At 39.2% G+C, this 55,000-nt stretch overlaps 3 protein-coding genes across 3 annotated transcripts in view; 2 read left to right on the top strand and 1 right to left on the bottom strand.

The window, feature by feature from the left end:
- Positions 1–11,920, top strand: part of LOC115212301 (uncharacterized protein C7orf26 homolog) — a 24,228-nt gene extending 12,308 nt beyond the window's left edge. Inside the window, exons 2-7 of the mRNA XM_029781149.2 lie at positions 1,269–1,459; positions 3,106–3,315; positions 4,914–5,082; positions 7,187–7,753; positions 9,311–9,350; positions 11,028–11,920. Coding sequence (XP_029637009.1) covers positions 1,277–1,459; positions 3,106–3,315; positions 4,914–5,082; positions 7,187–7,753; positions 9,311–9,350; positions 11,028–11,079 — 1,221 coding nt within the window. The 5' untranslated portion in view covers positions 1,269–1,276 and the 3' untranslated portion in view covers positions 11,080–11,920. The remainder of the gene's footprint in view (positions 1–1,268; positions 1,460–3,105; positions 3,316–4,913; positions 5,083–7,186; positions 7,754–9,310; positions 9,351–11,027) is intronic.
- A 6,355-nt stretch (positions 11,921–18,275) lies between these two features.
- Positions 18,276–40,457, bottom strand: LOC115212052 (histone acetyltransferase KAT5-like). The gene is made up of 4 exons (XM_029780861.2): positions 40,368–40,457; positions 38,893–38,939; positions 35,399–35,605; positions 18,276–22,053 (listed from the first exon to the last, which is right to left on the bottom strand). The coding sequence occupies exon 4, from the start codon at positions 21,830–21,832 to the stop codon at positions 20,351–20,353; it is 1,482 nt and encodes a 493-aa protein (XP_029636721.1). The 5' UTR covers positions 21,833–22,053; positions 35,399–35,605; positions 38,893–38,939; positions 40,368–40,457; the 3' UTR covers positions 18,276–20,350.
- A 1,729-nt stretch (positions 40,458–42,186) lies between these two features.
- Positions 42,187–44,021, top strand: LOC115212343 (protein farnesyltransferase subunit beta). The gene has a single exon (XM_029781209.2). It carries the CDS (start codon positions 42,239–42,241, stop codon positions 43,559–43,561), a length of 1,323 nt encoding a protein of 440 aa, XP_029637069.1. The 5' UTR covers positions 42,187–42,238; the 3' UTR covers positions 43,562–44,021.
- Positions 44,022–55,000: the final 10,979 nt, after the last annotated feature.

The raw sequence follows: 55,000 nt of genomic DNA, 5'->3' as shown, positions 1-55,000 counted from the left end.
TTGTTTCACTTTTGACACGTAATACTGAAATAGTGGAGGAGATATGATATTGCTATGGGCTCGCTCTAGGCAAGAAGTTGAACATTTTTTTTGCCGATGACACTCCCCGGACCCTAAGTAAGGCATGTGTAAAATTTGAATGAAATTGGTTGTGTAGTTCTCAAGTTTTAGGGAAACACAGGCAGACAGACAGACACACATTCTCAGTTTTATATATATATAAAGATATATATATATATATTTGTGTGTGTCTGTGTTTGTCCCTCCACCATCACTTCACAACTGATGCTGGTGTTTTTGTTCCTGTAACTTAATTGTTCTGTGTCTGTTTTGGCATGGTTTTACAGCTGGATGCCGTTCCAAATGCCAACCACTTCATAGTGTGGACTGGATGCTTTTTACATGGCCCCCAACACTGGCAGGGTTTGTTAACGATTCTGCTGGCTCACTGCCTTGATCATCATCATCATCATCATCATCATTTAGTGTCCGTTTTCCATGCTAGCATGGGTTGGACGGTTCAACTGGAGTCTGTGAAGCCAGAAGGCTGCATCAGGCCCAGTCTGATCTGGCAGTGTTTCTACGGCTGGATGCCCTTCCTAACGCCAACCACTCCGCAAGTGTAGTGGGTGCTTTTTACGTGCCACCAAAAGTATTTATCCACGTTTTCACAGCAAGGTTAATAATGTGCATTTATTAATACCTTACATCTCCATTTATCATCATCATCACTATCATCATTTAATGTCCGTTTTCCATGCTAGCATGGGTTAGATGGAAAGAATGAAAGGCAAAGTTGACCATGTCGAAATTTGAACTCAGAATGTAGCAGCAGACAAAATACCTATTTCTTTATTACCCACAAGAGGCTAAGCTAAACACAGAGGGGACAAACAAGGACAGACATAGGTATTAAGTCGATTACATCGACCCCAGTGCGTAACTGGTACTTAATTTATCGACCCCGAAAGGATGAAAGGCAAAGTCGACCTCGGCGGAATTTGAACTCACAACGTAACGCAGACGAAATACCGCTAAGCATTTCGCCCGGCGTGCTAACGATTCTGCCAGCTTGTCAACTTACACGAATACTAATGTAGTGCTCTTGTGCTAATTAAAATTGTTTACATCTTTAAAAATGAGGTGAATAATTAGTTTTAAAATATTACTCTTAACTATTCCATCTCAGATATTTTTAGATGAAGAAATCGGTGTTGGAATCTGTAAAGAGAAAAGAAAAATAATAATATTCTTCTCGTTTCTTTCAGGAGTTAAAATGTCCAACATTCTCAAGCGACTCAGCTACCTCGACTTCCCTGAGTGTACAAGGGAGGCCCTTCACTACCTGAGCCGCTGTCTGAGGAAAGAAACTGGTGGAATTCCAGGACTAGGAGGAGGTGGAGAAGACTATACTGTGGAAGTTTCTAGAGATTTCATTCATTTTGCCTGCAATCCAAAGGTATGTCTGTCTTTCAGTTTGCTCCATCATTTTCATCACCATCATCATCATCATCATCATCATCATATTTTCATTACTTGTTTTGTTATTGTTTTTTTATTTTTTTAACCACAGGTCTAACCTTGTTGAGCAGACTTATGAGCTGTGACCATCTCATTTTGCTCATTTTTTTTTTTAGAAGATAAGAGTGATTTGTGGGGGAGGTGCTGCCTGACTGGCTCTCTGTGCTGGTGGCACGTAAAGAGCACCATCCAAATGTGGTCAATGTCAGTCCCCCACCCTGACTGGTTCCTGTGCGGGTAGCACGTAAAAAGCACCATCTGAATGTGGCCAATGCCAGTGCTGCCTGATGGGCTCCCATGCCGGTGGCACGTAAAAAACACCCACTACATTCTCGGAGCGGCTGGTGTTAGGAAGGGCATCCAGCTGTAGAAACACTGCCAGATCAGATTGGAGCCTGGTGCGGCCTCCAGGCAGACCTGACATTGACCATGTTCAGATGGTGCATTTTACATTCCACTGGCATGGGAGCCAGTCTGGGGGAACTGGCATTGGCCATGTTTGGTTGGTGGTTTTTATGTGCCACCAGCACTGGAGCCAGTCAGGTGGACCTGGCATCGACTACATTCGGATGGTGCTTTTTACGTGCCACCGGCATAGGAGCCAGTCAGGGGGCACTAGCCCCAGCTATGATATTGCTTTTACTTGACTCAACAGGTCTTCTCAAGCATATCATATCAACCGACGCATCAGATCTATTCTTAACAGGGCCGGACATGCGTGACTGTGATGCCACTTTAGTTTCCGGGTCTTCTCATCATCGTTTAACATCCGTTTTCCATGCTGGCATGGGTTGGACGGTTTGACTGGAGTCTGGGAAGCCAGGAGGCTGCACCAGACTCTGGGCTATTCTGGCATTGTTTCTACAGCTGGATGCCCTTCTAACGCCAACCACTCCGAGAGTGTAGTGGAAGCTTTTTGTTATATCCCTCTCTCTCTCTTTGGGAGAGGCACAAGCACTTACACGTACATGTACACACACGGCAGTAACTTCCGCCTGCCGAATTCAATCACAAAGCTTCGGTCGGCTCGGGGCTATAGCAGAAGACACCTACCCAAAGTGCCACGCAGTGGGACTGAACCCGAAACCATGTAGCTAGGAAGCAAGCTCCCTAACCACACAGCCATGCCCATAAAATTTTAATAACAATTTTATATGGGCCCTGGGTGAGAATCATTAATGTAAAAGTTTCACTCATTATCTCATTTTGTTTCTTCTCATGTTGGACATAAAAATGATGATGATGATGATGGTGGACATAGCTGGAATCCTTTTAAGCATACATTAGCCTGTCTGGTTAGGGCTGACCTGGAATTAAACAACACCAATTAAATGAAAAATATATTGGACAATGTAGTTTTGGGTGTATCACACCCGGGGAAAAAACCCAAGACATTGGATGATCTCTGTTTGTCTATCTGCATGTCTGTCTGTCTGTCTATCTCTGTGTGTATGTCTGTCTCTGTCTGTATGTTTGTCTCTGCATGTCTGTCTGTCCCTGTCTCTGTCTGCATATCTGTCTGTCTCTGTCTCTGTCTGCATATCTGTCTGTCTGTCTCAGTTTGGTTCTTCATTACTTTTTCAGCGACTCACTGCCATCCAAGAACTGCAGTTACTCGAAATTCTCTGCTCGTACATCACTGACCAGAAGGAAAATGAAAGAAACAGCATATTTGCCATCATGTTTGCTGGGGAAGCGGCCTTGTTGAAAGTCAACTTGCTGACCAAGCTTGTTTCCATGGCAATGTCAATAAAGTGTACGGCTGTTCTCGACTGTACTGCTCTATGGATGCAGGTAACTAAACGTACTCCTTGTTTTCTCACTTCTCTAAATTTTTTACCTTTATTTTCCCACCCCCGTTGTTTTAGTCAAGAGGCATAGGAGTGGCTGTGTTGTAAGTAGCTTGCTTACGAACCACATGGTTCCGGGTTCAGTCCCACTGTGTGGTACCTTGGGCAAGTGTCTTCTACTATAGCCTCAGGCCAACCAAAGCCTTGTGATTGGATTTGGTAGATGGAAACTGAAAGAAGCCTGTCGTATATATGTGTATGTTTGTGTCTGTGCTTGTCCCCCCAACATTGCTTGACAACCGATGCTGGTGTGTTTACGTCCCCGTAACTTAGTGGTTCGGCAAAAGAGACTGATAGAATAAGTACTAGGCTTACAGAGGATAAGTCCTGGGGTCGATTTGCTTGACTGAAGGCGGTGCTCCAGCATGGCCACAGTCAAATGACTGAAACAAGTAAAAGGGTAAAAGAGTACTCCTGACCTTTGCTGGTTCTCTGAGATTGGTAAAATTAATGAAGGAATGGCTGGCCCTCTTTAACCCTTTAGTATTATGATCACTCTGTCAAATGTATCATCATTATCATCATTTAATGTTTGCTTTTCATGATGACACAGGTTAGATGGTTTGACAGGACATGGCCAGCTGGAGAGCTGCACCAGCCTCCAGTTGTCTTGTGTTAGTATGGTTACTATGGTAGGATGCCCTTCCTAATGCCAACCACTTTACTGAGAGCAGTGGGTGCTTTTTACATGGCACTGGTATGTTTTGAATTAATCAGGCATTATCTTGTAGTTTCGAGATTTCAATGATTTAATAGTTTATTTCTAGAATGACATTGTAAATTAAGTGTAGAAGGCCATATTTGGAGGATTTGAACATGAGGCAGATATGATATTTTGGCCCGATTTAGCCAGTTTAAATGTTAAAGGGTTAACTGATGTTGATGAAGAAAGATGAGTGGGACAGAGCTTGCGGCCTTCGTAACTATATATATGTGTGTGTATGTATATATATATATATATATGTATGTATATATATATGTATATAATGTCTATATATGTGTGTGTATATATATATATATATATATATACATATAGTAAAGTTTATTTGCCAACACAATGTGGCAGTCCTACACAGGGTGACGTTACTACTTTTTGCCCCATATATGTATGTATGTATGTCTGTACGTCTGTCTGTCTGTTTTTACACTTTACAAGACAAGTGACTGTGTGTTGCTTTAAAAGTATATAGTGAGCTAGGTCGGGCAGCTGCCATCTCTAGCTGGCGATTGTCTGGTACTGAGGAAGGGAAATAGCCCAGAAACCATTGGTCTACAGGTATCGCTAAGGCTAGAAAGCGTGCTATAAACTTCCTTGCTCATGGTATACGGACACACAACTGGAAAAGACGTTTTCCTGGGGCTAAAAAGTAGTCCTGTGTAGGACTGCCACATTTTATTGCAAATACGTACACTCACACATATATGAACACACTGATATATACATTCATACATGCATATAAGCATATATACCCATATATCCACACACATGCACACTTATATAATACATTAATACTTGTTATGACTTGTATATTTGAAATGCAGGAGCGAGGCTGTGACAGTGAACCAGTGTGCTGCATGGCCAAGTCCATGGTCAACGACTACTGCCAACTGTTTCCAGGTGTGATTCCAACATTTCAAGCACTGCCCAGTATCTCACCACTATTTGCCTGTAACTTCATTGCAGCGGTAACCGCTCTATTCCCATGTAACAGTAAGTTGAATGAGTTTTGTCTCTTTTGTTTTATATGAAGATTGGGGTCAAGGAAAGTGTCGGTATTTCGTAACATTTATCTTTCTTAACTGTTTAACATTTGGATCAATCTGTCTCCATGCCAGTGGCACATAAAAGACACCATTCGAGCATGATTGTTACCAGCGTCACCTTACTGGCACTCAAGCCCCGTGCTAGTAGGGTATTAAGAGCACCATACAAGCGTGATCATTGCCAGAGCGGCTATTTGGCCTTCGTGCTGGTGGCATGGAAAAGATACTATTTGAGCGTGATCATTACCAGCATCGCCTTACTGGCACCTGTGCCAGTGGCATGTGTAAAAGATTCGAGTGAGGTCATTGCCAGTACCACCTGACTGGCCCCGTGCCGGTTGGCATGTAAAAGCACCCACTACACTCTCAGAGTGGATGTCGTTAGGAAGGGCATCCAGCTGTAGAAACTCTGCCTGATCAAGATTGAAGCCTGGTGCAGCCATCTGGTTCGGCAGCCCTCAGTCAATTTTCCAACCCATGCTAGCATGGAAAGTGGATATTAAATGATGATGATGATGTTTTGAATTAATCATGTGTTATTTCATAGCTGCAAGATTTTGATATCATCATTTAACATTCATCTTCCATGCTAGCTTGGTTTGAACAGTTTGACAGGAGCTTGCAAGCCAGAGAGCTGTACCTGGCTCCAATTATCCATTTTGGCATGGTTTCTACAGCTGATGCCCTTCCTAATGCCAACCACTTTACGGAGTATACAGGGTGCTCTTTATGCGACATTAGCACTGGTGCTTTTTACATGGCATTGATACCAGCAGGGTCACCAAGTGACTTGTGAGGTAAATATCTCTCAGCTGGGAGAGGGAGCATCACCACGGGAAGTAGCCTGGTGCCAGGTGAGAGGTTAGAATATAATAGAGGGATAGAGATAGGTGTCTTAGTGTGGAGGACATACTTGGCTACCCCAGTAGGAAAAGAGGGGAGAGATAATTAGAGAGGAAGATAGAGAGACAGTGAGAGAGAAAGAGAAATAGATGTTGGAGATGCATCAGGACTGACCTTCTGTTAGAGGTTGGGTGGGCTGAGTGTTAATTTTAGAATGGCGTTGTGGGGTAGGTGTAAGAGGCCAGTTGTGGCCAATTAGAACATAAAACAGAATATTTTTGTTGGATTTGGCTGGTATAAATGCTAAAGGTTTTAGAGCTATTATAGATTTTTTTTACATTAAAAATGTTTTACATTAATTATGAGATCCTCAGAATTGAGGAATTCTGTAGAATAATTTACCACCACTTCTGGATCTGGGGTTGTATCAACTGACTTATAGATGTGAGGACTTCCAGGAAGGTACTGCAGCAGCAGTTCATTAATTTTACTTACAGTCCTATTTTTTCGAGCCAGTTTTGCTCTTTCTCGCAGTCTTTAATATACTTGGTAATATATATTATGGTTGCAGAATGAAATATGGTGACCCTACAAGCAATTAATCTATATCTATAAAAGGCAGGATGTGTGTGTGTATGTACTTTATGCACGTCCACAAATTAGCACACATGCTGCTCAAATTTTAGGAGAACATTGGTCATGACCGTGGCTGTGCTTGTGTCAACTTATTTTTCCCAAAGCACCTCCGGATAGCGGTAAAAATCGATTTTCATCCATAACTTTTACCAATTTTCACATTGGTGAAATCCGTAAGTTTGCTGACATGAGTTAAGTCCCGTGTCTTTCATATAGATTAATTCACCCTACTACAATGCCTCCGAAAAAAAAAAAAATGATTTGAACTACCTAAGCAATCTCAGCATAGGAAAAGAGAAAGAGCTGAAGAGACTGACTATCAGCGGACCCATTTGTAAAACATAACTTTTGGGGCTGAAGCCTGGCAATAACAGCTTGCAGATATTCCGCTACAAAACATTCAATAATATTGAAGCAGTAACTTTCATAAATCAGGGTATAATTTTTGAAGACTCTTTCTGAACCCAGTCAACGACAGGTATTTCTGCTAGTAAGTAGTATATTGATTCTAGTTGATGATGACTTACTTGTTACATTGTTGTATAAAATGGTGTTTGTTTCTTTTGTTCCAGCTTTAGATGGTATGCCGCCAGAGAAACTTGTGGAACATGTCACCAACTGGATCTCCTCGGATAGCAGACTGTGTTCGGTGTCTATGCGTCCAGCATCCTCTGGCAGTAGCTATCGGATGTTCGCCTCGCACGGCTGCTCACCGTTTCCTGGACTCACCAACTGGTGCGTCAAGGGACCCGTGCTATGTCTCAAGGCCACTGACAACAACAAAAACTGCTGGGGGGACATCGGGGCCAATACCTGCAACAATAACAATCGGCTCCAGCAGCAGCAGCAGCTCTTCTCGCGGCTCCACTTGGGGGTCCTTCAAAGCCTGCTCGCCAACAATGCAGCAGCGACCGGTACCGGCCGGACTGCGGTCAGTGGACTGCTTGGCCCCAATGTACCGAATGCCACTGGGCACCCTTTCACACCGGCTGACATCAAAAAGACATCTCAGGAACTTATGGACATTTGCAAACGTTACGGTTTATCACCAGAGGAAGAGACTTGCCTCTGCTCTATTGAAAGACTTGGACAGATTATTCAAGTAGCTTTAGCCAGTGCGACTCTTCGAGTCAGACCAGGTATGTATGTTCTCTCTTGCAAATTTGATTAACGTCTTTTTTACATTTTTTCTTTGCTGTTTTATGTGTTTATATATCTATATTATAATGGAGAAAGCTGCTTATTAAATAGGTACGTAACAATTACTAAAAGAAAGCAGTTATTAAAGGCTTGACCGTCTGGAAATTTTTTTTATAAATTCAAGTTCCAAGAAATTTCCTGTAATTTCGATTTCTGATGGTTATTGAATATTTGAGCTGCAAGTTTTTCACAAATTTAAATATTCGTTGCATTCACTGCAGAGTAGATTTAATAACCGTTATTAATTCTTTGCAGGGGAAATTTTCTGTTTTCATTTGCAACAGTCTCTCACCTCTATTTTCATTTCAATGTTTTCCTTTCTAGTTTTAATTTGCTATTTGCAAAACTCACAGTTTATTCTATATACGTAATGTAAAAAATTATTTATTGAATGAATGAATGCTATTAGACAAAATAGGTGTATAACTCATATCACAATCACTTGGTAGTGAGTGCTATGTAATTGCAAATATAATGCAGGTCCCATGTTTTGCAGCTAAAAATCAATATATTTTACCCCCCTTTTTCAAATTTCGAGTACAATTCTATCCACCAATTTCAACTTGATGTTTAGTAATAAATAAATATCTTGTATTATAGCTGTGTAAAATTCAGTTTCAGGTAGTGTCCCTGTGACTCGTAGAGTTTATAAAATGCATATAACATATAATGTGCCTCGTTTTCTCACCTGGCATTAACTGCAATGTAAATATATTGTATTTATTGTAAATAGAAATATACCATATGTACTTGTGATTAGGTCACACCCCTAGTTTAGAGTTAAATTTTGGTGCAAATTTTTTTCCTATCACATTAAAAACTGCCATGTCAGCTCCTTTTTTTTTTTTTGAGTTATAATATCATCGTCGTCATCGTTTAACGTCATTTTCCATGCTGGCATGGGTTGGACGGTTTGATTGAGGACTGGCAAGCCAGCGGCTACACCAGGCTCCAATCTGATCTGGCAATGTTTCTACAGCTGGATGCCCTTTCTAACACCAACCACTCCGAGAGTGAAAAATGGACATTAAATAATGATGATGATGATAATATATGTGTGTGTACATGTGTATATATATATATATGGTCATGCGGTTTTTTAAATATTTCTTTTATTTTTCAAAATTAAGATAAGTAAAATTCTTTTTTAATCTAAAATATACTCTCCTTCATTATCTACAATGCTCTTCCATCTATCTGGTAGACTTGCAAAGCCTCTCTTCCAAAATTCACTTGTCCATTACGATAAATACTCCTCCAGTACTGTTCTGACCTTGTCTACAGAATTCATATTTTTCCCGTCCGAGTGATTTTGAAGACTGTGGCATAAATGATAATCAGATGGAGTAATGTCCAGCTCATAAACACACACACACATCGCCCGGTTTGAGATTCGAAACCGCGATCCCTCGACCGCGAGTCTGCTGCTCTAACCACTAGGCCATGTGTCTCCACATAAGTGTATATATATTCATAGATGTATATTTATTTTTCAGCACAACTTTGTGAGATCTTGCAGCTATTGCCAGCAAACAGGTAAGACCTTTACTTAGAACTTGCTTAACTTTTGTTCAATGAAATTCCTTCTCGCATCAGTTTCATACATAAAAATCATTCTCAGGTTTCTTTATGCTTAATTACATTATTATTATTATTATTCATTTCTTTATTGCCCACAAGGGGCTAAACATAGAAGGGACAAACAAGGACAGACAAAGGGATTAAGTCGAGTACATCGGCCCCAGTGCGAAACTGGTACTTTATTTATCGACCCCGAAAGGATGAAAGGCCAAGTCGACCTCGGCGGAATTTGAACTCAGAACGTAACGACAGACGAAATACCGCTAAGCATTTCGCCCGGCGCGCTAACGTTTCTGCCAGCTCACTGCCCTATTATTATTATTATTATTTGCTAATAAGACGGCAAGCTGTCAGAATGGATTGTATGCCAGGCAAAATGCTTCAGCATTTTGCCCACCCCTTTGTTCTGGGTTCAAATTCTGCTACAGTCGACTTTGCATTCTTTTGGGGGTCTATAAAATAAGTGCTAGTCAAGCACTGGGGTCGGTGTAATTGACTTAGCCCCTCCCCCACACTTGCTGGCCTTGTGCCAAAATTTGAAATCATTATTATTTGCTAATGGAAAAGCGTCTCCTGAATGGTGACAGCACTTTCATTTGGTGATGATGATGCTGGGATGGAGAGGGAAGGTGTTATCTAATGTTGTTGAACATGTTTTAGAAAGGCCAACAAATGTAATTCCTAGAGAATGGAAGGTTCTTGTGAGATATAGAACCTCACCTAAAAAACCACACACTCCTAGAAATAGGAAACATAGAGAAACCCTCTAAAGAGATTAGATTAGGATAGAAACCAGGGCTGTAAAAAATATATAATAAACCCAAGAGTTTTTCATAGATTTTTTTTTGAGAATCAACTAAGTATATTAAAAAAATAGGGGTCAAAAAGCACCATCAGAACATCGCCAGTCGGGCAGCACTGGCATCGACCACATTTGGATGGTGCTTTTTACGTGCTACCGGCACAGGAACCAGTCGGTGCTTTTTATGTGTCACAGGCACGGGGAGCCAATCAGGTGGCCTTGGCATCGGCCACAACTATAATTTCCATTTGATTGTGATTTGATTTTGAGTAATAATACATCATTTCATTTCCACATTACTGAGGTGGCAGGATTGTGCACGAGGCTGTTGGGATGGATTCTGAGAGCATTCAGAATGTGGAATCAAGGATCTATGCTGATTCTTTGGAGAACATTTATCTTCAGCCATCTAAACTGTTGCTTCTCAATTATGTTTGATATCATAATCATCATCATCATCGTTTGACGTCCGCTTTCCATGCTTGGACGATTTGACTGAGGGCTGGCAAACCAAATGGCTGCACCAGGCTCCAATCTTGATCTGGCAGAGTTTCTACAGCTTGATGCCCTTCCTAACACCAACCACTCCAAGAGTGTAGTAGGTGCTTTTACGTGCCAGTCAGGTGGTACTGGCAATGACCTTGATCGAATCTTTTACCCATGCCACCGGCACAGGTGCCAGTAAGGTGATGCTGATCTGTCAATATATATGATCCAGTTGCTAGTTTATTAAGATTTCTAATACTTGTGCCGTTATGATTAGTTCAAGTACTTAATTACGTTTTTAGTTTGTTTGATTCATAATTTAGTGTTTCTTTTTTTCCTTGTAGGTTACTCAGATTGATAAAAACACTCCACCAAGGAAATGGCTCTGCTGTATGAAGAAAACTTTCCTTCGGCTGCACTCATCAACAAAATATATACACCACAGGGCTGGGGAGAGGGGAATATTTGCTTCTTTCAGGCAACTGGGAGGGAGGAAAAAAGATTTTCAAATCTTCATAGGGTCATGTACATAAGAGAGGTAACTCTGCCACTAACTTCTAACTCTTTAAAATGGAGGTAAATAAGTAGATTCATTGTTGAATTTACATTTTTTTTTCTTCTGGATACTTTTATATAAATAATTCCTCTGCAATTGCTCCATCTATTAGGGTTAGGTCGGTGCCAATTATTCTAGTTCTTCTTACAATTAGAGTCTTTTTAAAATGAATTAAATTATTTGTATTTTTTGCAATTTGATTTCAGAAATCATAAAACATAAAATAAGTCTGTATGTCATAAGGAGATACCGTTTCTTATTATATCAACTTTTATTTTGTTGTTGATGGAAATTAGCCCAAATTTCCTTGAATTCTTTTTTTTTTTTTTTAATGTTTCATCTTTGAATTGGTTTTAATTCAATTTAAAAAAACAAACTGTTCTAGATAGCCCCTGTGCTAAATTACATCCTATTAATGCAACAGAAATAGTATTGAGTTAAAATATATATATATTATATTGCTCTTTATGTAATTAGTTTTCTAAATAACTTTTTAATTTGACGATCAAAAGAAAAAAAAAAAACTGACGAGTTACCTCTCTTGTTATGCGAGCTCTTCACAACCTCCTCTTGGCAGCAAATGTCATCGGTGAACAAGAGACCCCACACTGTTTGGCTCATACAAAATCTGTTTCCATCTGTTTATCATTGTACTATAAATTCATTCCATATCAAAAATGATTGGTTTTTTTTTTTTTTTTTAATATTTGTTTGTTCTGTTTTGTCATCATTGGTTTAATTACTTGCAATTCCTTTTGTGTGTGAGACGGGGGGGGGGGACGTAATCTGTTTCTGGTCTTCGTTTAATCTTGTTCATAAACATGTCGTTTATATTACCTTTAATTTCATATTTAACATTTTTTTCTGAAATAGATAATTCGTGTGTGTATTCTGTTACCTGTTTCAGTCACTTGACTGGGGCCATGCTGGAGCACCACCTTAAAGGGTTTTTAATCACAGAAATCGACCCCAGGACTTTTTCTTTGTAAGTCTAGTACTTATTCTATCGGGCTCTTTTTCCGATCTGCTAAGTTACAGCGACATAAACACACCAACATTGGTTGTCAAGGGATGATGGTGGGGCGAACAAAGACACACATGAATATATATATGTATATATATAGACAAATACACACTTGACAGGCTTCTTTCAGTTTCCCTCTACCAAATCCACTCACAAAGATTTGGTTGGCCTGAGGCTTGCTCAAAGTGCTTTGCAGTGGGACTGAACCCAGGATCATATTGTTGAGAAGCAAGCTTCTTACCACACAGCCACACATATATATATATATATATATATATATATACACATACATATATATATATACACATACATAATATATATGTATATATACACATCAAGATTAATCAGCCGAAATTGCAAGGATGATCCAGTTCTTAACTGAAGATTGAAGGCTTCGAATATCCCGTCCATATTTTTTGCATCGTCTTCTAGATGTTTTGCATTCTTGTCCCAGTTTGTATTTTTATATATATATATATATATAATATTTTTTTTTTCAGAATGAAATAAAAAAACCAAGGCTGTGAAGATTTTAGAACATTTATAAATAGGTCTTACAGCTGTTTCTAGGATATTTATTACATCCCTTCGTCGGAGACAGTGTGAGATGGTTGAAAATAGATGTGAGATATGGACCGTGAAGTCTGGCGTAGCATGGTAAATTCCATGGTCTCGACCACAGTCGAACAATGATGATGATGAGATATTGCATTTGTAGATCCATTATTTAAGCAGAATGGTATACATATAACATAGTACCTTGTGAGCAAAATCCAATAGTATTTAAAATTGGTCATTCCAAGTATAGAGTTTGTATACACCGTCTCCAATGAAGGGATATAATAAACATCCCAGAAACAGCTGTAAGACCTATTTATAAATGTTCTAAAATCTTCACAGCCTTGGGGTTTTTTATCTCATTCTGGTGGAGGTAATAATAAGATACAACTCAATTTTGCTAACACCAATCAATTTTTTTTTGTGAAAATATTTTATTCAATGTTTTTTTTTTTCATTTATTTTTTATTCAACCAGAAGACCAAATCTTCGTTTATATTATTTAATAAACCCAAGATAGACTGAATTAAAACAGTACTCAATACACTTTTACCTGAAAAAAATGGAAAATCAATAAGGGGAAAGTCAAAGCTGGAATGTCTTTGATTACAAAATATGGGCAACCAGAGTTAAAGATCAATAACCCCAAGAATCCACTCTTTATTGCATTTCTTTCAACAAACTGCTCTGGTGTAATATTTTGACATTTTCAATCAATCGTTTAAAAGCCTCTAATTTAACCCTTTAGCATTCAGTTTACTTTGTCAAATGTAACCCTTAATGTATGATTAATTTAAAACAATACTGTGTCAATGGCATGTAAAAAGCACCATCTGAATGTGGACAATGCCAGTGCCGCTTTGACTGGCTTCTGTGCCGGTGGCACGTAAAAAGCACCAACCGATTGTGGCCATTGCCAGCCTCCTCTGGCCCCTATGCTGGTGGCACATAAAAAGCACCCACTACATTCATGGAGTGGTTGGCATTAGGAAGGGCATCCAGCTGTAGAAACACTGCCAGATCAGACTGGAGCCTGGTGCAGCCTTCTGGCTTCCCAGACCCTGGTTGAACCGTCCAACCCATGCTAGCATGGAAAACGGACATTAAACGATGATGATGATTGTTTTAAATTAATCATTCATTATTTTGTAGTTTTGAGATTTCAATGATGTGACTACTAATTTTTTAAAAATGATATTGTAGGGGAGGCGTGAGAGGCCAGACATGGCCAGTTTAAATGCTAAAGGCTTACATAAAAGTTTTCATTTGTCAAAGAAGAATTTCTACAGTAATTCCACTTTAGAAAAGTGTGAAAACTGAGACTGAAGAGCTCTCTGTATTGATAAGGTATTTATCTAACACTCAGTAAACAAATCAAAATCGCTGATGTGGCTGATGACAGTACTGTCTGATTGGCACTTGTGCCAGTGGAACATTAAAGCACATTTGAGCATGATCGTGCCAGGGCCACAGATTGGCTCCTGTTCTAGTGGTACGTTAAAACAGCATTCGAGTGTGGTTGTTGGTAGTGCCACCAGACTGGCTCCCGTGAAGTTAGCACATAAAAAAACCTTTTAAGTGGGGTTCTTGCTAGAACCACCTGACTGGCCCTTGTGCCAGTGGCACGTAAAAGCACCCACTACACTCTTGGAGTGGTTGGCGTTAGGAAGGGCATCCAGCTGTAGAAACTTTGCCGGATCAGACTGGAGCCTGGTGCAGCCTCTGGCTCACCAGTCCTCAGTCATACCATCCAACCCATGCCAGCATAGAAAGTGGACATTAAACAATGATGATAATGATGACAACAGGAAGGGGGAAAAAACAATCATCCAGAAGAATTTAAAATTTCTATTTTGTGAGATTTGGAGCCCATCTGGTTTTATATTAATGGAAACCAACTCTAGTTTAGTTGGACACACGGTTCCACTTTATCCCCAAACAAAAGAAACATTTGAACAAGAATTGATCCAGTATATATTAGCAATAAGCTGCATTAATTAATGTTCAATTAACAATGTTTCTTATTTCTTTATTGTCCACAAGGGGGTCGATTACATCGACTCCAGTGCATAACTGGTACTTAATTTATCCACCCTGAAAGCATGAAAGGCAAAGTCAACCTCGGTGGAACGTGATGGCAGACGAAATACCGCTAAGCATTTCGCCCAGCATGCTAACGTTTAATTAATTAACAATTGTTTATCTTTAATGGACACAAGAACAGATGAAAAATTAAATTCAAGCCTTTCCTAAGGATATTAATGTCATATTTAAAGTAAAACAAATGCAACTAAAAATCAAAACCAGGTAACTTAATTTTCTCACCTGTGTGGCATATGGCATTCTGTAAGATTATTCAGCAAAGCATTTCCACAAATTGATGACTTCTCAATGGAAAACTTCACTTAACCAGCTCAAATATTCTGCCTGTTTTTATGTCCAAACATGGCTTAGTGGTTAGGATATGGGACTCATGATTATAAGATTGTGGTTTCAATTCCTGGACTGGGTGACGTGTTGTGTTCTTGAGCAAAACACTTTATTTCCTGTTTCTCCTATCCACTCAGCTGGCAAAAATGAATAATCCTGTGATAGGACTGGTATCCCGTCCAGGGGGAAAATATATGGACCACGGAAACTAGCCTGATGTATCTGTATGACTTAAGAAGGATCTATCTGTTCACACCTGCTCTACAATGTCATTCTAAAAATAAGCAATCACATCACTGACATCTCAAAGCTACAAAGATAATTAATGCATGATTAATTCAAAACAACATGCATTATATTATTTATATTTGATGGATATTTGTCCTTGTCTTGTTTGTAGTTAACACAACATATGCCCACGGTTATATGGCATAGTGGTTAAGAGCATGTGCTACTAACCCCAAAATGCCAAGTTCAATTCCAGGCAGTGACGTTAATAATAATAATAACATTGAAAAATACCTTAGGAATGAGAACCCAGGTTCGAAATTTCCTCAAGACACCTGATGAAGGCTGGAGGGTATATCAGCCGAAACGCTGTGTTAACAACAAACAAGATGAGGACAAATATCCGTCAAATGTACATAATTCCTCATCTCTTAAATATAGAACCGAATGTGTATCACATTTGATAGAGCAATCCAAATGAGGGGTAAAGCTATATAGAGAGATAGGAAAAGAAAGCTTTCATAGAAGCCACACTCATATTGCTGGTTCAAATCCAGCCCAATCCCACTAAATTAACTTATCGTACACCATTCTATTTCTATAACATATCCTGTATTATTTTCCTCTAAATTTATAGAATAGTAAAAACAGTGCTCTTTCAACCATTGCACTGTGGCTAAGCTGGAGCACTACCTACCAGGGGTATCTTTTATATCAGTCATTGGATTGCAGCCATACTGGAATCAGCTTTCAAGGGTTAGGCAACTTGACTCAAGTGTTTCATTTTTTTTAAAGCCCAGTACTTATTCTATCAGCTTCTTTTGCCAAACCACTAGGTTATGGGACATAAACAAACCAATATTGGTTGTCAGGAAGTGATGTGGGATAAAGCACAAATATGAGGACTTTCTTCCAGTTTCCGTCAACCAAATCCATTCACAAGGCTTTAGTTGACTTGGGGCTGTAAGTAAAAGACATTTGCTCAAGACACCACACAGCAGGATTGAACCCAGAACCACGAATTTTTAGTATTTTGTCTTCTTTTTCTGTGTGCTGTTCATTACTGTTTCACCTGGAATCCAGAGAGATTTTGCTCATGCTATTCCCAGAATGCCAAGAACATGGCCTGATACGGTTACAATGTAGCACTAACCATTATAAGCACCAATTTGAGAGAAAACAGAAACAGGTTCACTGACAGGACCAGCTTACCATTTACTCTAGAGCATGCCTTCCTATTCCTTGAAAGTGGAGGCGTAATGGCCCAGTGGTTAGAGCAGCAGACTCGTGGTCGTGCGATAGTGGTTTCGATTCCCAGACCAGGCGTTGTGAGTGTTTACTGAACGGAAACACCAAGCTCCGGCTGGGGATGGTGGTGAACCCTGCTATACTCTTTCACCACATCTTTCTTCCCGTTTCTGTTGTACCTGTATTTCAAAGGGCCAGCCTTCTCACACTCTGTGTCATGCTGAATCTCCCCAAGAATCAAGGCAGAAATGTTAGCACGCCGGGCGAAATGCTTAGCAGTATTTTGTCTGCCGCTACGTTCTGAGTTCAAATTCTGCCAAGGTCGACTTTGCCTTTCATCCTTCCAGGGTCGATTAAATAAGTACCAGTTACACACTGGGGTTGATATAATCAACTTAATCCGTTTGTCTGTCCTCTGTGTTTAGCCCCTTATGGGTAGTACCGAAATAGGTATCTCGTCTGCTGCCATGTTCTGAGTTCAAGTTCCGCCGCAGTCGCCTTTGCCTTTCATCCTTTTGGGGTCGATAAATTAAGTACCAGTTATGCACTGGAGTCGATGTAATCGACTTAATCTGTTTGTCCTCTGTGTTTAGCCCCTTGTGGGCAGTAAAGAAATAAGAATTACGTTAAGGGTACATATGTCTGGAGTGCTCAGCTAACTTACACTTTAATTTCACGAGCAGGTTGTTCCATTGATCGGATCAACTGGAACACTCGTGCCACAATTCCTTGAAAAAAGAAAATATTCTCTTCTTGTACTGACTGTAATATTTATCTCCACAAGATAGTTTGGCAGTCATTAAGTAATCAACAATTAATATATTCTTTTATTTGTTTCAGTCATTTGACTGTGGCCATGCTGGAGCACCACCTTTAGTCGATCAAATCGACCCCAGGACTTATTCTTTGTAAGCCTAGTGCTTATTCTATCAGTCTCTTTAGCTGAACCACTAAGTTAAGGGGATGTAAACACCACAACATCAGTTGTCAAGCGATGGTGGGGGAACAAACACAGACACACAAACATACACACACACACACACATATATATATATGTATATATATATATATATATATATATATATATACGATAGGCTTCCTTCAGTTTCCGTCTACCGAATTCACTCACAAGGCTTTGGTCGGCCCAAGGCTATAGTAGAAGACACTTCCCCTAGGTGCCATGCAGTGGGACTGAACCTGGAACCATGTGGTTGGTAAGCAAGCTACTTATCACACAGCCATTCCAGCGTCTATATACAATTTTATTTCAAATTAAAATTTCAACTTTACCTCAGTTATCTAAACTTCAAAAATCCGAAATTATCACACAAAACATTTTGGTAATTATTAAAAAATTACATGAAGAAAAGTAACATAAAAGACTTAAAAAAGAACTAAAACAAATTTAGCAGTGTTGAACCGCCACCCAGCCTCAGGTAAGAGGATGCTAAAATTCAATCCTTAGGAAATGGTAAATAAAAATGATATATCACATGAAAAACTGGAATAATTTCAAAATAATTTCACAAGAAAAATAAGACACACCAATATGATGTATATACTGAGAGGTATATTAACAAATTTATTTTTTCTAGATGAACAAAGTGATGGAATCTGGTGTCGTTTACCATAGTTTAGAATATGAACACATCCTACTTTTGTGATTGGAGGAGTTCTTTGAAAAAAAAAGAAACTGTCTGAAAATAAATGCACTGCTCTGTCGGACCATGTCTGATGAAAATTACCATTACCATTTGTTTGACATCGCTTGTCTACAGTTGTACACATACACACACAGTGTGTATATGTGTATGTAAATGTATACAAGCACACACACACATATATAGTTGTATAATTTGAAGATATAACGTTTTAGTGAAGAAACTCTGCTAATATTACAGCTCAGATGAAGTAGTTTCAGACGAGCTGCTGAATTAGCGAAAGCAGAGTTTCTTGCTAATAAATGAAATCAGTAAACTATAACTATTTGCTCTATAGTTATTTTTAACTCATACAGACTCCCCTTTGGATTTTGAGTCACTTTCATGTTTGATTCCTAAATTCACACAGACACACATATATAGTCTTTTTCTTTCTTTTCTCAGTCATTAGACTGCAGCCATGCTGGAGTAGTGACTTGAAGAACTTTTTTTTAAAGCCTGGTACTTATTCTATCAGTCTCTTTTACCAAACTGCTATGTCACAGGGTCAAAATCACACCAAGACTGGGGAGCAAACACAGACATAATGACATACACACACACACATATATATATATATATGATGGGCTTCTTACAGTTTCCACCTACTGAATCCAGTCACAAAATTTTAGTCAGCCTGAGGCTATAGCAGAAGACACTCAAAGTACCACATAATGGGATTGAACCCACGACCATATAGTTGGGAAGCTAACTTACCACACAGCTACGACTATGTCTATATGTATCATTAATTAAATATATTCTCTTGGAATATTATACACTGAATTTATAATGAGTGCTCTTTGTATAAAATGTCAAAAATATTAATACTATAAAGTATTTAGACATTAATACGAGCGATTATATACATACTGTATTTTGAAATAATAGCATGAAATTTAATATCAAAAAAATTTCTCATGAAGATGTATATGTCTAAATTAGTATTGTATTAAAATATATATATATATATATATAAATATATGAAACATGACTGCTTAAAAATTTGTTAATTAGAAGAATGCCTTTAATTAATGTTACATATTGTGCTCTCTATTTAGAAAGAGCACTTAGTACTGAATTTATTAAACATGGAAAAGCAATATCTGGGAATTTCACTTAAAGATATACCGATTCCTTGTAAGAACACATATTTATTATCCTTGCTTCAGAAAACCAATGACTTAATAAAAAGAATGAGATGGAAGGCATTCTTCTAATTAACAATTTTTTAAGCTGCCATGTTTCATATATTTACATATATTTTGAATACAATGCTATTTTAGACATAATATACCTTCGTGAGGAATTTTTTTTGATATTGAATTGCATGCTATTATTTCAATATACAGTATATATGTGTATATGTATGTATTACACTCATACACAAACCTTTTTAATTCATGCATATATAAACATAATCTATGCATACACAAGTTTTATATCCAAACATCGACAAGAAAAATTCTTCGCAGAGACTCACCCATCCACATACAAAAGAATGATTCAAATAAGACAATAAAAAAACTCATCTCAGTGTTTTTCTCTGCATGTGTTTTCTACTTTTTATCATTTATACACAAATATAAACATCTATTAGGGACATACATACACGCATGCATGCAAGCATATATGTATCATCAACAAGCAAATTCAATGTTTTTTTTTTCTAGGTAACACTTTTGCACAAATGTATACAAAGGCATTTTCCAGGTCAGACATAATAATAACAGCTAAATGTGGTTGAAGCAGGTAGCCATCTTTCTCACAGCCAGCTAATCACACACTACCGACATCAGTTTCAAGATGCTGTCGATGCTACAGTGAATAGCTAAAAAGATTAAGAGCAGAAGAAAGAAAATGATGGAGCAGTGAGCAACAGAGATTTGGGGGTGTGGAGTAGGGCCAGAAAGTGAAAATTAGTTACCACTTCCCGCGTTTACTCCAGTCTTTTGGTTGCCAATGCAAACATTTTGAATCTATGGAGGTTTTCCTCTTATCCATCGCACGGAAATGTGATTCCAGCTGTTCATGTGATAATGTAATGATATACTGTCCTTTGTAATAGTTTATAAGGTTAAGATGTTGTAGTGTTGAAATGACGTCCTCCTTTTTGATGCTAGTCATCTCAGAGATTTCATTGATGGTGATGCTGGGAGGTTCACCAGCCTCATTTGGTTTTAAGTTTATCAAAATATCGAGAATGGTTTGTGACCAGTAGCTGCGATACGAAAGTAAACCCAGATCCGAAAGCGGTTTTTCAGGAGAGCCTGTCTTGCCTTCAAATTTAGAAAGCTCATAACTGAACTCAATTAATAACTTGCCGTATCCCTTTCTTTGGTAAGGGGGAAGGGTAAGGATGCAAGCAACGTTGTAGTCTTCGCTAGATTCTTTCTCCTTTGAAAAATAACCAACTATATGGTAACCACGACAATCCAATTCACAGAGAACATAAAACAAAAATGGATCTGTGTCGTAATATAAAGTTTTGTGGTCGAGGAACAGTTTAGCCAGCAGACAGAGATGCTGTGCATAAGTCTTGTTTTTGCGACCATCAATTTCAAAGAAAGAAACGTGGTTCTTGCGATAAATCTCATTGCCAGGTGGATGTCGCAATAAGCACTTGGATAGATGTCGCTGAAGACATTTATTGCTTTTGACATATTTGAGACAATACTCACAGATATAGACAATGGGTAGCTGAGTGAGTTCCTGAGGGTAAGGTGAGAAGTACCAAGGTTCAATACGATACTTGCCGATTTCAATCATTTCAATGTTCTTCATGCGAGTGATAAAGTCATCGTGGTGGGCCACCATGCTGCCTGTTTGACGTGGTAACTTGGGCTGACCACTCTCAGAAGTGACTGGAAGTAATTCTGTTTGAGGGGTCAGAGGGGTGCAAGCTTCTTCTTCTAAAGTTGATTTCCGTTTCCTTCCTGGAGTGGACTTCTGTTTCTGCAGAGAGCCATTTGCTGGAACTTTCTGTCGGGCGAAGCCGTTGGACATATTAATGTCCGTGTCAGGAGAGCCTGCAGGAGTCTGCAATACTACAGGTGGTATAGGGCTTGCAACTGGTGGCAGGCTTGCTAACTGAGCTGCAACCACAAGAAGTGCATCCCTCTCTGGAGTACTAGGGCGACTGTTTTCTTCACCAGTTTTAGAATCTTTTTTGGCTGATTTGGAATCTTTTTTAGCCATCTCAACTTTAGTCAAGTCCATTCTTTCTTCTGGCACCCATTCATCAAGTCGTTTATTAAAATCGTCGAAATGCACATAGTAGAGCGGCTTACCACCGACTTCTTTTTTGCTGAGGATCTCCGCCGAATGCCAGCCTTCACCATTCTTTAGCAGTACGGGGAGGCGACACCCCTCAGTTAACTCTATTTGATCTTCCATGATCGTCATGGCTAGTGCAACATCAACAGTGCCGTGGTTGGCAACCAAGGGAGAGAGTTACTGTATAGTGGAGCTATGATCTCCCTTGTTGTGCCTAACCACGTATTTTATAACACAATGATTGAAAAAAAAGGCTCTGTTGGTTGATGGGATCTTTGTCTTTCTCGAAAAAGAGGAAGTTATAACTGGTGTTATTGAAATGGTAACAGGTCTCACAAAAACATTTCAATCTGAAAAGAGAAGTAAAAAGGAATATTTAAGAGACAGAAATAAGAAGGAATATTTATAGCTCACTTCTGCTGTTGACAGCAGTGCTTGGAAGGAAGGTGTGTAGCATGTGATTGTTGCATTGACCATGACAGAGGAAGTTGAGCAGAGAATCTGCATCAAATTTTGACAAAAGCTTGGCTATATTTGCTCAGAGGCCTAAGCCAAGTTTTCAAAAATTTTTCATCATTCTCACCATAATCAAGGAGATCTTGTGTAACTGAAACCCGAGTAGCTTTTTGGTCAGCTGAAAGCAGTTCTAGCACAAAGTTGGCAGACACGCCTCGCATACCAAAATCTTCAGTGATAATGGACCGAACTGAACCATAACTAATCTGCAATGTTTTTCTCAGTTCTGCTGGTTGCGGGTCTCCCAAAACGTTCATCAATATTGACATTTTTTTGGCCATCTTGGAAACGTCTGAACCACTCATACACTTGTGTGCAGCTCATACACTCCTCTCCATACACTTTCTGCAACTTTGCGCAGGCCTCTGAGCAGGTATCGCCATGACAACTTTCTCTGTTATGGTCAATGCAACAATCACACGCTACACATGTTCCTTCCAAGCATGGCTGTAAACAGTGGAAGTGAGCTAGAGCGTTAAAACTTAATGCGCATGCACAGCAGGGTTCAACCTCAATATTTGCCAAGCGGCTTCAGTCTACATGTTTTAGCTGTGTTACTATGGCAGCATTCCAGATACTTATTCATCAGACCCTGTATATGTACGTGGGTCCGTGTTTGTGTGTCTTGGCATTGGGCTAGTGCTGTAAATGAATATCAGTCATCTCTATATATTAAACGGCAAAATGTGTCTGTGTGTGTGTGTGTCCTTTATACAAATCCACAATTTTTCAGTTAGAGGGCTCGCACTTTCTATGGTCATTCAAAACCGTCCAAGGGTGGTTGTGCACATCTTTACATTTCCCCAGTCACCTCGCAAAGCCATAAAAAAATCAATAGAAGTGACTTTTTTGTGAATTTTCTATCCAAAACCCAATCAAAATGCCCGAAACCTGATACGCCAATTGAATGCCAGCTAGCTGTATGTGACTGGTCGGAGATTTGGACAGTACTCGCGTGTATGTGTGCACGCAGCTGTATATGCATGCACTAGCACTATGACCTGGCGTTGCCGGGTCATAGTACTAGTTTCCAATATTCTGTGAAAACATTTCTGGTCATGGGGAAAATATTACCTTGCTTAGTAACAGGTGAGGGTTGGTGACAGAGGGTTAGTAACAGGTGAGGGTTGGTCTGCACACAGAAAATCTGCTTCACTAAACTCAACCTGAAAAGTGGATGTCAAAACAACGATATTTACATATATGCATGCATGTGTGTGTGTGTGTGTAGGTACATGGCTTAGTGGTTAAGGTGTTTGTCTCATGATCATAAGGTCATGAGTTTGGTTCCCAGCAGCGCACTGTGACCCTTGAGCAAGTTACTTATATTTCACATTGCTCCAGTCCACTCAGCTGGTAAAAATGATTTGTACTTGTATTTCAAAGGGGCCAGCCTTTTCCCATTCTGCATCACACTGAATCTCTCAGAGTACTACATTAAGGCTACGTTTGTCTGTGCAGTACTCAGCCACATGCATGTTAATTTCATGAGTAGGCTGCTCTGTTGATCACATCTACTGGAACCCTTGTCGTAAATGATGTATCAGTGTGTGTTTCTCTCTCTCTCTCTCTCTCTCTCTCTATATATATATATATATATATATATATATATACACACACACACATCCATCATCATCATCACTATCGTTTAACGTCTGCCTTCCATGCTGGCACGGGTGGGATGGTTTCACAAGAGCCAACCAGGCAGAAGCCTGCACCAGGTTTCTGTAACTGTTTTGGCAGGATTTTTACAGCTGGATGCCTTTCCTATCACCAACCATTCAGCAGAGGGGATTAGGCACTTCTTACGTGGCACAAGCACAAGCGAGGTCAGTTTTGGCTAGGTTTTTACAGCTGGTTGCCTTCATTCCAAACGCCAAAACCATTTTACAGTGTGGACTGGGTGCTTTTAAGTGGCACCTGCACTGACAGGGCTACCAGGTACTTACAAGAGGAAAAACAATCTCTTTTGAGAGCGGAGAAGTCATTGGAAGAGATGTTCTTGTGTCGGATGATGAAAGGTTATAGAGAGAAAGAAGCAGGTGTCTTGCTGTAGAGGAGGTACAAGGTTACCTGGCTGGTGGGTGTGTGGGTGAGTGGAGAGAAAGAGACAGAGACAGCGGGCACTAGTTACACATATTATTTTAAAGAGTTTATACCAGGCTCTGGAGACACAGATACACGAGTTAACCTGAGCACTATGTACCTGGAGAACTTTACTGTCAGGTCAAGTATATATATACAAACACTATCTGCCTGAAAGTACTTCAGGCTTCCAATGTAGTTCAGACAATAAAATCTGAGTACTTTATATACTGACCAGTGTGTGTGTGTGTGTACCATACATAATATTTGTTCCCTCAACTTAGACAATGCCTTGTCACTATAACAATCAGAAAGGCAGTGTCCCCTTAACTGGTCCCTTTACAGATCTGTCATCAATGATATCACTGTTTACAAATTGCAATAAAGAAAATAATCATAACATACAAATGCCATATTTTCCCATTTTCTGACTCTTCCATAATCCACAGCATTGGCCCTTTATCCAAAAATGAAAGCAACATAATTTGACCCTTTTAATACAAACCCTGGTTCTATGATATAAATTTCCTGTTTTAAAGATCTAAATTAAAATCTTCAATCAAAATTCCAGGTTGCAAAAACTAGTTTAATAATGGCAATTAAGTTACCAGCATTGTGGCAATTAGGGTTCAAAGCCCTCACATAAACTAGATCATAGTCGGGGGCTACAGTAGAAGACATTTACCCTAAGGTACCATGCAATGGAACAGAATTTGAAACCATGTGAATAGGAAGCAAACTTCTTGTGAACAACCACACCTGTGCCTCTCTGTGTGTGTGTGTATCATCGTCATCATTTAATATCCATTGTCCATGCTGGCATGGGTTGGATGGTTTGACAGGTAAGCTGGTAAGCTGCACCAGACTCAAGTCTGATTTTCTATTGTTTTCTATGGCTGGATGCCCTTCCTAAATGCCAAACCACTCCAAAAGTATAATGGGTGCTTTTAGGTGCTATTTGCATGACCCCAGGGTGTTTTTACGTGCCACTGGCAAGGGTGCCAATTTGTCTGACACTGGTATCTGTGACAACTGCAATTTTGCTTGGCTTGATGGGTTTTCTCAAGCATGACATAATGTCAAAGGTCTCAGTCATTGCTTCTGAGAGGCCTAATGCTCAAAGCCACTATGCCACTCGAAAGGAGTTCTTTATGTGTCACCAGCATGGGTCCACTAGGCTTGTCGGGCCCTCTCAAGCACACCACATTGCCAAAGGTCTTGGTTACATGTCATTGCTTCTGTGAGATTCAATAGATATAAATATATAGATAGATAGATAGAGAGAGAGAGAGAGAGAGAGAGCACTAGCTACACATATTATTTTAAAGAATTTATACCAGGCTCTGGAGACACAGATACACAAGTTAACCTGAGCACTATGTACCTGGAGAACTTTACTGTCAGGTCAAGTATATATATACGAACACTATCTGCCTGAAAATACTTCAGGCTTCCAATGTAGTTCAGACAATAAAATCTGAGTACTTTATATACTGACCATTGCTTGTGTGTGTGTGTACTATACATTATATTTGCTTCCTCAACTTAGACACTATCTTGTCGCCATAACATTCAGAAAGGTAGAGACCCCTTAACTGGTCCCGTTACAGATCTGTCATCAATGATATCACTGTGTACAAGTTGAAATAAAGAAAATAATCATAACATACAAATGCCGTATTCCCCATTTTCTGACTCTTCCATAATCCATAGCATTGGCACTTTATCCAAAAATGAAAGCAATGTAATTTGACCCTTTTCATACTAACCCTGGTCCTATGATATAAATTTCCTGTTTTAAAGATCTAAATTAAAATCTTCAATCAAAATTCCAGGTTGCAAAAACTAGTTTAATAATGGCAATTAAGTTACCAGCATTGTGGCAATTAGGGTTCAAAGCCCTCACATAAACTAGATCATAGTCGGGGGCTACAGTAGAAGAAATTTACCCTAAGGTACCATGCAATGGAACAGAATTTGAAACCATGTGAATAGGAAGCAAACTTCTTGTGAACAACCACACCTGTGCCTCTGTGTGTGTGTGTGTGTGTGTGTGTATGATTGTCATCATTTAATATCCATTGTCCATGCTGGCATGGGTTGGATGGTTTGACTGGTAAGCTGCACCAGACTCAAGTCTGATTTTCTATTGTTTTCTATGGCTGGATGCCCTTCCTAAATGCCAAACCACTCCAAAAGTATAATGGGTGCTTTTATGTGCTATTTGCATGACCCCAGGGTGTTTTTACGTGCCACTGGAAAGGGTGCCAATTTGTCTGACACTGGTATCTGTGACAACTGCAATTTTGCTTGGCTTGATGGGTTTTCTCAAGCATGACATTATGTCAAAGGTCTCAGTCATTGCTTCTGAGAGGCCTAATGCTCAAAGCCACTATGCCACTCGAAAGGAGTTCTTTATGTGTCACCAGCATGGGTCCACTAGGCTTGTCGGGCCCTCTCAAGCACACCACATTGCCAAAGGTCTTGGTTACATGTCATTGCTTCTGTGAGATTCAATAGATATAAATATACATATATATATATATATATACCCAGAGATAGATAGATAGATAGAGAGAGAGAGAGAGAGCACTAGCTACACATATTATTTTAAAGAATTTATACCAGGCTCTGGAGACACAGATACACAAGTTAACCTGAGCACTATGTACCTGGAGAACTTTACTGTCAGGTCAAGTATATATATACAAACACTATCTGCCTGAAAATACTTCAGGCTTCCAATGTAGTTCAGACAATAAAATCTGAGTACTTTATATACTGACCATTGCTTGTGTGTGTGTGTGTACTATACATTATATTTGCTTCCTCAACTTAGACACTATCTTGTCGCCATAACATTCAGAAAGGTAGAGACCCCTTAACTGGTCCCTTTACAGATCTGTCATCAATGATATCACTGTGTACAAGTTGAAATAAAGAAAATAATCATAACATACAAATGCCGTATTCCCCATTTTCTGACTCTTCCATAATCCATAGCATAGGCACTTTATCCAAAAATGAAAGCAATGTAATTTGACCCTTTTCATACTAACCCTGGTCCTATGATATAAATTTCCTGTTTTAAAGATCTAAATTAAAATCTTCAATCAAAATTCCAGGTTGCAAAAACTAGTTTATAAATGGCAATTAAGTTACCAGCATTGTGGCAATTAGGGTTCAAAGCCCTCACATAAACTAGATCATAGTCGGGGGCTACAGTAGAAGACATTTGCCCTAAGGGGCCATGCAGTGGAACAGAATTTGAGACCATGTGAATAGGAAGCAAACCTCTTATGAACAACCACACCAGTGCCTCTGTGTGTGTGTGTGTGTGTGCCCACAAGTCATCATCATCATTTAACATCCATCGTCCATGCTGACATGGGTTGGATGGTTTGACAGGTAAGCTGGTAAGCTGCACCAGACTCGAGTCTGATTTGCCATCGTTGTCTATGGCTGGATGCCCTTCCTAAACGCCAACCACTCCAAGACTGTAATGGGTGCTTTTACGTGCCATTTGCATGACACCAAGGTACTTTTACGTGCCACTGGTATGGGTATCAATTTGCCCGACACTGTTATCTACCACAACTGCAACTTTGCTTGGCTTGATGGATCTTCTCAAGCATGACATAATGCTAAAGGTCTCAGTCATTGCTTCCCTAAGGCCCAAAGCCCGAAAGAAACTCAGCCACTTTGCTACTTGAAATGTGTCCTTTATGTGCCACCAGCATGAGTCCACTTGGCTTGTCGGGCCCTCTCAAGCACAGCACATAGACAAACGTCTTGGTCACAAGTCATTGCCTCTGTGCGGTTCAATAAATAGAATTATATATACATATATACCCAGAGAGAGTGAAAGAAAGAGAGGAGAGAGAGAGCGAAAGCTACACATTATATTATAGAATTTATACTAGGCTCTGGAGACACAGATACACAAGTTAACCTGAGCACTATGTACCTGGAGAACTTTACTGTCAGGTCAAGTATATATATACAAACACTATCTGCCTGAAAGTACTTCCGGCTTCCAATGTAGTTCAGACAATAAAATCTGAGTACTTTATATACTGACCATTGTGTGTGTGTGTGTGTGTACCATACATGATATTTGTTCCATCAACTTAGACAATATCTTGTTGCCATAACAATCAAAAAGGCAGTGACCCATTAACTGGTCCCTTTACAGACCTGTCATCAATCACATCACTGTCTACAAGTTGCAATAAAGAACTCAGTCAAGTTCCAGATTATCTTTGCAGTTTTGGCTGGTTATACTTGGGACTGCTCCTTTCATTCTTTCTATCAGCCCCTTCACACATCGTTCTTTTGCTCTCCCTCTCTCACATTTCCTAGCCTTCTCTTCATTTTCACCTTCCCTCCTCTTTCACTTCACTTTGTCCCTTTTCTTTTTTTCTTGTCACTCCCTAATTCTTCTATCCATCTGCCTCTACCTCTCTCCTCTCCTTCCATGTGACCAGTGTTCAGCAAAGCCTGACCTTTCTTGGTTTGACGACCACCCATGCAATATCTATATCCCTTCCCATGCCTGTCATCTCTTATGTCATAATTTAATTCTTCCTTAGTCAAAAGACACCTGTTGTTTGCATTTGTATTTGTGTAACATTTCTCCATTTTTTTCCCCCATCCTTGTATTCGTATACATTCGCCGCTTTCTACCTAGGAATCTAGTGCTCTTAGCTTAGACTTCCTTTGGGGCTGGCCAGATTAGAATAGTCCCGAGTATAACCAGCCGAAACTGCAAAGATAATCTGGATTCAACTTATGAAAGAAAACTCCAAATGACCTGTCCTTGTTTTATTGTCCCTTTTTTGTATTCTTTTTTATATACATATAGCACCGTACGTACACCTTGGTCTCTTATATATATATATACCCAGAGAGAGAGAGAGAGAGGGCACTCGCTACACATATTACTTTAAAAAGACTTTATACCAGGCTCTGGAGACACAGATACATAAGTTAACCTGAGCACTATGTACCTGGAGAACTTTACTGTCAGGTCAAGTATATATATACAAACACTATCTGCCTGAAAGTACTTCAGGCTTCCAATGTAGTTCAGACAATAAAATCTGAGTACTTTATATACTGACCATTGCTTCTGTGTGTTTGTGTGTGTGTGTGTGTGTACCATACATGATATTTGTTCCCTCAACTTAGACAATGCCTTGTCACCATAACAATCAGAAAGGCAGTGTTCCCTTAACTGGTCCCTTTACAGATCTGTCATCAATGACATCACTGTCTACAAGTTGCAATAAAGAAAATAATCATAACATACAAATGCCATATTTCCCATTTTCTGACTCTTCCATAATCCACAGCATTGGCCCTTTATCCAAAAATGAAAGCAATGTAATTTGACCCATTCATACCAATCCTGGTTCTATGATATAAATTACCTGTTTCAAAGATCTAAATTAAAATCTTCAATCAAAATTCCAGGTTGCAAAAACTAGTTTAATAATGGCAGTTAAGTTACTAGCATTGTGGCAATTAGGGTTCAAACCCCTCACATAAACTAGATCATAGTCGGGGGCTACAGTAGAAGACATTTGCCTTAAGGGGCCATGCAGTGGAACAGAATTTGAGACCACGTGAATAGGAAGCAAACCTCTTATGCACAACCACACCTGTGCCTCTGTATGTGTGTGTTCATGTCATCATCATCATCATCATTTAATATCCATTGTCCATGCTGGCATGGGTTGGATGGCTTAACTGGGCTGGTAAGCTGCACCATCCTCAAGTCTGATTTGGCATCGTTTTCTACGGCTGCATGCCCTTCCTAAACGCCAACCACTCCAAGAGTGTAATGGGGCTTTTATGTGCTATTTGCATGACAGGGTGTTTTTACGTGCCACCCACATCGGTGTCAATTTGCCTGACACCGGTATCTGCGACAAGTGCAACTTTGCTTGGCTTGATGGGTCTTCTCAAGCATGACATAATGCCAAAGGTTCAGTCATTGCTTCCGTGAGGCCCAATGCCTAAAAGGAACTCAGCCACTTTGCTACTTGAAAGGTGTTCTTTATGTGCCACCAGCTGGGTCCACTTGGCTTGTTGGGCCCTCTCAAGCACAGCACATTGCCAGAGGTCTCAGTCACAAGTCATTGCCTTTGTGAGGTTCAATAAATATATATACATATATACCCAGAGATAAAGAGAGAAAGAGAGAGGGGGAGGGAGAGAGAAAGCACTAGCTGCACATATTATTTTAAAGAATTTATACCAGGCTCTGGAGACACAGATACATAAGTTAACCTGAGCACTATGTACCTGGAGAACTTTACTGTCAGGTCAAGTATATATATATACAAACACCATCTGCCTGAAAGTACTTCAGGCTTCCAATGTAGTTCAGACAATAAAATCTGAGTACTTTATATACTGACCATTGCTTGTGTGCATGTGTGTGTGTACCATACATGATATTTGTTCCCTCAACTTAGACAATATCTTGTTGCCATAAAAATCAGAAAGGCAGTGACCCATTAACTGGTCCCTTTACAGACCTGTCATCAATGACATCACTGTCTACAAGTTGCAATAAAGAACTCAGTCGAGTTCCAGATTATCTTTGCAGTTTTGGCTGGTTATATTTGGGACTGCTCCTTTCATTCTTTCTATCAGCCCCTTCACACTTACTTTGTTCTTTCGTTCCCCCTCTCTCAAATTTTCTAGCCGTCTCTTCATTTTCACCTTCCCCCCTCTTTCGCTTTACTCTGTCCCCCTTTTTTTTTTTCTTGTCACTCCCTAATTCTTCTCTCCATCTGCCTCTACCACTCTCCTCTCCTTCCATGTGACCAGTGTTCAGCCAAACCTGACCTTTCTTTCTTGGTTTGACTACCACCCGTGCAATATCTATATTCCTTCCCATGCCTGTCATCTCTTATGTTTTAATTTGTCCTTAGTCGAAAGACACCTGTTGTTAATGTCCTGTTCTTTGCACTTGTATTTGTGTACCATTTCTCTGGGTTTTTTTTCCCCATCCTTGTTTTCATATACATTCACTGCTTTCTTCCAAGGAATCTAGTGCTCTTAGCTTAGATTTCCTTTCGGGCTGGTCAGATTAGAGCAGTCCGAGTATAACCAGCCAAATCTGCAAAGATAATCTGGAACTCGACTGACGAAAGAAAACTCCAAATGACCCATCCTTGTTTTCCTTGTCCTTTTTTCGTATCATATGTCTGGATGATTTTCTTGTCCCTTTTTTGTATTCTTTTTTATATACATATAGCAGCATACATACACTTTGGTCTCTTATATATATATTCCCAGAGAGAGAGAGAGGGAGAGGAGAGAGAGAGAGAGAGAGAAAGCACTAGCTACACATATTATTTTAAAGACTTTATACCAGGCTCTGGAGACACAGATACATAAGTTAACCTGAGCACTATGTACCTGGAGAACTTTACTGTCAGGTCAAGTATATATATACAAACACTATCTGCCTGAAAGTACTTCAGGCTTCCAATGTATTTCAGACAATAAAATCTGAGTACTTTATATACTGACCATTACTTGTGTATGTATGTGTGTGTGTGTGTACCATACATGATATTTGTTCCCTGAACTTACGCAATGCCTTGTCACCATAACAATCAGAAAGGCAGTGACCCCTTAACTGGTCCCTTTACAGATCTGTCATCAATGACATCACTGTATACAAGCGCAATAAAGAAAATAATCAGAACATACAAATGCCATATTTCCCCATTTTCTGACTCTTCTTTAATCCACATTAATATAAATTTCTTGTTTTAAAGATCTAAATTAAAAGCTTCAATCAAAATTCCAGGTTGCAAAAACTAGTTTAATAATGGCAGTTAAGTTACTAGCATTGTAGAAATCAGGGTTCAAACCCCTCACATAAACTACATCATAGTTGGGGGCTATAGTAGAAGACATTTGCCCCAAGGGGCCATGCAGTGGAACAGAAGTTGAGACCATGTGAATAGGAAGAAAACTTCTCGTGAACAACCACACCAGTGCCTCTGTGTGTGTGTGTGAGTGTGTGCGCGCGCGCACATGTCATCATCATCATCATCATTTAACATCCATTGTCCATGCTGGCATGGGTTGGATGGTTTGACCGGTAAGCTGCACCAGACTCAAGTCTGATTTGGTATCGTTTTCTATGGCTGGATGCCCTTCCTGAACGCCAACCACTCTAAGAGTGTAATGGGTGCTGTTACGTGCCATTTGCATGAAACCAGAGTGTTTTTACGTGCCACTGGCATGGATACCAATTTGTGTCACACTGGTATCTGCCACAACTGTGCCTTTGCTTGGCTTGATGGGTCTTCTTCTCAAGCATGACATAATGCCAAAGGTCTCAGTCATTGCTTCCGTGAGGCCCAATGCCTGAAAAGAACTCAGCCACTTTGCTTCTTGAAAGGTGTTCTTTATGTGCCACCAGCATGGGTCCACTTGGCTTGTTGGGCCCTCTCAAGCACAGCACATTGCCAAAGGTCTCAGTCATAAGTCACTGCCTTTGAGAGGTTCAATAAATATAAATATATATACATATATACCCAGCGATAAAGAGAGAGAGACCGCTTGCTATACATATTATTTTAAAGACTTTATGCCAGGCTCTGGAGACGCAGATACACAAGTTAACCTGAGCACTATGTACCTGGAGAACTTTACTGTCAGGTCAAGTATATATATACAAACACTATCTGCCTGAAAGTACTTCAGGCTTCCAATGTATTTCAGACAATAAAATCTGAGTACTTTATATACTGACCATTGCTTGTGTATGTATGTGTGTGTGTGTGTGTACCATACATGATATTTGTTCCCTCAACTTAGACAATGCCTTGTCACCATAACAATCAGAAAGGCAGTGAACCATTAATTGGTCCCTTTACAGATCTGTCATCAATGACATCACTGTCTACAAGTTGCAATAAAGAACTCAGTCAAGTTCTAGATTATCTTTGCAGTTTCGGCTGGTTATATTTGGGACTGCTCCTTTCATTCTTTCAATCAGCCCCTTCACACTTACTTTGTTCTTTCGCTCCGCACCCTCTCACATTTCCTAGCCTTCTCTTCATTCTCACCTTCCCTTCTCTTTCGCTTTACTCTGTATCTTTTCTTTTTTCTTGTCCCTCCCTAATTCTTCTATCCCTCTGTCTCTACCGCGCTCCTCTCCTTCCATGTGACTGGTGTTCAGCAAAGCCTGACCTTTCTTGGTTTGACTACCACCCATGCAATATCTATATTCCTTCCCATGCCTGTCATCTCTTATGTCTTAATTTAATTCATCCTTAGTCAAAAGACACCTGTTGTTAATGTCCTGTTCTTTGCATTTGTATTTGTGTACCATTTCTCTGCCCCCCGCTGTCCTAGTTTTCGTATACATTCGCTGCTTTCTTCCAAGGAATCTAGTGCTCTTGGCTTAGATTTCCTTTCGGGCTGGCCAGATTGGAGCAGTCCAGAGTATAACCAGTCAAAACTGCAAATATAATCTGGAACTCAACTAACAAAAGAAAACTCCAAATGACCCATCCTTGTTTTTCTTGTCCCTTTTTTGTATCATGTGCCTGGATGTTTTGCGTTCTTGTCCCATATTTTGTATTTTTTTTTTATATACATATAGCAGCATACATACACTTTTGTCTCTTATATATATATACCCAGAGAGAGAGAGAGAGCACTAGCTACACATATTATTTTAAAGAATTTATACCAGGCTCTGGAGACACAGATACATAAGTTAACCTGAGCACTATGTACCTGGAGAACTTTACTGTCAGGTCAAGTATATATATATACAAACACTATCTGCCTGAAAGTACTTCAGGCTTCCAATGTAGTTCAGACAATAACATCTGAGTACTTTATATACTGACCATTGCTTGTGTATGTATGTGTGTGTACCACACATGATATTTGTTCCCTCAACTTAGACAATGCCTTGTCACCATAACAATCAGAAAGGCAGTGACCCCTTAACTGGTCCCTTTACAGATCCGTCATCAATGACATCACTGTCTACAAGTTGCAATAAAGAAAATAATCATAACATACAAATGCCGTATTTCCCATTTTCTGACTCTTCCATAATCCACAGCATTGGCCCTTTATCCAAAAATGATAGCAATGCAATTTGACCCTTTTCATACCAACCCTGGTTCTATGATATAAATTTCCTGTTTTAAAGATCTAAATTAAAATCTTCAATCAAATTTCCAGGTTGCAAAAACTAGTTTATAAATGGCAGTTAAGTTACTAGCATTGTAGAAATTAGGGTTCAAAGCCCTCATATAAACTACATCTTAGTCAGCATACCCCTATCCCAAACTGTCTTTCTCAGATACTTTCAAGCCTTGGTTCATAGTTTAGGGTGAAGGTGGTGTTGGTGGGTTCTGTATTTTCAGTATTTTTCAGTGTATCTTCTTTATTTTTGTGCCAGTTGATGATAATGACAGACCAGTCATCATCATCATCTATGCCTACAGCTACTTACCACACAGCCACTCCTATGCCTAGTAGTAGACTTTCAATGTCTTTTTCTTTTCAAAAATACCACCAGTTCAGTGCACCAGTGCCATTTGCCTTCCCCACTGACAGTCTTATGTGTAAGTGTGTGTGTGTAGATGTGAAAGGTAGTTTTTATGGGCCTATGTGCACACACATTAATCGGTTGTTCAGCAGAACTTTACACACCATAAAAATAGAGACCTATTGTGTCAAGTACATCAACATAAAAAAATCAAATGGAAATTGTAGTTGTGATACCTGTGCCGGTAGCACGTAAAAAGCACCAATCAATCGTGACCGTTGCCAGCCTCCCCTGGCACCTGTGCCGGTGGCATGTAAAAAGCACTCACTACATTCACAGAATGTTTGGTGTTAGGAAGGGCATCCAGCTGTAGAAACACTGCCAGATAAGACTGGAGCCTTGTGCAGCCTCCTGACTTCCCAGACCCCGATTGAACCGTCCAACCCATGCTAGCATGGAAAACGGATGTTAAACGATGATGATGATGATGATACAGGATTAGTACATTGTGCTGAATAAAGTAAACTTAGGACATAATTGTTACTTACTTGCTGATGTTGAAGGGATGAAAGGCAAAGCTGTCTCTGCTGAGGTTTGAAACAAGGATGTAGAAGCAGGCATAGCTATTTCTAATTCATCTTAAAGCAAACGAGGGAGCATCTACATGGTTGTATGACCTGCTAGAAGCAGCAACCAAATCTCCCTCAAATCAGATTCTAATGTCTTTAAAAAGGAAAGACATCATGGACAATGTACTACAAAAAACAGAAAGGAAAAGATTAACGGTTGATTACAGCGAACAGGGGACTAAACAACTGATTGTCACTGGAACACAAAACATAAGACTCATTTCTCAGACTATCATAAAACCACAAATATCAAATGGAAATTGTAGTTACGATACCTGTGCCGGCGGCACGTAAAAAGTACCATCCGAACGTGGCCGATGTCAGCACCGCCTTGACTGGCTTCTGTGCCGGTGGCACATGACCTGTTGTGCTTGAGGAGACCTATTGAGTCAAGTACATCAACATCAAAATAAATATCAAATGGAAATTGTCGTTGTGATACCTGTGCTGGTGGCACGTAAAAAGCATCAACCGGTCGTAGACGTGCCAGCCTTCCCTGGCACGTAAAAAGCACCCACTACACTCACGGAGTGGTTGGCGTTAGGAAGGGCATCCAGCTGTAGAAACTCTGCCTGATCAGACTGGAACCTTGTACAGCCTCCTGGCTTCCCAGACCCCGGTCGAACCGTCCAACCCGTGCTAGCACGGAAAACGGACGTTAAACGATGATGATGATGAAATTAGTAGATAATGAGTACAAATCAACTGGATCTACAGCTAATACATCAATCACAACCATTTATTTTTGCTGATCCTGAAAATCATCTTGGTTAGATGATTTCAACTCAGTCTACAGAGAGAGGAGGCTAAGGAATTATTTAGCTTGTACTTAGGTCTCTAACTTACCCCATTGTACATAGTATTTAGAATGTTTGGATAAGGATACTCTTAACCACAAACAGAACAGATTTTGAAAGGAACCATGTAGGACTATGAACACATCACTACTGTCCTTTAATACCCATGTTCCATTAAAGCATGGCTGGCTGGCTGGCTGGTTTGAGAAGATCTGAGGAATCCAAGGGCTGCATCGTATTCCAATTGTTTCTATGGATGGATGCCTTTCCTAATGCCATCCATTCACAGAGTGTACTGGATGCTTTTCATGTGGTGCCAGCATTTATTTCCTTTTTCATGTGATTCATATTTATTCGAGAATGATCTCTTTCTCCCTTTTGCTATGCTAAATGCTATTTTATATATATATATATATTATTGAAGTAGATAAATGAATTATCTTATTACGGATAATTCAAATGATAACCGATACCTGGGTAGCAAAAATCACAACAGAAAAAGCACGAAACATATGTAGAAAATAATAAAAAGGAATTTTGTTAAATCTTCGTTCAGCTCCATTTCTTCCTACACTTAATATATATATATATATATATACACACACACATACGTTTTTAGTTGTTTCAGTCATTTGAGTGCTGCCATGCTGGAGCACCGCCTTTAGTTGAACTAATCAACTCCAGGAGTTATTCTTTGTAAACCTGGTACTTGTTCTATCGGTCTTTTTTTACCGAACTGCTAGGTTACAAGTATGTAAACACACCAACATGGAAAGCGGACGTTAAACGATGATGATGATGATGTGGCCTGGGGCTATAGTAGAAGACACTTGCCTGAAGGGCCACAGAGTGGGACTGAATCGAAAAGCAACATGGATGGGAAGCAAACCTAGTATGTGTGTGTGTGTGTATGTGCACGTGCTCATGCGCTTGTTTACATTTACGCTCCTCTGAAAATAGCAAAGCTACAAGCAACAAAGTCATATCTCCTGTTAACAAATCCTTTTCTATTGTATGACCCGAAATTTTGTGGGAGGGGGCCAGTCGATTAGATTGACTCCAGTACGCAACTGGTACTTAATTTATTGACCCCGAAAGGATGAAAGGCAAAGTTGACCTCGGCGGAATTTGAACTCAGAACGTAATGGCAGACGAAATACCTATTTCTTTACTACCCACAAGGGGCTACACACAGAGAGGACAAACAGACGGATTAAGTCGATTATATCGACCCCAGTGCGTAACTTGTACTTATTTAATCGACCCCGAAAGGATGAAAGGTAAAGTCAACCTTGGCGGAATTTGAACTCAGAACGTAACAGCAGACAAAATACGGCTACGCATTTCACCCGGTGTGCTAACGTTTCTGCCAGCTCGCCGCCTTGTATACAAATCGTCTGCTTGCTTTGTACCTCTGAAGACATGTGGAAAAAAAAATAAAAGAAGCTTAACGAAGGGACATCCAGCTGTAAAACAATACAACACTAATGGGTTTATGCAACCGATACTAGAAAGAAAAAAAAATGCATGAACGACTAATATGGCACTACTATACAACGTGGCTTTCACTGATTTACTTTCATTTTATAAAGGCTGAAACATCAAGACAGTCGCTTTTTAATTGGATCCCTTTCAACTGCCTGCGTTAATAAAAGCAGTCTTAATTAAAAACAAAACCCAACCTGGTTTTCTTTAGATCGTATGCAAGTTATTTTATACAACATCTTTCAGAGATGACTTAAAAACATTTACGGACAACTTCGATCCTTGAGAGATTGGGATAGGATTCCTTGCCATGGAAGAGATATATATTTTTAAGCAGAGGTGTAGCAGTGTGGTAAGAAGTTTGTTTCGTGATCACAAGATTGCAGGTTCGGTCCCATTGAGAGGCACCTTGGATTAGAGTCTTTGGTACTACTTAAATACAATGGTCCCGAGTCTTCTGCTATAGCTCCAAGCCAACCGAAGCCTTGTGAATGGATTTCGTGAACAGAAACAAAAAGAAGCCCATTGTGTGTGTGTGTGTGTGGTGGCGGATGTAAGCGTGGGTACTGCTTGAGAACAGCGGTCACGGTGCGCGCTACCTAGTCATGACTAGTCGATCCTTACGTTGTGTTTTTGTGTTTTATTTACTTTGCTAGGTAGTCGTTGTAGGATCGACCAGTCACGACTAGCTAGCGCAGATGCGCGATTACGCGAGTGCGCGCACCGGGACCACTGTTCTCAAGTAGTACTGTAAGCGTGCGTGCGACACACTACCATCACTTGGAAACCGGTGTTGGTTTGCTTATGTCGCCCCTCCGTAACTTAGCGGTTTGGCAAAAAGATAACGATATAAAATAAGTACAAGGGGTTGAGTTGTTCGACTAAATCATTGAACGCGGTGCCCCAGCACGGCCGCAATCCAATGACTGAAACAAGTAAAAGATAATTCATTTTACCAAGAATCACTAAGAAAAGAGCAACTCCGTTGAAATTCCGCTGGATTCTGTTTGGTCAAAATTGTTAACAAGGGAAAGTGTCAAGAAACGAATGCCTATATATTATGGTTATCCCTCACAAAAACAGAAACAACAACAAAAACAAGAAGTATAAAAAGTCGTTAATTGAACTTACGTCGAACTTTCGGATATTGTACATATAAAACGGTAAAACAAACTGCACTGAAAGTATAAAGAGAAACAAATAAATAATCGTTAATAATCGGGAAATTGATCAGCAATCGATACGGTTGATTTGTTATATTTTAATTAAATTCAGAATAAAATGTTTACACAGCACAGATAGAAAATAAAGGGTAATAGAGCCAACTTTACGAACATTCTCATACATACACGCACCTAGCTACGTCTACAACACAGATACACAGACACGATGGTAATTTGTGCTTTGCTTTCACTTTCAAGCGATGCGATTTTTTTTTTCACTCTGTTCACCGCATTATACGTACAAACTTCGAAAGATCGCCTAACGTATATAAACCAACTCCAGATAGAATCTATTCCGATAATATTCCAACTCGATACTGAGCTAATTAGGTGGAAAGTATTTATTTATCCCGGCTCTCCACTGCCTTCGCCGATCTGTTCTCACTAAACAAAACAGAATTGTAGGCAGTATAAAAAATATTAAAAAAAAAAAAAAACCCGGCCAGATTTGTTTTATGAGTTTCTGAAAATGGAATTTAATAAAAGAAAGCAAGAAAAACATCGGAAGCACTTTTTGCTGGCCACAAAAAACGATGACTACACTAACTTATGGATGATAAACTACAACCAAACAAATTTCAAATTTAAGATAAATTACTGATCAATAAGAAAAAACTAACAAATCTTTAAGAGCGAATACTTTTCTCCTTTTAATTATTATTATTTTAATACTACCTCTATGTGGTAGGCATAAATAAATACAGCAGCGGTAAAGAGGATCATATTGAATACTCGATTTCCTTTAACGGTCTTATTTGATATAGACAACTGCCCTCCTCGAAAAAGCACTTTTCCTTTATAATTAAAAAATATTATATAACTTAAGATCAATGTTTGTTATTAAATGTAACATAAGTTTAGACATCGGATTAACTTGAAAAGAAAGAAAAAACTATTTTGGGGTTCTATATTTAAGAGATTATCTGATCTAAAGTTTACATGTAATCACAAAGGCAGTTTGCGGTTTTATTGAAATTATAATCCAAATAGTCTACCATATGCATTTTAGGGGAAAACCATGATTTTCATTGTAATTTTCAGGCATGAAATCGACATAGAAAAGTAACTTTGTGTGTCTAAAAATATTGATTAATTAATTAATGTACATTTAAAATTTACGAATTAATAATAAAGAGCCAAAAAGTAATTGAAATAATCGGTACATTTAGTATAAATTCATCAGATGTAATGTACAAATTTTTTAAAGGCCTCCATATGCAACTTGAGAAGAAACATACACACACACACACACATATATATATATACATACATATATATAACAAATATAATAAAAAATATAAGCTGCAATACACGAGAGGTGATTAATAGAGTAAACAGAGACATAAAAATATCTCAGATCATTATTATTATTGTTATTATTACCTAAAAGTAAATCCTTGAAGCTCATAAGAGGTAGAAACACCAAAGACATTCAACTCAAACAATTCGTTTTATTACAGACCGTCAGGTGGCGCAGTAGTCAACGCATTTAATGGGGAACCTAGATTATCTCCCCTGAAATTACAGTTTTTGAATTTTTTCTGGAAAAAGTAGAATGGCTTTAAATATAGTTGGAAGAGATATTGAAAGTATAAATAAAAGAAATGTTTGCGTATGTGCACATGCATAAAAATTATATGTTAGTGTTCTGTGTATTTGTTAGGTAAAATTTTTATTTATAATCTAAATAGCTAGTGATTTCATTTAGCTGGTAAGTTGTGGGATAAATAGTTTGGGGCGGGTGCATTCGGCCGAGGAAAAAGTCTTACGGTCATCATACAACTTTATTATTATTTGCTAATTTTTGCTGACGCAGTATCAGAATCGTTAGCACTTCGGATAAAATGCTAAGCGGCATTTCGTCTGCCGTTACGTTCTGAGTTCAAAATCCGCCGAGGTCGACTTTGCCTTTCACCCTTTCGGGGTCGATTAAATAAGTACCAGTTACGCAATGGGTTCGATATAATCGACTTGATCCGTTTGTTCCCGTCTGTCTGTCCTTGTTTGTCTCCTCTGTGTTTAGCCCCTTGTGGGTAATAAAGAAATAGGTATTTCGTCTAACTGTTTACGTTCTGAGGTCAAATCACGCCGCAGTCAACTTTACCAATATCATTCTTTCGGAGTCAACAAAACAAAGTACCAGTTAAGCACTGAGGTCAATGTATTTGACTAACCTACTTCCCACAAATGTATTACAATGCATGATTTAATTGCCAGTTTTATCAGCGAATGCTTAGTGACGCAGGAAGTTCTTAGTTTCATAATAGGGGATTGTCTAAATCGGGTGGGGTGGGGTAACATCCGTGAGCCTACATTTTATTGCGCCACGGGCTGGTATATTCGTATGTACTACACTCTAGCTGAAAATACAGAATTACTCATAAGTAGTATATATATTTCTTTACTACCCACAAGGAGCTAAACACAGAGGGGACAAACAAGGACAGACAAAGGGAATAAGTCGACTACATCGACCCCAGTGTGGTACTTAATTTATCGACCCCGAAAGGATAAAAGGTAAAGACCTCGGTGGAATTTGAACTCAGAACGTAACGACAGACGAAATTCGGCTACGTATTTCGCCCGGCGTGCTAACGGTTCTGCCAGCTCGCCGCCTCATAAGTAATATAAACGTCCTAAATTCAGTGGCGGCGTTACTGAAGATGTTACACGTTAATCTAATGTGTTATATTTATCTTTATTAATGTATATCGAATTATCACCGTGACCGACCAGGCTATCAGATGTTGCTACACATCGCTGGTCACAATGTGCTTCGCATTGTTTTTAACCTTCAAATGACGCCATCCCGCTGGCTAAGCGAGCAGGCCAACAGAAGAAAGAGTCAGAGAAAGTTATGGCGAAAGAGTATAGCAGGGATCGCCACCAACCACTGCCGGAGCTTAGTGGAGCTTTAGGTGTTTTCGTTCAATACACATTGACAATGCCCGGGAATCGAAACCGCGATCCTACAACCGCGAGTCCGCTGCCCTAACCACTGGGCAATTGCGCCTCCACATATCGAATTATACATAGATCTATATATATATATACAAGATTTACACAGAGTTAGAACTTGTGATTCGCCCGCGGACCCTATTCTTTGGAAATTTTTACCCTTCGCACTAAAAAGCTTCCCTTCCCATAGTCTACGGTTGTCTAATAAACGGGAGTTAACTCCTCTTGATGCTGGTAATTATTATTTAAGCAGTGATTCCGCTAGACGTCGCTGACGGCAGCACGTGATAAACAGCATGGCGGCAGAAATTAAACATCTTGTTCCTCGCTATGCAGAGAATATTGAAGACGGTGTCCTTGCGGCGAGTCGCCTGAAAAACGATGGAATACCCACCGATACTTCGTACGAGCAGGGAAATGTTGAGAAAGAAATCGAAAAAATGTTCTTGGCTGCTCGAGCGAAATACTTCGGCGAAATGGAAAAAAGCAGCAAAGACGATTCTGGTTCTGAGGAAATCTTCATCGACAGACCGACCAATTCCTCTGCTCCTCCGTCTTTAAAAAGGAAACGGCACATTGAATTCCTGACAGCAGGTCTTCGAGAGTTGGGAATCTCTTACCAATGCCTCGATGCCAGCCGAACTTGGATATGTTACTGGATTCTTCACAGCCTTGACCTCTTAGACGCCCTACCGCTTTCTTCGGAATTAGAGACTAATATTGCAAATTTCTTAAATCGCTGTCAACATCCGAATGGAGGTTTCGGCGGAGGACCCGGACAAGAGCCTCACCTCGCTTCTACTTACGCTGCAGTTAACGCTTTATGTATTCTAGGCACTAAACACAGTTTTGATGTGATAGACAGACCGAAATTGTTGTCGTTCTTCTTTCGTATGAAACAACCTGATGGTTCTTTTACTCTCCATGAAAACGGCGAAACCGATGTCCGTGGAATCTACCTCGTTGCTAGTGCTGCTGTACTCAGCAATATTATTTCCAGTTGTTCAAAGTTGTTTTACCTGTCACCAGAATGGGTGGCAAGTTGCCAGACATACGAAGGTGGGTTTGCCGGGCGCCCAGGTTTGGAGGCCCACGGTGGTTACACTTTCTGCGGACTCGCTGCCTTGTGTCTTTTAGGCAAACTCCATTTGTGTGATACTAAATTGTTGCTTCGTTGGATTGCAAACAGACAAATGAAATTCGAAGGAGGTTTTCAAGGTCGCACTGAAAAACTGGTTGATGGTTGTTACTCGTTTTGGCAAGGTGGTGCCATTGCGCTTTTGCAGTCGGCTTTACAACAACAAGGTGAACTTGGGTTTCCTGCGGACACCTGGGTGTTTCATTCTGGTGCTTTGCAGGAGTATGTATTAACTTGTTGTCAACACATGCGTGGCGGTCTTCGTGACAAACCTAAGAAATCCCGGGACTTCTATCACACTTGTTATTGCCTGAGCGGATTGTCTATCGCTCAGCATAACGGCTCTAAACTCGCTTTACACATCCTTGGGGGAGAGGATAACGAAGTGAGACCCACACATCCCACCTTTAATATTTGTGGAAATAGTGTTTACAGAGCTTTGCAATACTTTAAGTCTCTTTCCATTCCTGATGATCCTTAGCTATTATATTTATATTTAAGAAAAATAAATGCGAAAGAGACCTATTGTAGTCGAATTTCGTGGATTCGTTTCCCCTCTTTGCCATTAATCAATGTAAGAGAGATAACTCAACACTGAACTGACAATTCAAACTTGGTTCCGGTTTCAATGTTTTCGTTTAAAATTCCTCTTCATTTAAAGAATGCTACTGAATTTATTTTCCAATTATCTTATGACATTCTGTAATTTTCTTGCAGAGAGAAATTTGTGCTGTTATGTAAATCCTATTGGTGTTTTATTTATTTAATAATTATCCTTCCGTCTTCCTCTATCTAATTAAGAGTTTTGTATTTATCTCGTAACATGTGGACGGAATCAGGATATATTCCCGCTTTTGTTTTTTTTTATGAACTTTTTCATTCTAATATTCCGATTGTTGAAAATTTGTTCATTAAAGCTAGTTAAGATATAGACAACAGAGGAAATATATTTTGTCCATGTGTTTGGTAAATGAATTCAGTTTAATCGACTTTTGGTAATCCTTCAGTATGAAGTGATTTTAAAAACTAAATACAAATTAAAGGGGAAATCGTTAGGTTCTCATTTTCCAAAATACAGCGAAATATGTTCTGTCATTCTTCACTTCCGAATCGATCGAAATGACACGAGGAATTCTATACCAAAGAAAAATACATTTGTTCACTTTTTGGTTGCGAGAGCCAGGCAGAGGTAAAGAATACGTACACCATCTGTTTTCGGCGCAAGAAAAACCCTAACCCTGAACACCTGGTGTGCGTATTCTTTACTTTCGCCCAAATGGACATTTCTCAACCGGAGTCCATATAAAAGTTCTTTGGGGTCCACGCAAGCTTAATAGTAAATAAGGGACTCACAGTAGTATATTAAGGGTCCGTGAAAAGTTTTTGCTTTGGATGTTTCTTATTGCAAGAAGCCACTTGGTTTCTTTAACTTTTTACAAAGTTCAGCCTACGCGATTGAACGTGTAACAAACAAATTACGTATTTTGGAAGAATTTTCTATAAAATTAATTTTTAAACATCGAATGGCTATAGGGTCCACCTGAGTAAAATCTGGTTAAAAAGTGATTGAAAACAACTGATCTAAATTGAAATTTTTTTTTTTCAGATTCGGATCCTCCATAACCAAAAACGTGGGAATCCGCAAAAAAAAAAAAAATCTATATCCATTTTACTCCAATTTTTGAGGGAAAAATCGGATCTTGTGAATTTTCCGAAAGTCCCCTCCCCATCCCTCAGGGTCGTCGGCGTGCATTTGTCTTTTCATATTCGTTTTCCACACACATATTAACACCGGGTGAGGATCTTTATATTGACCACGTTTTCAAGCCAGACATTTTTTTTTTTTTTTTTACAGGTTCACTTGGCTGAAACTGATGTTTCCCAATTGTAGCTGTGGTTTTAGTCTCTATAAGTTTGCCCAAAGACAAAGGATATGAATTTCCTTTGTGTTACTTCACTACAGGTCAGCCTTGTTTAGCAGAGCTTTAATCAGTGGCAATCATCCTACTCTCACTTTTTTCTTTTAATTTCACATCTTCATCCATTGTCTTTATTGAAGCTAATGACAACGATTCTTCAACCATTCCTCTCCTTGGCTATGCTCTCTACTTGATCTCTAGTGTACCCTGCTTTTATTTTCTTTTTGCATCAATCAGAAGGCCTGTACTCCTTGGTCAACTTCTTTCCTTGGGTATTCGGGGCTAATGCAGTTTTGTACCTCTCCTTGAAAAATGCAGTTTTTTGAAAAAAGTTTTTCATCGTGAATTTCCGAAAGCGTCTAACCGGGGCAAAAAAAAAAGTAGCGTTGTATTATACACTTGGCCTTCAGCAACTGAATGGCACTTAGCAATTCATGTGAATTAACATCACAAGATGGAATTCGCCGATTTAATGATGACAGTGAGGCACTAGATTTCTTTTGCAAACACAATGTTATTCCCAGTACAGTAGATTGCCCTAGATGTCATTTACCATGTACATTCCGTGAAAGCACAAGCATATTCCGATGTCGAAGGACTGTTCGCCGTTGAAGACAAAGGCCAACGCAATGTGGATATTCTATATACCTATACAACAACACTTTTTCGGAGTGGAGTCAGATACCACCCTGTAAAGTTATGTTATTTGTAAACTATCTCACAGACTGTTGGTCGCATGCATTAGTTATGGAGAATTTAAAGATTTCATATCCGACCTCGATTGATTGGCGATCCTTCTGTTCAGAGGTTTGTCAGCATTGGGTAGAGAATTACCAGGATCAAATCGGTGGGCCAGGAGTCGAAGTAGATATTGATGAAATGGTTATGGTAAGAAGAAAATATAATCTTGGAAGACTTACAAAAACTCTCTGGCTTTTCGGTGGGATAGAGCGAGTAGCCAAAAAGAAATTTTTGATACCTCTTTCATCTGAGTGTGGTGAAGGGGAAAGGCGAGATGACACCATACTGAACCCTATCAGATTTTTTGCAAATTCCTATGTTTTAGATGTTGGAGATCAAAAATTTTTAAATTTAGCCTACCTCCCCCTCCCCCTAATTATAATTTTTGGTTTTGTTTACTTGAAAGAAATTGTAGCGAATTGACAAGCATATGCAAATCGAAATTAAATCCTGACAAAAGCATTAAAGTGAAGAGAATTTGCGTTTTACTTGTGTAAATAAGAATTTAATGTAAATTAAATATGCCATTTTATGAGAAACCAGCATTAATGTTATAAAGTTAAATAATTAATGATATAAATTAATTAATGTTAAAAAGTTTAATAAGGGGCTCAAATTTCACCCCCTCCTCAATTTTAAATTTTGTACTTTTTCATCCATTTATTTATTTATTGTTTGTCTGTTTATTCATAAAATATATTTGTCAACTAAATGTGGCGGTCCTATAGAAGACTGTGTTGCTGTTGTTTTTCGCCCCATGAGGACTTTCATATCTAATCTCTTTATACACCTATCTATATGCTCATTGAATTTAAAATTTTGAAAGCATGGTTTCTTGCATATTTGGAATCTCCGTCATCTAAAACATAAAGGGGAAAAAATTTCGAAAAAGTTCAAAATTTGGTGGGAGTGGGGTTACATTTTTCAAGGAGAGGTGCAAAACTGCAATAGCCCCAGTATTCCATGTAAACACTTCACTGGTATTGCTGGTTACTGGTGTTCATAGTGTGTCAGTTACCCCATGTTAATCTCATGTAGAGTCCTTAGAGATCAATGTGGATGGTTTTATATGACCAGAGAACTGAGCAGCTGTTTAGGAAGATTTGCTCCTTCCTGTGAGTTGTCTAGTCAGTGCCATTAGATTTAGCCTCATAGTTTACCACTGTTTTAACATTTGATCCTTAGGGGTATGGTTTGAATTCTGGAGCATGAGATATTCTTCAATTAAGCTACAGAAAAGCTGGCCAGGCTTTGCCGATTCTTACCTTGTCTGCTGTGGTGCTATTTTATTTATTTCTTTTTGGGTGTGTACAACAATGCTGTGCAGGTATGTGAAAGCCCTCACCTCCTCCAGGTTTACTGGTTTTACACTGGTCATGTTTATCAGAATTTGTAGTCCAGCTTTCTTCAAAGTTGTTGATAGTTTCAGTTTCTTGTCCAGCATCTGGTGATGACTGCAAAACAACAATGTTAAGTTATCAGTAAAATTTGGGTCCTCTAGTTGTGTGAGGTGTCCATTTTTGTAAAATGGTAAAGCATAGAAACGGATTGTTTGGCCGGAAAACAGCCATATGCCTTATGTTCTTTCATACTACACTCTCAGAATGGTTGGCGTTAGAAAGGGCATCCAGCTGTAGAAACTCTGCCAGATCAGATTGGAGCCTGGTGCAGCCATCTGGTTCGCCAGTCTTCAGTCAAATCGTCCAACCCATGCCAGCATGGAAAGCGGACGTTAAAAGATGATGATGATGATTCTTTTACTTGTTTCAGTCATTTGACTGTGGCCATGCTGGAGCACCTCTTTTAGTTGAACAAATCGACCCCAGTACTTATTCTATCAGACTCTTTTGCCAAACTGTTAAGTTACAGGGACGCAAACATTGGTTGTCAGGTGATGGTGGGGTCAGGGAAGACACATACACACACATATATATACATGATGGGCTTCTTTCAGTTTACGTCTACCAAATCCACTCACTAAGCTTTGTTTGGGCCCAAGGCTATAGTAGAAGACACTTGCTCAAGGTGCCACGCAGTGGGACTGAACCCAGAACCATGTGGTTGGGAAGCAATGTCTGCACCTGTGCTAATAAAATTTTAGCTTTTGGTTAATAAATTATTCTATTTACTCCTAAAAATTGAAAAAAATTTTGTGCTTATTTATACACCACAAAATAACTACTCAACATAAATTTCCGATAATTTACCGATATTGAATACTAATATATTCTGTATTATACAGTTTATGGTGTTTGTGACTATGGTGCAGCCGACTGACTGTGCATCACTTTCTTAATTAACATAAAGTAATTTAAGAACAGAAACAAGATTTTCTTGATATTCTGGTGAGAATAGCAACTATACAGGACTTACCTGAGCAACAGGCTACCTGAGTTTGTATTTTTGATGTAGTAATTAACAACAGTTACAAGTGGTTATTCTTTTCTACTCTAGGCACAAGACCCAAAAGTTTTATGGAGGGAGCCAGTTGATTAGATCGACCCCAGTATGCAACTGGTACTTAATTTATCAACTCCGAAAGGGTGAAGGGCAAAGCTGACCTTGGAGGAATCTGAACTTTGAATGTAAAAACAGACGAAATACCACTAAGCATTTCGCCTGGCATGCCAACGTTTCTGCCAGCTTGCTGCCTTTGCATTGAAGAAGATTCTTTTCTTCTCTAGGCACAAGGCCCGAAATTTTGGGGGAGGGGTGCCAGTCTTTTACATCGACCTTAGTATGCAACTGATACTTAATTTTTCAACTCTGAAAGGATGAAAGGCAAATTTTGTTACGTCTTGAAAAAATACATGGCTTCCATGATGTCAGCACACGTACAGAATACACACACATAATGGCATGTCAATTGACACAAACACACGTTTGCTACCTGTGACATATACACACACATTGTCTTCGTGCTCTCTAAGAAGACAAAAAAAAAACCATTGACTTTTTGATGTACACAATATTTTAATCATTTTGAAATATTTTTAGCTGAATGCGATTTCATCATCCAGAGTTCGTTAATTTCTGTAAAAATTTATTATTCATTTACTTTTGTTTTGAAGTGCAAGATGTATGTACAAACATATGAAATAGACATGTGTGTGTGTGTGAAAGAGAAAGAGAGTGAGTGAAGGGGTGTGTTGTCATGTGTAAGTATATACTCTTTTACTTGTTTCAGTCATTTGACTGTGGCCATGCTGGAGCACCGCCTTTAGTCGAGCAAATCGACCTCGGGACTTATTCTTTGTAAGCCCAGTACTTATTCTATCGGTCTCTTTTGCTGAACCGCTAAGTGATGGGGACGTAAACACACCAGCATCGGTTGTCAAGCAATGCTAGGGGGACAAACACAGACACACAAACACACACATATATACATATATACGACAGGCTTCTTTCAGTTTCCGTCTACCAAATCCACTCACAAGGCATTGGTCGGCCCGGGGCTCTAGCAGAAGACACTTGCCCAAGGTGCCACGCAGTGGGACTGAACCCGGAACCATGTGGCTGGTTAGCAAGCTACTTACCTCTCAGCCACTCCTGCGCCTATATACATCAATACATATGCATACATCTTATTTATATGTGCATGTGTGTGTGAGTGAGTGAACATGTGTGTGTAAGAGGCATACTCTCTTTCTCTCTGTCTCTCTCACACACACACGTTCATACATCTTTCACTTTCTCCCCACTTTCACTTCAAAACAAAAGTAAGAAGTGATTTTCAGAATAAAAATTGTTAAAAAAAAAAAAGCTTCTCCTCATGTAAATTGATTACTCTTGTTTGGATAGTTCCAATTAACTAAGTCCGGAAATTAGGTGAAATATACATACATGCATAAGTACCATGAATTCCTATTCTACAAACGACAATCAATTCCGTGAATACTTTACCAGGCAACACTGGGTAGGAAGTCTAATAAATACTATTATCAATACACTTCAGCACCTTCACCAATAGAATTTAATTCCTTGTTTGGTCACAATTTTCATTGGCAATGAATTATTTTCTGAAAGTCCCTTAAAATGAGTGGCTTTTTGTCTTGTCTTAACTTTAAAAAAATGAAAATTGCTCAAAGACATTAAATGCCATACAATAAAGTGAGTACATCATTGTGTCTAGGTACCAACTTTATATTACAGATTTAGTTAACAGAGAATTTGCATGGATCTGCATATAACCCTTTTGTTACCAACCTGGTTTTAGGAAATATCCTGTTTTAACCCTTTAGTGTTCAGATTACTCGGTTAAATGTAATACTTTTTCACTTAAATTGTTTTGAATTAATCATGCATTATCTTATAGCTTTGAGGTTTCAATGATATAATTGTTTATTTTTAGAATGTCACTGTATGTTAGGTGTGAGAGGCTAGATATTGCCAGTTTGAATATAAAACATGTAGAATATCTGGGCCAGATATGGCCGGTTTAAACACTAGAGGGTTAAAGTAACTAAAATTAAAAATAAATCTTCCATTAAAATTTTATGCTAATTTAAGTTCCAAGCACCATCTTAATATTGACATAATTATTTGTCTAAATTCTTAATTATTTGACTAAATCCTTAATTATTTTCAGTATTAATTGAAGCAAAGTATATTTCAGTAGAAATATGGTAATGAAAGGGTTGTGTAAAACACGGTAAAAACCATTTCCTGAAAGCTTTATTAAGAGTTACTGAAGTAAATAATTTACTGACTCAAATTTGAGACAAGAAGCAAACTATCGAAATTGTCTTGTTTAAAGTTCTGTGGTTTTAACACTTCAGCATTCAAATCAATTCATCAAAAATAATGCTTAATTATCTACATTTTAAAAAATTAATGAAGTATCTCATAACCTTGAAATTTTGATGATGTGCCGGTGGCATGTAAAAAGTACCATCTGAATGTGGCCAATGCCAGTGCCGGTGGCACAAAAAGCATCATCCGATTGTGGTCAATGCCAGCTCCCCTGGCCCCTGTACAGGTGGCACATAAAAAGCACCCACTACACTCTCGGAGAGGTTGGCGTTAGGAAGGGCATCCAGCTGTAGAAACACTGCCAGATCAGATTGGGGCCTGGTGCAGCCTCCTGGCTTCCCAGACCCCAGTCGAGCTATCCAACCCATGCCAGCATGGAAAATGGATGTTAAACAATGATGATGATGATGATTGTTTATTTTTAGAATGACATTGTAGGGTAGGTGTGAAAGACTGGATCTGGTCAGTTTCAATATGTCTGGTTTAAATACTTGAGTATTTAACCCAGACATTAAATCCTATAGTGGTGCATATTTGAATAAGGCATATAAGACATTTTTTAGGGCTCCTTCTTCACAATAAATGTATAAGATTTTATTTGTGCCTGTATGAACAAAGACCAGAGCCAATAATATCAAAATTTTAATACCCTAACCCTAACCCTAAAGCGGTGAGCTGGCAGAATTGTTAACATGCCAGGCAAAATGCCTCGCGGTATTTCATCTGCCGTTACGTTCTGAGTTCAAATTCCACCGTGGTCGACTTTGCCTTTCATCTTTTCGGGGTCAATAAATTAAGTACCAGTTACATACTGGGTCGATATAATCGACTTAATCCGTTTGTCTGTCCTTGTTTGTCCCCTCTGTGTTTAGCCCCTTGTGGGTGGTAAAGAAATAGTTATTTCATCTGCCGGGGAGCTGGCAGAGACGTTAGCACTCCGGGCGAAATGCGTTGCCATATTTCGTCTGACGTTACATGAGTTCAAATTCCGCCAAGGTCGACTTTACCTTTCATCCTTTTGGGGTTGATAAATTAAGTACCAGTTACGCACTGGGGTCGATGTAATCGACTTAATCCGTTTGTCCCCTCTATGTCTAGCCCCTTGTGGGTAATAAAGAAATAGGTATTTCATCTGCCGTTATATTCTGAGTTCAAATTTTGCTGAGGTTGACTTTGCTCTTCATCCTTTCGGCGTTGATTAAATAAGTACCAGTTACACACTGGGGTCAATGTAATCAACTTAATCCCTTTGTCTGTCTTCGTTTGTCCCCTCTGCATTCAGCTCCTTGTGAGCAATAAACAAATAAATATTACATGTGTGTGTGTATAAAATTTTGCCGGGGTCGACTTTGCTTTTCATCCTTTCGGGGTCGATTAAATAAGTACCAGTTAATCACTGGGGTTGATGTAATCGACTTAATCCCCTTGTCTGTCCCTGTTTGTCCCCTCTATGTTTAGCCCCCTGTGGGCAATAAAAAAATAAAATAATGAAATGATAAATTCTTTAACTGGTTGTTATGATTTCTTTAAAAGAAGCAAATGGTTTTTAGAATCATATAGTGTACCATCCATATATATTTTATAAGGCAGGGCATCCAGCTATGAAACATCCCTTCAAAATGTCCTGTTGAACCTGTGTCAACACAGAAAAGCTTTAAATATCCATACCTGGCAAGGCCCATTAGATATTACTTCTGCACCATCATCATCATTTAACGTTCGTTTTGCCATGCTGGATGAGTTGGACAGTTTGACAAGAGCTGGTAGGGTCAGGGGCTGCACCAGTCCCCATTTGTTTTGGCATGGTTTCTACAGCTGGATGCCCTTCCTAACGCCAACCACTTTACAGTGTATTTTGGTGCTTTTTACATGTTACTGGCACAAACATTTTTTAGGTGGCACTGGCACAGGTTTTATTCATATGGCACCAGCGCCTCCCTGCAGGATTGCCAAGCAACTCTCACTTTGTTGAGAGAAATGGTTGAACTGAGTGGAGTGGACGTATGCCAGGTGAACAGTCAGCATATGACAGAGGGACAAAGATAGCTGTCTTACTATGGAGGGGATACTGAGTCACCCTAGGAGGAGAAGGAAAGTGGGAGAGGAATAAATGGTGTTAGGAATGTCTTGGGACCTACCTTGCTGTTTGTTAAAATCTGAGTATTATGCCTTGCTGGGTAGGGACATATTTCTCATATACTTAATGCTGTCAACATAATTTTTGTGTTTGTCTTTCTGTGCTGGCAAGGGTTCGAGACATTTTGAGGCAGTGTTTTATAACTGGATGCCCATCCTTAGAGCAAATTTCTTATAATACACAGTGATACAGTATATTACTTACAAATTTTGGTGGGGGTGAAAAATTTTTTCCCACGAGTGTTCCGGACCCCAGCAATGAACTCATTTGCATACAGCCAATCAGAGCTCACTTTGACCATGTCAAGTTAACAAACACACTCTATCAAGTAAAGTCGACTGATCGCCAGGTTATGACTGATTTTAGAAGGAGACAAGTAATTAGATAGATTTGCATCTATACCTGTTATCGGATAGTGTTAGGGCCCCATACGGTAAAGATGTGGATAGGAAAAATGTGGGTAGAGGGTGATGTGGTAGCAACCCTCTCCCCTTAATGTTTTAAAAAGTAAACCACAACAGGACAATACAAATAACTACGCAGAGTTGAAACAAGAACAACAAGCATTATTAAAAGAGAAAAGAAGCATTTCTTTGATGGACTCTCCCATCGGTTTCAGCATATGAGGCTCTGTCAACCCATTCTTTCTTTTTTCAGTCATAATGCTTATGTTGAATGTGACATTTAAGTCCCACCAACGATTTGCAAAGAGGACCACAAATGTTGCAAATATGTGGATTACAGATCAGTGCAGGCTGCATATTTGCTGCTGCTTTTCTACTTGCCTGTTAATGCTGTTTGCAGCAAAGTTTTTAATACCATTTTGACACAATGATCTCCATTTTGCCCGTTCCAAGGCTGTATGTATGTATGTATGTCACTTCTATTTTTTAATTATTATAAGTCTTCCACTGAGGAGGGAGCCGGTTTCCAACAAAGACACAAGGTTCCATCTTTGGAATGTAGTTAAGACAGACAAATTCACATTCGGAACTTGAGAAAAGTCTTGCATATTTTTACTGTTCCACGAATTAGCGGGTCGATTTCTCTCTGAAAATCCCAGTTTATCCATATTCTCATTTAAGCATTTACTAAAAAAACCTAATGCTCCAATTAATATTGGTATGAATATGAATTCATAGTCTGGATATAGAAGCTGGAGGTTTCGAAGAAGTTGTATGTATCTTCAATTTTTTAAGCCTTATACATCTTCTACTCAGGAGGGAGCCGGTATCCAGCAGAGATATAAGGCTCCATCTTTGGGATGCAGTTAACACAGGCAAATTCACATTTGGAACTTGAGAAAAGTCTTGCATATTTTTACTGTTCCACTCACAGATTGCACTTGTAATATATGAATCAGCCGGACGATTCCTCTTTCTGAAATTCTCAATTTATCCAGATTCTCCTTTAAGCATTTACTAAACAAAAAACCTAATGCTCCAATTCTTATTGGTATGAATATGAATTCATAGTCTGGATATAGAAGCTGGAGGTTTTGAAGAAGTTGTATGTATGTATGTATGTATGTATGTATGTGTGTGTGTGTGTATATCATTATTCAGTTTATTTCAAGATTACTTGCCAATAGAGAAAGAACTGGTCTCTAACCTAGATCCAAGGTTCCATCATTGGAATTTCAACATCAACAACAGGGTATTTTTGCATGCATGTATGTATGTATGTATGTATATATGTATGTATGTATGTGTGTGTGTGTGTGTGTATCATTATTCAGTTTATTTCAAGATTTCTTGCCAATAGAGAAAGAACTGGTTTCTAACCTAGATCCAAGGTTCCATCATTGGAATTTCAACATCAACAACAGGGTATTTTTGCATGCATGTATGTATGTATGTGTGTGTATCATTATTCAGTTTATTTCAAGATTTCTTGCCAATAGAGAAAGAACTGGTTTCTAACCTAGATCCAAGGTTCCATCAATGGAATTTCAACATCAACAACAGGGTATTTTTGCATGCATGTATGTATGTATGTATATATATGTGTGTGTGTGCAGATTTGAATGTATGTTTTATGTATGCATTCCAGCTGAGCCGATCAACGAAACAGCTTGCTTCTGAAATTTACGTGCGAGTGGCCGAACACTCCACCGACAAGTGTACCCTTAACGTAGCTCTCAGGGAGATGCAAACTGAAATGAATGTGACAAGGGTAGCCCTTTGAAATACAGGTGCAGCTTACCTTTGTTAGCAGATTGGATTGGAACAATGTAGAATAAAATGTCTTGCTCAAGGGCGCAATGCGCCGGCACGAATCGAACTCACGCCCTGACGATCGTGAGCCGATGACGCTAACCACTAAGTCAAGCTTAACCACTAAAGAAGCTTGAGAGGCGGTTGGATGGAAC

This window comes from Octopus sinensis, linkage group LG5, assembly GCF_006345805.1.
Source record: "Octopus sinensis linkage group LG5, ASM634580v1, whole genome shotgun sequence".
Lineage (NCBI taxonomy): Eukaryota > Metazoa > Mollusca > Cephalopoda > Octopoda > Octopodidae > Octopus > Octopus sinensis.
The sequence above is the reverse complement of the archived record's forward strand: the minus strand, read 5'-3'. Positions and strand labels throughout refer to the sequence as shown.

Coding starts and splice junctions, on each gene's coding strand:
- LOC115212052 (XM_029780861.2), bottom strand. CDS start 21,832: ATGACGATCATGGAAGATCAAATAGAGTTAACTGAGGGGTGTCGCCTC.
- LOC115212343 (XM_029781209.2), top strand. CDS start 42,239: ATGGCGGCAGAAATTAAACATCTTGTTCCTCGCTATGCAGAGAATATT.